This window comes from Brassica rapa, chromosome A04 (assembly GCF_000309985.2).
Source record: "Brassica rapa cultivar Chiifu-401-42 chromosome A04, CAAS_Brap_v3.01, whole genome shotgun sequence".
NCBI classification, from domain to species: domain Eukaryota; kingdom Viridiplantae; phylum Streptophyta; class Magnoliopsida; order Brassicales; family Brassicaceae; genus Brassica; species Brassica rapa.
The window spans coordinates 1834202-1888936 of NC_024798.2; the positions used below are offsets into that span (position 1 = coordinate 1834202).

A 54735-nucleotide genomic window follows, 5' to 3' on the forward strand; every position below is an offset into this window, starting at 1 on the left:
CTATTTTGTGTTTCATCATTACCAACTTGTAATCAGTTCTAGAAACAAATCCAAGGATCAATTTGGTAGAGTCGTTGTGCCCATCTGAATGTCACTTTTATGCACATCACTAACTAGATGTATGGAAGAAAAATAATTGAGAGATTAAATAGAACAAGATCAAATGTAAAATATATAGCTTTACTCTAAAATATATAGCTTTACTCTGATGAGAAGAAGTAACTAATTTACGTACGCATTGTTGACATCTTGAAGGTCTAAAGGACATGAGGAACTCAGACCAAGTGCCTGTCTATGAGACTATTGTTCGTCATAGGGCTGGACAAAAAAAACCGAATCCGAAGAACTGAACCGAATTCGATCCGAAAAAGTAGTAACGAGCCCGAATCGAAATTGATTAGATATCCGAACGGATTCAAAATTTTAGTATCTAGAGAACCGAACCCGATCCGAACCGATACCCGAATGTATCCGAAATAGATTTATATAATATATTAATTATTTTTAAATTTAATGTATATCAAAAACCATCCAAATATATATAAGATATTTTTAAGTTGTCTAAAATACTTGAAAATATATACAAATAGTCAAAAATAAATGTCTAAAATAGGTAAAAAAATATATTCAAAACACCAAAAATACTTAAAATACCTATTGATTCTCTATCAAAATATTTAAACCAAACCAATTTATATGTTAAGTTTAGATATTTCGACATATGTTATTCAAATTTATCTGCAATATATTATTTTCTTTATAGATTTTGAGAAATTTAAAGTATATAATAAATTCTAAAATTTTAAAAATTATTTAAATGAGTTATCTGAACCCAAATCGAACCCGTAAAGATCCGAACGAACCAAACCCTTAGAAATACACGAATGAGACTGAAATCTTTGATCCCAAAAATCCGATGGTTTCGAACCGAATACGAATGAATACTGAATGCCCACCCCTAGTTCGTCAGGATCAAGCCCCAAGATTAGAGCTAAGTAGAGTTTAGGGATTATTATTAATAATTATTATTTTATTTATTAAAAAAAATCTAAATAAACATGTGAAAACTAGTCTTAATGTTTTTTAATCATCTTTGACTGAACGTGATTAGCCTCGTTTGATAACGAGAAGAGAAGAGAAGACAAATCTTTATAAATAAAGTAGAGTTGTGCTCTACACACAGCCCTCCACATCATCTGGAAAGAGTGGGCATTTCTGGACACGTGTAACTTAATCAAACCAGTCGGCATCTGAATTGATTTCTGTGCATTTATTCCGGTTTATTACAGCTTGGGAAATGGACTTTTAAGAACATTATGACAAGCCCACTATAACATTAGGCTCTTCCTCTTCACACTTGCATTCTTCGTAGACTAGCCAAAGAAATTTTCAGAACCTAAAGCCCCGTTCCCAGATCTCTGTAACGTCTCAATCTTCCATTAATAAGTGCTTAACTCCAAGTTTTTGTGGAAGCATTCAATCGACCTCTTTACATCCTACAATAACCGGCTCAAGCTTTAACTATAAATGTGTTTGTTGCCTGCGATGAACCGTCACACCGCTACGAGATCTGAAAGGTCACTCTCTAGCAACTCCCTCATATGTATCTTCAGTCTGAGTAGTTTTAATGGTTTTGTGATATCATGTGTTAGCTTAATCCCATAAGTTCTTTATCAGACATACTTGGTGAGTTGAATGCAATCAGAATCACAATCACCGACCGTATACCAGGGGCACATCGTGTGATGCTAACTCTGCGTCTTTAAAGGTACTTTCCATTTTATAATCGACATTTGTTATAATAGATTCTCTTCGCATTCATTTGATTTTATATCATCATTTCTTTGCAGTGGTGAAAACGTTTGTGTTAGTATATGCTTGATTCAATGGCTCTTGCGTTTCATTTCATACCAAATTTGACAGCTATGGGAAAGAGCCAAAAGTTATAATTGCCACGAGCGTGAATCCTAAGATAGTTGGTGGTATGCTATTTTGTGTTTCCTACTTTTTGTTGCATTCATACATATATTCGTCAGGCTCTATTTGTTTATGAATTGGTCCTCTTTACTTAACCCGTTACTACAGAGGAGCTCGTGGAATCATTGTATTATGCTCATTATAACACTAGCGTTACCAACTCCATGTTATCTGGCAACCATCAACGAGACTCTAAACCTTAATGTATTTTTTTCTCAATTCAGGTGACTTATTAACAGACCAAGAAAGCTTCAACAATGCCAAGCAATGGCTAAACCAAATCGGCCGCTACACCAGTGACAATGTGAACAAGCTACTGGTTGGGAACAATTGTGATCTCACTTCACAGAAAGTTGTATCCGCTGAAACAACCAAGGTAAAATATGCTTCAGAAGTTCTTCACAGTTAAGGTCTTTTGGCAGTTTTGTATGATTTACTGTAATGTTTGTTCAACCAACACATGCTTTTGCAGATGAACATGAGATCCCATTCTTGGAGACACGTGCCAAGAATGCTACCAATGTCGAAGAATGCTACCGTGTTTTCCACATTCGACGGTGAAATGACGAAGCTGATTAGTGTCCATGCTGCAGAGGTCCCACAAATTATAGTTGTCACAAAGAAACAGATGTGATCCAATTTCTTATAAATAAAGGTTCTCTTAAAGCTTGCTCATCAACTCATGTTTGTTGAAGTAATCAAAACCTAGGTACAGCAGCGTGCTTAATCCATCGAAGATTGCTTCATAAAAAAGGCCCGATAAAGACAAGACGACCAAAAGACCACTGATTTTACGGACACCACATTTAAGATATTTTCTTAACTACTCTGTTTCATAAACACTCTGGCGGCCACCCAACTTCAGAGTTAACGAATAGTTAAATTTCTTAAACAGAGCCCAACGATGAAGTTCATCTTGCCGGAGATTGCTGTAAAACAAATGAATGATTAGAAACAGAAGCACACATGTAAAAAGCTACCAAATCATTTTTTTTTACATGCAATGAAATAAAAGATAATAATATGGCCTTAGTTGTTTGAGTATTTCTTTTTGCTTTGGGTTTTTGGTTTCAACTATATAATTATTTTCTCAAACTTGATTTACAAGGTTAGAACTTAGAATAAATCACTAAAATGTTAATAAATATTTACTACAAATAAGATACATGTTCGAACTTGGAGCTGGATGCAGAGACTATGAAAAAAAAATATTGATACCACAAGAGCAAAAAACATATTTTCGTTATTTAAGTGAAATATAATAAAAGTGTTCTACAATACCTTTTCTTTTCTGTTGACAAATGAAAAGAATACATTTTTCGATTAAAACTTAACCGAAAAACTCGAGAAGATAAAACATGCTAGATTAGCAAAAAAAATGTGATTTTAGTATTTGATATTTTAAACATAACAACAGTCTGTGGTGTTACACGAAAAGAAAAAAACAATGTGGTATTAACAATGGAGACAAAGGCAGAAACAATAAACTACGAAAGCATAAGAAAAAGATGTCAATAGACACCATAAAGCGATGGAGTAGCCAACGATAAAGAAGAAAGAAACATATGATAGTGTTGGGTGAATTTTAGTGTTTGATTAAGGAAACTTTTGAATAAAAACATTGTTAGAGACACACTCATAATCATGGATCATAAAATACATTAACATGTACCACAATCAAGTATAAAACTCTAACATACAATTAAAAAAAATTAATATATACTACACATATAATCTCATGCAAGATGAAGCAAAAAAAAATATAAACTCATGCAAATACAACACAAGAGAAAGTAATTTCATTAAAATAACTGAAACGAATACTGAAAATAAAATAGTTAAAACTCATAAAATATAGTTGATAACAAATAAAAATCCAAACACTTAAAATTTGTAAACAAAAGTCAATTTTTAACAAAATAAATATATATAATCTAATTAGAAAACAAATTATATTTGTTATATTCAATTTAAGTAAATTTCAAAATGTTTTATCAAATTAAAATATATTTTAATATAAAATAATTTTAATGCAAACTCAAACCCCTAGTAGTAAATAAAAGAGACTGCTTTTAGCTCTCTCTCTCTCTCTCCTTCTCTTCTTCCTCGTTCCTCAGATTTCTACTCAGACCAATCTCTGACATTTTTCTTCTCCAATGGCACTCCTACAACACTGTTCCGTCTCCGCCACCTCCGCGGTTCGATTGAGCTTCTCATCCTCCGCACCACCAAGGGCTTCTCTCAGTCTTCACCCGGAGAAGAAGAGTCATTCCCGGAGAATGATATGCAGAGCTATGGTGCAAGAGGCGGCAGCTCAAGGGATCCCTTCGGTTTACGCCAGAGAAATGGAGCGTCTCTCCGCCAAAGAATCTCTCATCCTCGCCGTAAAGTCTCTACCTTTACCCTCTTTAGATCTTCAATTTCAATATCTTGAATTGAAAGTTGCCTCCTTTAGTAGTAACAGCTTTATTTCAAGAATCAGCAGCGTTAACCTGTTTTTGATTTTGATTACTCTCTCTGTATGAGATTTAACAGTTCAATGATGCTGGAGGCTTTGAGGCTTTAGTTACAGGGAAGATCACTGATCTACAAAAGATTGATGTGAACGAGAGGATAACAACTCTTGAGCGGCTTAACCCAACTCCTAGACCAACCACGTAGGTGCTGCTATTACCAGCTTCAGGTTTTTAAAAGGACAAACTGATGAACTGGTTTTTCTGATGCTTTTTCAGGTCTCCTTACCTTGAAGGTAGATGGAGTTTTGAGTGGTTTGGATCCAACACTCCTGGTTCACTTGCTGCTCGTGTTTTATTCGAGTTAGTCTTCTTACTACTATGGATCTTCCTCATAGACAAGCAATACAAGTTTTTTTAAGCATTGATCTGTTTGTGACTGTGGCAGGAGGTTTCCTTCTTCATTTGTGAGTCTATCTAGTATGGACATTGTCATTAAAGATGCTAGCACAAGGGCCACCGCCAACGTTAAGCTGCTAAACATGGTATATATTCATTCTTGTATATGACTTATGGATATGTATTAGTAGATTTTGAGTAATAGAACAACCGTTTGATTGTACAAAAAATATGAATAAGAAGGAGTTATTTGTCTATGCAGATAGAAAACAAAGTCATCCTGACGTCGAAACTGACAGTAGAAGGGCCTTTAAGGATGAAGGAAGAGTATCTAGAGGGAATGCTAGAGTCGCCAACTGTTATTGAAGAAGCAGTACCGGAACAGCTAAGAGGTTTGTTGGGTCAAGCTACCACTACGTTGCAGCAGCTTCCTGAACCTGTCAAGGATACTCTAGCCAATGGTCTAAGGATTCCACTTGGTAAGCCATATAATAAGCCACATTTTTTACATTGCCCTCCTCACATGTAACATTCTAACCATGCCGTTGTTGGCTTTCAGGTGGATCTTACCAGAGATTCTTCATGATATCTTATCTAGACGACGAGATTCTTGTGAGTTAATGAATGGTTATGCCCTTAGAAGTTAAAAAAACCTTGCAAAGAAGCTCATGGAATATGAAAAGGTGTTTTTTGTTGTTCTGCAGATTGTAAGAGATACCTTGGGAGTGCCTGAAGTTCTAACGAGGGTTGAAACATCGTCTTCATCCAGCGTTGTAGAGAATGTTGAATACAACAGTTAAATAAAGAACAGGTCCTTATGTTCCTTTGTTTATGTCTGTAAATGTCAAACAAACTGAATACAACTTACTCTATCTCTCCGGACACAGAGATGTCGTGTCATTATCCATTATTTAACATTTTGAGAAACGAAATTAAAGGTTAAATGCCCTCCTTCATTTCTAGATGTATATTTTACACTTTCTATACTATTTATACTAGTTGATTATGGTAAACTTCAAAAAGTGATTATAATTATTCAAATACTACTAATTCTTATGGAAAATAATTAAATCACAAAAGAATACATTATTTTTAACCAATTTTTAATGTGTAAATATAAATATTTTGCTTAATTTATAAACAGAGGGGTAGTGAAGTGTCTTTAACACTATGAACAAATCATAAGACATCAAGGGCGAAACTAAAGGAGTTTAAGCTTTACATAAAATCAATTAATTGTAATAAACAAATACAAATAAAATTTATTTCCACAAAAATCTAATAAAGAAAATAATAGACACCATTTATAAAGAAAAAAAAACTCTTTTGTTCAAGAGACAAGAGTTAGAATTGGTGATGAGAATCTGAGAAAATTGATCCACCATGTAAATGCGAGGAAGAAGACGAGTTAGAAGAAGCAGAAGCATCCATGGAAGACAAGGGCAAATAGGGGAATTCACCAAGTTCTTGAATAAACCCTCCAAAATCTCCAAAACCATTCAAGAACCCTCCTGAGCTCTCACCACAGTTATTACCACCGTGCCAAGTCATCGACATCTCTTCCATCTCTGAGTTTGAGCAGAACCCTTGATCATCACAACGCTCGGCTTCCCTTAGCTTCTCCTTGTTGATCATGTCTTGGACTTGACCACGAGTACCTCTTCTTGGTTTTGTTTTGGAAACGCCATGGTCTTCTGGTTTGCCTGTGAGGCTTTGGACGAGCTCTCTGAAGTTGGCAACGTCGGTCTTGATGATCTCAGGTGCATATATATGAATTATACGGATCTTTGGCTTTGTTTTGGTTATTGAGTATGACTGTTTATGCATCGCTAGGGTTGATGATGAGCTCCTTGTTTTCTTGAAGATGGTGGCTTCCATTTTTGGAGTTATTAGGGTTTATTGTTAGAAGAGAGAAAGATGGAGTTGGTGAATATGATAGTAAGTGGAGATATGTCAAGGTTATATAGGAGGAAATTGGAAATGATTAGTAAGAACAAAAAAAAAAATTTAAAATCATTATTCTTCAATTTAAATGATTTTATATGTGGAAAGTGTATACATGAACTAGACGTATGTGAATAATAAAATGGGAACTTCGTTAATATTTTTATAACTTTATAGCCATCATGTAAATTCAAAAGAAACTAGTTGGATTAACAAAACTCAAAAGAAGCTAGTTGGATTAACTAATTACATGTAGTTACTATAAGAAAGATATATAAGTATGCCTCAACACAAGACATAAAATATCTTTAAGCGCATTGGTCTTCTCCCACTAATCAAATTATCATGTTGTAACTTCTTTAATAAGGCATATTTTATACTTTACATAATACTAAATATTTATGTTATGTCTCATGTTTGTGCTTGTGTATTATAGATAAATGCAGGTGGTACTAGTTAATGGATTAAATTAATATACAAGTAGGATTTCACAAACTTGGACCCATGTCTGGCACACAAACTCAACAAACTTATGATTGTTTTTATTCCCAAGAATACAATATTGGCGAATACTAAATTACTAATTACTTGTCTAGTTGATGGTAGAGATTCTTTTTTGCCTAGACTGATCTGGACTTTTATTTTACATTTTCATATTTGGCCTAAGTTAAGTATCATATATTCATATATAATTGCAAAAGATGACTGCATTTTCTGTTGCAGTCAAGCAATTGAAGGTTCTTAGAAGAAAAGAACGTAGTTGATCAAAAATGTGGAGACAATAATGTAGAAACGATGGAGATAAATGATAAAGTGGAATGTGAACACATGGAGATGGCATGACTCTTCGGTGACTCTCACTTACCTTTTACCTTTAGTTGTCTCACGTCCTTTTTCTCATATGCACGAGGCAGTTTCACTTCCTTACGTCTATTTTTTTCACCTTTTCACCTTTATCAAAATACAAATACAAATAAAATAAGAATTAATACCTTTGATTTAGCACACACGCACAACTCAAAGGAGTATGGTATATATGTTTTTGGATGATCCAATCCAACATGTACATATTATTTATACATTATCTAATTCGAATCCAAAATCTATATACAACAAGCTCATTACTTAAGTATATTATAAAAGAAGATATCGTCGATATGCATATAGCTATACATATATTATCTGATAAAATATCCCTTGCTTGCTATGTGACAACTTTGCAAGAAAAATAAATTAATGAAGAAAACAACTAGCATCCCCTATATCTATTATATGTTAAACTAAATATACGTTAACTACAAAAGTATATTTTTGTTGATGTTAAAAAAAAGATGTTAATTAGATAGGTCATATATATACGTGGGTCGATCGATCATCTTTACAGAAACATATTAAACCCTTTTAAAAACCTTAAATAGTCCCCTAGGTTTTTGTTGCACGATCTTACTTTGCGTCAGAATATATTTTGGAACTAAATAAACATTATGGTTTTCTAAAGGCTTAAGCTATGACCCATATATAGTTTAGAGAGAAATAGAGTCAATGGTGAATGATTAGACGATAACAACAGGATCTAACGAATAATAGCCGTTGGATGTAGCGTGAAATGTATATAAAAGCTACAATAAAGAGAACTGAAACTTAACAGAAAGGCTTTGCTGATTTGGTTCGAACTTTGTTGTGTACAAACGTGTACGTGAGAGACTCAGAGTCGAACACACGAGTCTTGTGCTCTCTTTTTAGATTCGGACCACATGCATGCTACTAAGCCGATGTATGTTAGACACGTGTCCATAGTTAAGCCGTATAGATGGTGGTCCTCCTCGTATTTGTTTGACGTGGTTCGCAGTTCTTATTGTACTTACTCTCCTTAGCTGGAATGTGGATGGACCCCGACAGATTTTTAGTTTTAAAAATTTGTCAACAAACAAAATTAATCCAATAGTATTTAATCCATGTTCGTACGATTTAGTTTGAGGAAATAATAATTGGTTGCTTAATTACCTTAATGATAATCTTCCAAAGTGTATATTAGTAAATAGGTAGTTTTTGTTACAAAACCAAAGATATAATATACTCCCTCTGTTTTTAAAAAATGCATATTCTAAACTTTTCACATATATTAAGAAAATTCATTAAATATGCATTGTTTTTTGTGAATAACAATTTTCCATAACTTTAATCCAATAAAAATTCAATAAATACCATTAATTTTTTTGAAACTTACAATTTTTCATAAAATCATACATTGAAAAAGTAAAAAATATATCTTTTTAAAACAAATTTTTTTTCTAGAACATGCATCTTTTAGGAATAGAGGGAGTACTTTACATCATACATCATATCTATTTAATTGGATATCCACAATATCAGATTTTGTTATATATGTTGGTGTATGGATGGACCCCGACAGGTTTTTTAATTCAAATTGTTGGTGTATAACTTTAATAAATTCTCTCTTAATCAAACTACTAGACCAAGAGAATTATTTCCAATTTTTAAAAAAGTCTTGACTAACAAATTCCTCATTAGTATCCGTGAAATTATCAGCCCAATTAGGCCCATGTAATCTTCACGGGCTTAAAGAAATCAACAGAAGCGGAAACAAAACAACAAAAGCCTAAAAGATAAACAAAACACCAGAGCTTTGTCCACCTTCCATTTCAAGCCTTCACCATCTTATCTCTCCCCCTTGTAACTTCCACATAATTACAACACATACCAGTTACACACTAACCGTTATTCGTTACATAACACAAGGGCAAAACCGTAAACTCCCCACCTTCTGTCTCCTCCATCTCCAACCATAACTTTTACAGAGAGAAAAAAAAAATCCACTGCACTGTCCGTAGCGAGAATGAAGGCGTCGATGAAGTTCCGCGAGGAGAAGAAGCCTCTCCTCCGCGCCAAGGTCCCTCTCTCCATCTTAGGCCTCCCGTTCCAGTCCGGAATCGTCGCCGGAGAATCCAAAGAGCTCAGCCTCAACCTCTCCACGTTCTTCGAATCCGGCCCGTCCCTCAAGCTCGCGTACCGCCCCAACGACTCCCACAGCCCTTTCTCCCTCGTCGTCAAAACCGGAACCGGACCCTTCGGCTCTCCGGTCTCCGCCTCCATGCTCATGAGCGCCGAGTTCAACCTCCTCGGTAAAGGTAACCCAACCTTCATGCTCCACTTCAAGCCGCGGTTCGGCGACTTCTCGATCAAAAAGTCTCATTCCTCCTCCGGATTCGATATGATCGGACCGGTGAACGGAGAGGAGGATTCGTCCATCGAGGTCGTGGATTCTCCAGGTCCCGGCGGAGGGTTGAGGAAAGTCACCGTCTTGCCGTCGACGTCCGCCGGAGATATCGCCGGTTTGCTTTCCGGCGTGGAGGTCGCGGCGAGGACGTCGCTGCCGGTGAGGGGACGCGCGGTGGTGAATTTTCGGTGGGGGGTTAGGGTACCGACGGAGATCAGGCGGGATTTTGATCCGACGGCTGAGATTTCGTTGCGGAGGTTTCCTTTCTTGGTGATGGATAAGATAGGGATCGAACACGTGGACGGGTCGGGTTGTAAAGAGGTTAAACCCGTTAGCGATCCGGGTTTGAGAAATAGTGATGATGTGTGTTTGGTCTTGGAGGAGCTTCGGTCGGAGAATAGGCAGTTGAAGAGAGCTGTTGAAGATCTGAGGGGAGTGATGGTATCGAACGTCAGGCCGTTTTATCCGGCGACGGTAGATTACGGTTCGCATTCAAAGTACCGTGAGGCCGAGAGGAGTAGCAATAACAACAATAATGGTAGAGCGAGAGGTGAACGGTGGAGTAGTGAGAGAACGACGTCGGATTACGGAGGGAAGAAGAGCAAGGAAGAGGGTGACGTGGCGGAGGAGCTGAAGAAAGCTTTGAAAGGAGCTGCTTAATGATGGTACTATTTGGTGGTAACTGCCATGATCTTGAGAGTTGATGTAAAGCTTTATTCGTCTTCTTGATTTAGCTATGGCTTTTGTATATATGCGTTTAAGTTACTGCTGCATTTTGGAACATCTTCAGAACATTTCAATGGAATTGCAAGACGTTTAATATGTTGGCAGTTAGCTATGAGCTTGACTGTATGATAAGTCTCAACCATGGATGAGCCAAAGGATATTTGCTAAGTCTCTAGGATCTAGAAAGCTATCTGGAAGCAGTTGATCTATAACTAAGATGTTTACAAGTAGTTATTAGTCATGTTTAGTTAACTCGCCATGAGAAGACTTTTCTGTCAATCCCTCACACAATATGTAATCTTAATTATGATGAATCTATGAATTTTTTTGGTCATGATTGCTTGCAAGTTTGGTTCAACAAAAAATGGGAACAAGCATCAATCCTCACATACGAATCAAGTGTTTGGCAATAAAGCAACCACTTACAAAAAGAAAAACTACTGGAAACATCATCATGTTTACACTGACCCAAGTACTAAAGATCTCAAACAATCAAAAAGCATAAGAGAGTTTTACTGATACTCATCAATGTCCTGCACCAGATCCTGGAGGAGTTTCAAAGTCTGGCTTCTCTCCATTTTTCCATCTAATATCTTCATCCGGAACCTGCAATTAATCATTTTGAGATCAGATCATACACATGAAATGAGATGACAAACACTTCTATGTATTACCTTCCTAACATCAATCCAGCTTAACGTTTCATTCAACCACATCACGTTCGGGTCAACAGTCGCCAGACGATGCGTTCCCTAGCAAAAGTAAACTTACTTAGAACATGAACAAAGACACAAAGAGAGAACACACAAAGGAAAAGAGTTTTGTTTCATTACATCTTTAGCGTTGAACTCTTTGATCACCAAGACTTCGAACTCATCTTCACCAGGCATTCTTACGCAGACCCTTCTTCCAACTAGAGCCTCCGGGTTAACTCTGCCCCAGCTCGAACACAGTGTTGGCTTCTTTGCCTGCAACTTTGTTACAAAAAGGCCCAAATCAATGTTCTGCTTTACAGGCTGGCTTATGGTTAGCGGCTTCTTCGGTTCCTTCACCTCAGAATCAACCCTGAGGAAAACAAAAAAAAATAGTTAAAAATAATCGAAAGTTAAAACCCTTTATGATCAAAAGTGTATACCTTTCTTGATGAGCAACAAGATTCTTCTGAATGTTATCCTCAAAAGAGACGAGAGTTTCTTGCGCTATACTCCACTCGCTCATCAGCTTCTCTATGATCTGAGTCCTCTTCTGAAGCAACACCAAGACACACCCTTAAGAGAAGCAAACACAAAGATATAATGACGAGAAGAGAGAAGTGTTTTACGTTTCCTGATGACAAGGTTTCAGCTCTGAAGGCAAGGAGAACAGCGTAAAACGCTCTTCTTTGTTGTTCGTTGAGTTTCTGTTTCTTGGAGTCTTCTTCTACGGATTGATCTGTCATGTCTGCATCACAGTAGTAACAGAATCAAGATTACATCAATGAAGAGGAATCATTCGTAAACCCTAAAGAGATATGCGATCGAAATGTTACGTAAGAAGTTGATTCGTGAGGAGTTTTTGAACAGACGTACGTGTACCTTCGAGAGGATCTATCATGCGTTGATCTTTGTGATCTGCCATTGAAGAGAGGGAGCAGTCTCGATAGAGCAGAGGAAAGAATGTGTTGTAGAGGTGGAGGAGAGAAGAAGGAGACGCGAGATGTTATATGACTTGTGGAGGAAGGTAAGGGTTTGTTTAGTGTAACAAACTCTTACGCTTTATTTGAACGAGTCACTTACTTTCAGGCGTTAATTTTGTTTGAGTCAAGAAACAAGATTGATTAATTAAAATTAAGAAAATAGATAGTTTTACATAAATGTAGTTGAGTCAGTTGATAGAATTGACTGCTTCATCTCTTTGTTTTTAACAAAAAAATTTAGTCCAATATTTTTTTTCTTTTGATGAAATTTATTTGATTCCATTAAATATTTTCTTAGTCCCTCAAATTTTAATCTGGATGTCACCAGATGGTCTTGTCTTTGGCAGAAGGAAAGATCGATAATTAGAAAAGGAGAGTGATGCAACCGTAGAAATGAATAATAAGCTTCTCTTCTCGTTGATAGAAAAATAAGTTACGTGTGAACAAAGTTTACATGATTTCACTTGCATATTACAATGAAAAGAATTGTTTTGACCAGTGTTTTGAAACCCAACCCGGACCCGCGGTTGAACCAGTAAACCCGGTGACCCAGAAAAAATCCGGTTTGGATTTTATGAAAAACCCAATATTTAGAAACCCAAAAAAACCCGTACAAACCCGCAAAACCCCACTAAACCCCGGAACCCGATACCGGTTGAACCATCCGGTTGAACCAATAAATAACTTTTACTCCTATTTTAGTTTTTAGATTATGTTTTATATTTTAAGTTTTCAATTAAAAAGTTAGGTGCTGATAAAAAAAAATTAGGTTTTTCCTTTTCAGTTTTATATTTGTAGTTTTTAGATTTTGATGAATATTTTTTACTTTGCCACCTAAAAAAATGAAGTGAACGATGATAGAGAAAACTAAAATTAGTTAATGTGATTTGGTGTTAGTTTATTTCTGTTATTGACAATTTATTACAATGATCATTTAATTTTAGTTTATTTTGAATTTGAAGTTAATTTATTATTCACATTAGATATTTAAATATTTGTGAGTTTTATATCTTGATTTTTTTAGATGTCATAACTCTTACTTTGTTACAGAAAATTTTAAATAGTCTAAACTATATTTTTGATATTTTGCATGTCAAATGAATATAAAAATATAAACACTAAAGTTAAGTATTTGTTAAATATTTTTTAAACATAAAGTATATACATATCCAAACTATTATTTTATGTTTTAAAAAATATTTAGAAAATATTAAATTTTAGTTTTTATATATTTATTTTCATAGTTAATATATTATTATATAATAAAATTAATTTATTTATTAACCCGCGGTCGACCCAGTGACCCAGTAACCCGGTAAATCGTCCGGTTCAGTGTCCGGGTCGGGTTTAAAAACATTGGTTTTGACCCAACACACCTTATGTAATCGCATCGTATTCATATGAAATTGTCTTCAAATGTTACGTAAAACATTCTCCAAAATATTAATTTTGGGTCTCGAGTATGCTACATAAAGTCATCATAAACTGCAAATGTCAACGAAACAATATCTAGGGATGTGGAAAAGTGAATCTAGATCATGTACATTTAGCAGATTATATACTAATCACTTTTTCCATTAAAAGTCAAAAGGTTTAAAATCAAACGCATAATGTCTGGTTCTTAATTTGTTGTTCGAAGTTTGGACTATGCATAGAATATTGTAAGAAAAGAAAGTAGTGGAAGAAAAGTATCCATTATAAGTTTATAACTCATATCATGTTTAGTTGGAATATAAAACTGCCACTACAAGAAAACTCAAGCTTAACGAGAAATATTAACGAGGAAAAAAAAATCTCGTAAGTTTACGTTAACTTTACGAGGATTTTACGTGAATAACGGTATCATCGTTATTTCCTCGTAAACTAACGATAAAAACCGTTCGTCGTAAAGTCGATGTAATGTAACGTGTCATTTACGAGGAAATAACGATGATATCATGTTTCACGTACGTTCCTCGTAAAGTGGACGTAAACTTCGCGTCTTATTTACGAGGAAACTATTTACTAGGATTTAGCGAGGAAATTTTGAATCCACCAACTTTGTAAGTGACACACGTTTTTTTTTTGCACCTAATTAATTTTGAATCCACCAACTTTGTAAGCGACACACGGAGATTATTGAAGTCGAATTTCCAGGGATACTGAAGCTGAAATGCGTCCTCTTCAAATGTGAATGGTTCGACCCCGTCGTCAACAGAAGTGTTCGGTCTAACAAATTCGGTGTAGTTGATGTCAACGGTGGACGACGGTACAACAAATTCGAGCCTTTCATCTTAGCTTCACAAGCAGACCAAGTTAGCTTCCTTCCATACCCTCGGATGAGAGATTCGGGTATAAATTGGTTAGCAGTGATCAAAGTAACACCTCGAGGACGAATCATCAGTGGAGAAGAACCACCATTGCAAGAAGAACAGATAAATGAAGTCGAGGAACCTGAACAAGAAATTGATGACATCCTTCTCATTGATCCGCATAATCACGAGTACGAAGATCTTACCGATGATGCCACAGACGAAGCTGTTGAAGACGAGTTTAATGAATCCGATTGATGTATTTTCGATTTTGTGTAGTTTGTTTTATGAATAAGGTAATGTGAGAGTTTGTTTTATGAATAAGGTAATGTGGGAGTTTGTTTTGTGAATAAGAAAATGTGGGAGTTTGTTTTATGAATAAGTAAAAGTGGGAATTGTGGTTTGGAATATATGAATTAGAAGATAAGGAATTGTGGTTTGGAATGAAAATAAAGATAGGGTTTGGAATATATGAAAAAGAAGATAAGGAATATGGGGTTTGGGGTTTGGGGTTTCGGATTTTAGGGATTTAAACAGAATACTCGTTAATTCCTCGTATGTTGACGTCGAACTTACGACGAATTTCTCGTTTATTCCACGTAGGAGAGATTCGTCGTAAATACCACGTAGGACAAATTCGTCGTAAATACCACGTAGGAGAGATTCGTCGTAAATACCACGTAAAATAAATGATGAACGCGGTCCACTTTAATTCCACGTAGGACGGAATCGTCGTAAAAACCACGTAACCAAAATCGTCGTAAACACCTCGTACTGTAAAAACTAGAAAAAAAAAGAAAAAGAAGAAATATACTCGATTTTGTGTAGTTTGTTTTATGAATAATGTAATGTGAGAGTTTGTTTTATGAATAAGGTAATGTGGGAGTTTGTTTTGTGAATAAGAAAATGTGGGAGTTTGTTTTATGAATAAGTAAAAATGAGAATTGTGGTTTGGAATATATGAATTCGAAGATAGAGAATTGTGGTTTGGAATGAAAATAAAGATAGGGTTTGGAATATATGAAGTAGAAGATAAGGAATATGGGGTTTGGGGTTTGGGGTTTCGGATTTTAGGGATTTAAACGGAATACTCGTTAATTCCTCGTATGTTGACGTCGAACTTACAACGAATTCCTCGTTTATTCCACGTAGGAGAGATTCGTCGTAAATACCACGTAGGACAAATTCGTCGTAAATACCACGTAGGACAAATTCCTCGTTTATTCCACGTAGGAGAGATTCGTCGTAAATACCACGTAGGACAAATTCGTCGTAAATACCACGTAACCAAAATCGTCGTAAACACCTCGTACTGTAAAAACTAGAAAAAAAAAAAGAAAAAGAAGAAATATACTGGATTTACATGTGGCAAGACTTCCAGCAATTATATTACTTAAGTCTCACCAACATAAATTCCAATATCATCTTCTCTTCCTTTTTTCTCAAATTTTTATAATTTGAATAGGATTGGATTTGAGAGTATGATGTGAGATAGGGTGTGATTTGGGAGTTTGGGTGTGGGTTGAGAAGGAGAGTTACGGGTATATTTATAGGGAAGCTTTCCTCGGTAATTCCACGTAAGCAAAATCGTCGTAACGTCTTCGTACCTAAAAAACACGGGCCTTTGTAATTCCTCGTAACTTCCTCGTATAATAAAACGCGGGCCTTTGTAATCTCTCGCTGTTTCGTCGTAAAAAAAAAACACGGGCCTCTGTAATTCGTCGTAAAATTACGAGGAATTTGCGACGGAATGTAATCTTATATATACACCCCGAGCGTTCACTCTTCCTTTCCTCTCTACTTCCTCTCCACTTCCTCCCTGTTTCGTTGCAATGGTAAGCCTCTCTAATTCCTCTCTAATTTGGTTAGTTTAGGTAGATTAGGTGGTTAGTATAGGGAATTTAGATAAGTTTACGGATCATATGTTATTTAGTGTTGATTAGGTGGATAATGTTGGAAAATATACTGTTGACGAAAATTTAAAAAATTAAATTTTTTTCTCAGGTTCGAAAAGGTAGACTTACTGCCCATTACAGAAAGATGTTCGGTGAGCCGGGTAATCGTTTAGACCCGTCGTCTTCATCAGCTCCCGGTTCTTCGGGACAAGAGACTGTCCCCGAGACTCAGTACACTCAGAGAGTCTTTGGGTCTCCTTCTTCTAGAGGACCATCGGTTCCTCCTCCCCCGATGACCATGCGACAACGAAATCCTATTCCAGGCGAGTCAACATCCGACACACATGCCGAGGCGGATGTAACGGCGAGGAGTGATGAATTTTATCGGGCGATTCACGACCCTTAATTCTTTTTAATTTCGGTTCTTGTATTATGAATTCAAAACTTATTTATATATAAAATATTTTGGTTTTGATTTTTTTAGAATTTTAATTTTATTAATAATTTAAATTATTTAAATTATTTTTTTAATTATAATTTTTTATATTTCTGTAAAATAACGAAACGAAGTAAATTCGTAGCTAATTTTGCGACTTCTTTACGTGGAAGCTTAACGAGGTTTTTACGAGTAATTGTTTACAAGGAAATGACGTGGAAAGTTCACGTGGTCTTTACGAGAAAAGCTATCAAGGTATTTACGTTTACTTTACGAGTATTTACTTTCGAGTTATTTACGTGGGTTTTACGAGGAACGTCTTTCGTGGTATTTACGAGGAAATTTAGCGACGTCCTTACGTGGAAGCTTTACGTGGTCTTTACGACGAAATATTCCTCTTCGCTTTTACGACGAAATTATTTTCTCGCTATGTTACGACGAATTAGCGAGGATATATGCGTTACGACAAACGTATAACGACGAAACGGGTTTCCTCGCTAATTCCTCGTAACACTGCTTTTACGACGAAGTCACGAGGAAAACTGCCCTCGTAAAACTTGTGTTTTCTTGTAGTATGCACAATCAACTGAGGCTACATGCTACTCAATTAGATGTATGTATTATTCTACTTTTCCAAGCAATTTTCTCTTGCTTGTGGTGGCAGAGCCAGGATCAATTTACACTAGGGTCAAAATAATTTTATGGGGTCAAAATTTATTATTAAATGGGGTCAAAATAATTTTTCTTTAACAAAAACAAAAAAAAATTAAAAAATAGTGGGGTAAGCTGACCCCACTCCCCATACACTCCCTCCGCCCCAGTGGATATCTTTAAGACTTGCGGTTTAATGAAAGGATGTAAGCAGTATTTAAACAGAAACGTAATTCCTAAGCATTTTTTTTGTTTAAATATTAACTAATGACCTATAGAATAATTGTAAAATGCAAGTACTCTATATTACGTTTGTATAGCCAATCAATCTCGTTTTTTTTTTGTCAATCTAAGTTTTGATTAAAGATGTTTTAGTGACCGTTATGTATTATTTATGTCCATTTTTAACTCTGTTTTGTATCTAACAAAGGTATTTCTTCTCTTTATCTTTTGTAATTCTTTTTTGTTCGTCTGAAAAAACATTTGTTGCTCTAATTTTCTTATATCCTCGCGTAATTAATCACTTCAAGCTTTCTCAAGATATTGCATAATTAAGTACTAGGTAAGTTCGATGCAGTTTACCAAACAATAATAACTCACAACTTAACTACATGTGCCCAATTAGATGGACAGCAAAAATTATTGTTTTGTACCATATATCATGTTTCACTGCCTACCCCAAAAGTTTAACTTCTCGCACATTACCCCCAAAACTTTCAAGATACACTTTCACCACCTTTTGGCAATATTATCAAATCAAACTAGCTACGATTTTACAACACGATTATTAATTAATAAGACAAAAGTCAAAATCTATGTTTGACATCTGATAATTCACGAACTCCTGTCTAACATTTCTTGAAATCTCCTATAAGATTCCACTTTCTCGAGCAAGAACTTCTCGTGGCAATTAGCGATGAACATATCTGCCAAATGATCAATATCATTATCATCATCCACTTCTCCTACATCTCTGATTTCTTCCAAATCCTCTACCTTCTTGTGCTCAAGCCACTCGAGGTAGCCAGAGAGCTGAGACTCATCATCTTCTACACCATTGATGTCAGAGACAGAAGAAGGGAGAGGCTGAGGGACAGGAACAACATCAGAGGAACACCAGTTGTAATGCAACCTGAACGATCCGAAAAAGATCTTTCGTTGATTCTTTGAAGCCTTTCTTGGATAAAACATGGTAAGCTTTCGTTTCTTGTTGTTGTGTTTAGAGATCTCTAGAAAGATTGATTTAGCTCTAGAGACAGCTCTAAGGAAACGGTAGAGAGGGTGTGCGAGGAGATTTTGGATTAGGGTTTTGAGTTTCATGGACGGTGTTGAAGTGGAAGTAGAAGATGATGAACATGATGATGATTTGAGCTGCATGACTTAAAGACTGATCAAGAGAGAGGCTCTTTCTTTCTTTCTCACACTATTTTGTGTTTATTTTCTCTCTATGCATTAAAGTGAACAACACTCGTGGGACTTTATACAAGATTTTCCTGACTTTTCTGCCACTCATTTCTTTGTTATTTTCTGAATAAAGTTTTTGTAATTTGATTTTCTCCAAAAATTATTGTCCTGTGAATAGTCTCTTATTTTTTTGTTTTTTGTAACACGATTGTAAATTTTAGTAGAATTATCCTCTAGATAAAGTGGATTTGTTATTTCCTAATTCTTAGCGAGAAAATGTTGTTATAGACACTAAAATATTTAAATAAGAAAGGATCTTGATAATTAAGTTGATATATATAGGTGTGATTTGTGTTACGTTATCGATTAGGATTAGACACGCAAAATGAATTGTGAACCACATACTCGTAATCTTTACAAATACAATCATACAACGTAGATTGGTCTGCCTTCTTTGTATTTTACTGCATAAAAAAATAAAAACCAATATAATTTTGTGGTTTTACTTATATTAAATTGATTTTCTGTAAGCTTACTTTGTTTTAGAGAAGACAATTATCGTGCAACACAAGAAGTAGAGTGAACCACAACGTAGATTGGTCTGCCTTCTTTGTATTTTATTGCATAAAACAAATATATTTTGTGGTTTTACTTCTATTCAATTGTTTATTCATAAGTTTACTTTCTTAGAAACATAATTGATGTATATGTGTGGCGTAACACAAGAAGTAGAGTGAGCCACAAGGGTTTGGCTGAGGACTGAATTTTTCAACTCCAAATTAGGTATCGGGAAGAGAGCAAACTAATTAAAACGTTGCGTAAGGTTAAAGAAACCAAATTAAACACTTCCTAGTATTTATTTGTCGTTATATTAATATTATGTAATCTCAGATTCCCACCACTTTATGTCTCACTTCTGTTAATTTGATATAATTAACTACAAACGCAGACAGCCTTCTGAAGAATCTACAATATTTTAAAGACGTAAAAATAACTTCATAAATGTTAGATAATTAAATCAATAAATAATGGATACTAGTTGGACCGTCGGCACGCATGTGCGGACATTAACATTAATATTAAATTGATATTATATTTACAACTATATAATACTTATGTTACATGTATATGGTTAATATAAAAGATTCGATGTTACATATTGATATTTATACTATGTTCATATGAACAAAGAAATTATAACGTTTAGAAAATGATCACATTTAACGCTAATCTTAAAACATTAGAAAAATATAATTGAGAAAAAATAAATATTTCACGCATAACCCCAATAAAAAAATCAACTATGAAATATAAAAGAGAGATTTGAATTAACTGAGATTTATTATTATTGGTTTCATTGTAACAGCAGAGATGATTTACAGTTTCCTTCTCTAAGCCTTGAGTCAGAAAAGAGGTAATTCTACCAAAAATATTTAAAGATGTAGACAATTCCCAAAAGATAACAAATTATATAATTGATAGGACAACATCAATGAGTTTCAAGGTTTTTAAAAAGATTTGAGATTACCTTTGGCTCTCAGACGTACCGAAGAGGATCACACACAATAAATAAATTGCACTTGATTAGCCTACGTATCTTATATTATATTCTTGATAAGTGATTTAATTTTATTAAAAAAAAGAATTACCTTTTTTCGAAAGGGATGATCAGTTCCTGGATAAATAGAGTCGTCTATTTTTATTAGTTGAATCACTACTGATGCAAAAATATAGATAGAGATACAACATGGAGAGGAAGAACAAAAATAAACGGAGAAAAAGAATCTCCCATAAAATTACCAGTAATGGTGTTCCCGTCTATGAGTTACTTATTGATTATCATACACCTGCGCAACATCACAAAAATATAATTTAAATTATAACAATCAAAAACATATGAAAACTTAAAAGATAGATGCGTGAAGCTAATGGAGCTGACGTGATATTTATATAGCAAATTAGTTTAAGTTTATAAATGACCTAGTTTTCAAGAGAAGCTATGAGACATAATAACCTCTAATAAATTTTAATTCAGCTATGAGATAGAATATCTTCTAATAAAATTTTAAAGATATTATGTTTATAATATATACATAATTTTGGTAACTTAAATCTTGCTATATATATTTAAATATTAAATGCATGATATTATGAAAGAAGATATTTCGCCAGTTGATTGCAACTGGTTTTTGATAAAATAAATCCCACTATAATGACTTAAATAATAGATAATAAAGAGAGAATAAGGAATTTTAACGTTAAATCCTCCTAACTAAGTTTATTTTGGGTAAAAACCCATCAAACTAAGTATTTAACGAAAAACTCCCTAAACTAACTTTATTTAATGAATTAAACTCTGATAGGTCATAATTACTATTACCTACCAGTAAATCTTTAGTTTAAGAGTTTCTACAGTAAGTAAAGATAGTTGAGGAATTTTACCATTAAAATGAAAAAATTCAAAATATTGTAATAGGAGGATAAATTTTCAAAATACATTTTATAAATTAATGTATAAGCTTCTATAAATGACTTAGAACTTCTTATAATAATTTAAGACGTCTGATTTTTATAAATGTATTTCTAATTTTATAAATGATTTATAAAGCATGCATTGAATTATTAGACATTAATAGCATATAATAATTTATAACGTCTGATTTCTATACGAATATAAAATTATTATATCAATTCAAATAAACTCTTTTGTTTATTATTTTATGTAATTTATAAATATATAAAAAATTGATCGCATTATTTTTCTTTCATAGTTTCAACAATTAGTTACCATAAATAATTATTTCCAATATTATGTAGATTATTTGGAAAGTGGTAATTGAATTATCCTTTCCATTTAGATATAATTATAATAAATAAAATTAAAAAATCATCGGTCAATCAAATTATAACAATTTGAAGACTTCATTTATGATCAACACATAATAAAAAATTACTTATGTGACTTCTCAATCAATATATAGTAGGATTTATATTTTTATAAATAATTTATAACATTATATAAATAATTTTAAAATTCTGATAAAGTTATTCTGTATACAACGATAAATAATTTAAAAATCATATTAATAAACATGTTTGGATTTTGTAATATTTAAAATAGTTATTATATAATTCGAATAAAATTCATCAAGTAGAGTATAAAACTATTAGAATTATCTTATATGAAAATTCAGTTCATTATATTTTATAGTTTATAAATATTAAAAGTAATAAAGATAACATTGTTAATCTTTCTATAATTTCGAGATTTAGTTGCCATAAATTGTTATTTTTAATATTCTTTAGATTATATGGCAAGTGATGTTAAATGTTTTTAGACTTACCTTAAATTTTTAGATCAAATTTAAATAAATAAAAATTAAAAAAAATCGACCAATCAAATTATAACAATTTTTTTGAAATTTCACATATGAGCGACACATCACCAGAAATCACTAAAGTGACTTATCTTTTAATATATTGGGGGATAGTAGCTTGTGGAGTGTGTTTTAGTGATTTAAATAAGACTAAGACCCCAGCCTACAACTTCTACTAAATTCTACTAGTTTATACACTCTTCTTAACTTCCCAATTCCCACATTTCCCAAACTTAGATCGGATCAATAACAATGATTATTATATTACAATATCTAACACTATCATTTTGTTACTATTCTGGACTTAATTAATTTTATTGGCTGGTGTTCATTTGGATCTACGAAGTTGGATCCATGCAAATTAGGCCAAAAGGTCCTTGTCGTCATGGAATCTTGGACCAGTTGCATTGCAGGAATTTTTAGTGGTTCATAAGCTAAACAAATCTCAACAAGGACATATCTTCTACGTACACAATCATAAATCTTCAATTACATATGCATGTATTAGCTAGTTTTTTTTTTTTTGGATCAAATGCATGTATTAGCTAGTTAGTAATCACATTTATTCATACACACACATATACTATAGTAGTTTTGGTAATACGCAAATTTTTTATCCTTGTTTGTAAATATGAAATGTTTTACTGATAAGCTTATACGAAGAAACTGTAAGACTATTTCTCTGATTTGAATTAACTTTTAAATATATAGCATCATTTGTTTGTGGATGATATGAATAAGTTATATGACTGATATTCATTTTCCAAATAGCCGCGAACGGCGCTTAAGGCTTAAGCCTCGCTGAAAACCTCAAAGACCGAGGATATATAAAACTAATCACACTATTTCTTAATAAGTAATTACTAGATCTCGACCCGCGCAACCGCGCGGGTGTTTATTTTCATTTATTTTTATATAAATATTTTATTTTTAATTTTACATTGGTATATATATTAGTATAATATATATGAGGTGTGTCTATCATTTTTTAAAACATAATAATTTTATTGTATATAATTTTTTATTGAATTGGTTGTTTTCAGATCACGTTTTTGGCTTGGAAAAGATTGATAATTATTTAATTCCTACAATGTAGTAAACATATTATTAGTTCCTATAATCTAGAAAGTAAGTTATTTAGATCTATAATAATGTAAGATTATAAATTAAATGTAACATGACTTTCTAGTAATAGGTCCATTAGGTCCATTTTTTAAAAAATCACACATGAGTCAAAGTTGTGACTTCTCTTTTAATATATAAGATAATAAATCCAATGTGGTGATCTGGTCTAAAATTGGTCATTTAAGATATATAGACGGTTCAACACTGTTAGGGGTTCTAGGACAAAAAAATTTTTTTACTCTCTAAAAATTATATGCAAATAATATTTAAAATATTTTTAAAATTTAATCAGTAATATTTTGTAATAAAAATAAAACTATATACATATCAAATAATTTTAGACCTTTTTCAGTTTTCTTTATTATATTTATAATTTTTTATAAAAAAATGAGTCTATTAATTATTATTATACGGAAGACACGTGCTTGAGCCCGAGACTGTCACACCGCTTGCCGGCCCTGTATATGGTCCAACGTGCTGATTTTTAGTTGATCGCCACCCCTGAATCCCTGGAGCTCTTGTCTTTCTTACAAGAAGAGACAGGCCCACATACACATGCAGAACACATCTACTTTGTAATTTTAAGTTTTCGTAATCAATCTAATTTAAAACTTCCTGACCAGAGAAATGAAAACTGCAACTTTCGTTGTTGTATCTGTTTATCAATTTGGGTATATAAGTTGGAGATTAGTCATATGATTGTTGGGTTTTTTTATAGCAATAATGCTTATTAATTGTAAGACTGTTTCAGTATTTTGTGAGTCTCTTATTATGACTCGGCCAGGAAAAGTAACCTTCATGCAAATTTACACGTAAATTTTTGCGATATTCTTTTTATTGACGAACTTAGCTTCTCTGATGTCAAAGTTTTAAAAGGTCCCTCAATGTTACACATGAAGATAATTTTAACTTGGGATACTATAAGTCTATAACCACAATATATTATCACTTGGTACATACATGTATATATCTATTATCATTGAATCTTGTAGGAAAAAAATAAATTAAATCTGTTTTACAAAAAAAACAAATTAAATAAAAATAACCAACCATAGCGTCCCTCGATATAAATACCTCAATTTTAGTTGTCAGAATATGAGTTTTAAGTAATTAAATGTTACATTTTTTGTTCTTTTTGGTGATTAATAATAGTAGGGAAAATGCAGAAAGAATCCATGGATGACACATAACTACAGAAGGAAAGGTAAGAAAGAGGTGTACATGTCCAAAGTGCATCAGCAAGGCGTGTGGAGAATCCATGGATGACACAGAAGATGAAAGAATTATAACCACTCTGCAACTACTCCTTCCTTCATTTTATTTCTCTCTTTCTTTTACCTTTTGATAATTAGCTAGCCAGCTAGGTTCCATGGACTCTAAGTTGTATACGTGAAGCTTTCGTCTATTAAAGGTGTAACGTAAGAAGTTGAAATGTTTGAGCAAAAAGGGGTTAAAGAGAATCAAACTGATAGAGAAAGTTGGTTATCAGAAAAGCACTTGATAGAGAGTTTAGTAAGTCACATAAGAAATCGAAATAAAGGTGATCATCATCATTGAACATATATAATTCATTACGTCATCTCTCTTCCAAAATTTCAATAATTTTCACATGTTCTGCATCAGCTATTGTATCCACCTTCTCTGACTTGATCTAGGCCATCATAAATACATACACACACTTTAAATGGAGATTTGGAGTGGTTTAGCATGACATCTCTCTCTCTACTGATCTCTCTTTTATGAAAACACTCAAATATAGGGGTGTTTCGGTTCACCTTTTTTTCCGGTAATTCGGTTTATAAAAAATTGCTACTATATTAAAATCATATATACTTTGGTTTAATTCGGTTTATATACAGTTGTTTTGGTTTATATGGTTTTATACAAAAAACCATAAAAGATATTAATCTGTTATAGTATTTTCAGAATTTTACTTTTTATAACTAGTTATCAGTTTTACTAAAACATAAGGATATTTCAGTACTCTTAACTTTTAAATAGAATATTTTCTATGTTTTACTATATTATTAAAAGAATTAGAAAACATATAAAGTTAATAATAATAATAATTTTCATCAAACAGAAATACCAAAAATTTGTAATACCATAATATTATTAAATAACTAAATACTAGCACAAATATTTTTCAATAAAAAGGTAAAATTTATGTTTTATTTAATTTGATAAAAAATAAATTTACTTAAAATTATATATTAAATTAATAAAATCAACATTTTAAATATGAAGATCATATCAATAAATGAATATGTATATATTATTAATTATATTATATACTTTTCATATAATTATACTATTATATTTTAATTAGTCGGTTTATTCGGCTTGATCGGTTTATATACCAAATTATATTCATATATCGCAGGTTTTTTTTTAAAATAACATCCATTTGGTTTATTTGATTTACGAAATCGAAACCACTTTTTCTACTTCGGTTTGATTTAGTTTTACCGGATTGAATATCCTTACTCAAATATATCAATCCATTTGCTATTTTAACTTGTATTCATTTAATAAAAATAGCTTTTACTTTTACTCAATTAACAAAAGATAAATAAACATCCCAAAATGATGATTTTTAAACAAAAATTACTTGATTTTTGATTATAAACAAAAATTTACAACAAATATAACTCAGGGTCAAAAGATACAATTGGGCTGAGAATCTAAATGGGTCTAAGCCCAAACTCAAGAAGAATGATGTCCTGTTAGCGGTCTTTGTGACTTTTTTCTAATTGGAAACGTAAACGAGTGGTAGGGTGGCATTCGGATATCCATCCGGTTCAGATCAGATATTTTGAGTTTCGGATATTTCAGGTGTGTTTACACTTCAAGTCGGATTCGGATAATTTGGTCAGTCGGTTATTTAGAGTTATTTGAAAAAGATATATTGGAATGAACATCACTCATGAATCAAAAATAATTAAATATGAATTTAATAGAAATGTGTAAAATAGAGCAATATAGTATTAATCAAACAACAACAAAATAGGTTGATCAAAGAATGGGCATCAAGTAGTCAAAGATGAAGAGCAATACTTCACAAAGCAACCTTAGAAAACAGTGTTCCTCTAGTAAAACTGAAAGGTGTAAAGAGATTAAAAACAAAACCATTAGTGTGAACTATGAAGAGAACATGAATGAGTCTAAACTATTAAGAATTTATGGTTAATATACATATTTCAGATATTTATTCGGATATCGGATATTACCCGATCGGATTCGGGTATCCAATCTCCTCTGACTTAATATGGTTCGGATATTTTTATAGATCGGACGAATTTTTGAGTTTGGATTTAGTTACGATTTCGGATGTCAGAAAAAATGTCCATACCTAAATAAGTGCTGCGCACAAAAGAAGATGTAAAAAAGTGTAAACGAGTAGAGTATAAACCAGCTGACAGCTGTACCTTCAAGATATAATTGGGGGTGATAAATGGGCCTTCAAGTTGTACACATAACATGTATGTCTTCTTCTTTGGATACGAGAGTTTAAATGGGTCTAAGCCCATTAGAGAAATATCTGATTTCAAATCTATGAACGACGCGGTCACGCGGCTTATTAGCTGTCTTTATGACTCTTGTGAGTCTCTTGTCCAACCAGCAACGAGTAAGAATGTGAGTAACACGCGTCTATCCAAACGCGTGGGAGAAAGCCGTATCCATCATCAACGGGCTTAAGATCCCATTTGAGTCAGTGAAAGTGGTGGAAGTGAGAGGAAAGCGTCATTCTTACGTTTTATAGCTTCACAGAGCAAAAAACAAAAAACAAAAGAAAAAAAAAACTCTTTTGAAAGCAAATCATCTTTTTTTCTATTTCAACGAACACTCTCAAGTCTCAACCAACACTTGTTGTTGTTTCTTTGTTCCCTTTAGATCTCTTTCCTAAAAGTCTTATCCTTTGTTTCTGATCTGGGTTTTACTCTCTCTGGTAGGTTTAGTTGCAGAAGCTTGTGAACAGATCAGTTGAAACCCCAATAAAGATAAGAAAAGAGAAACCCTTTTATTGGTTTATTTGGTGTTTTGTCTCATTCTGAGAAATGGGTTCACAGGTGAGTCTTTGTTTCTCTCTCTCTCTGTTTTGTTCTTTACGGTAGTGAGTCCTGTGTTTGACTGTTCTGGAGAGGTTTGGAAGGAGATTAGATCTTGTTGTTTCTCTTTAGAATTAGACTATTCATGCAACTAGTTTCTGTGGAGCTTGCTTATAGCTTAGTTTTGAGGTTACTACTGATGAAGTGTTGCTTTGAGTTTTAGTATGTGTTTTGAGTTTTAATTCTCCCCCATTGTGTTGTTGTGCTGTCTTTTTCAGAGCTGAGATACTGAAATGGATTGAAAAGAAGCAACCTTTTCACTTGGCAGGGTTCTTGTCTAGTTGCTTGAGTCTTTTGGTTTGGTTTGGTAGAGAATTGAAATAGTAGAAATGAGAAGAGGTAGAGGGAAAAGAAAGAGGCAGAAGGCTACCGCTAGAGAAGATGGTGATGAAGAAGAAAAGATTCCAGCTTACAGGAGAAGAGGGAGGCCACAGAAGCTGGCTAAAGATGGAACCGAAGGAGAAGGAGAAGAGATTGTGGAGAAGGATGAAGATACAAACGGTTCAGTAACAAGCAAAGAAGATGTGGCAGAGAATGGGAGGAAGAGGAAGAAGCCAGTAGAAGAGTCTAAAGAGAGCAATGTAACAGAAGAAGAGAATGTGTTAGGATCGAAATCAAGCACTGATGATTCAGTGAAGTCATCGTTGTCTATGGGGTTTAGACAGATTGGGAGTAGGAGGAAGAACAAACCAAGACGAGCTGCTGAAGCTGTTGTTGAATGTAATGGTGTTTGAAAATGAGATTCTTAGAGACTGCCTTTTTGTTTTATTTTTGTTGACTTGAATCAGTTTTTGTTGTTAGGACCTGCGTTTGGTGCGTTTTGGTTTCATACATGGAATCAGATTTACCAATTTTCTGAACAGTACACTTTCATAGCGTTTCATAGCTCTTTAAGTGGCTACGAAGAAGTGTACTTTCCAAAGTATTTTTTTTTAAAACAGTTTGCAAATCAAAAGAGAGAAATTAGATTGTGTACGTAGATAAAGCAAAACACAAACGGAATAGAATCCAAGTTGTACACACAACTCAATGAAAATGAAAGTACACAGATTATGATGGTTACATGACCATGAATCAAACTTCCCATACTCTTCAAATAATTTTTGTTTAATTTATCAAGAAAGATATTGTTTGAAAAGAACCAAATCTAAATTGCAAAAAGAAAAAAAAAAGTAACAAAAAATAATAATTCTGAAAGCTTTCAAGAACCTACTAGTTCCCTTGAAGAGTCACATCCTTGGTTGAGTCCCAACACTCTCTGTCTCTCTCTGCCCATAATTATCTTTTCTTAATTTCTACTTTAGTATTTGTACAAAGAGTATAATACTACTACTTATAAACTATTACTATTGTTTGACCACGGCAAAAAAAATACTATTGTTTGACCAAAAAAAAAACTATTACTATTGTTTTTGTTGCTCTTTATATAGTAATAGTACTATCCACTATTGTTATAGTATCATTATACTTAGACAATCCCTAATGGTATATTATTTTGAAGAAAAAAATGAGTTTGTGAAATAGTATCTCTTCAAATTTGAAGAGATACTATTCACAAACTCATTTTTTTCCCTCAAAATGATGCACTATCGAAAAAGATATTCCCTTAATTTTTTATGTTTTCATTCAAAATAAATAAGCTTTATATTTATAAATTAGTTCTTAACATTTTATATAATTCTGTTTTATATTTAAAAAGTTTCAATATTTATGTTTTATTCTTTAGAAAAATTATTAATACTTTAGAAAATAATATAAAAATTTGTTTTATAAGCATTTTGAAATTAATAATAAGTAGTATTTTTTAGGAAAAAATGAGGTAAACAATTGGAGTAAAATTCAAACTCATTTTGATTTTATTTCATTTTTAGGGAGAAAATGATGTAAACCATTGGAGATGTCTTTAGGGATGCAACAAAATACAATCTAACCATCCATTTATAGGTATGTGGCCAGTTCATAATTTACAAACTACTACAATAAAGGTCGATATTTTAACATCATTAGGCTAATATTCCTAGTTTTAAGAAAACTACAGTATATATCTTATTTTATATAACAAAGTGAAAATATACTATTAATTTATTTAGTTATAGAATAAATAGCTAGAGTTTTTTTTTTGAGCAACATGAGAATTTACATGTTGAGTTTATGTTCCCTGGTCTCATTTAAGGATATCATTGTGTACGTTAAAGAAAAGAAATATTCTCTAATCTCTTTTGTGTTTTATATAAATGTTCATTACAACATAACCTCAACGCTATAATCAGTAGCTGTCGTGGCCTAGTAACAATCACTCTTGATTGTCTCTTCTTTTGTCAGCTTCTCTCCTCTCTCTCCTCATTTAAAAGAGCAACAAACAACTAAAATTAGCAAAACCACATTTTCTTTCACTTCTTCCCCTTCGCCCTTTCTATTTCTAGGCTCAGCACTTACAGAAAGAGAGATGAGCAGAAGCATTTCTTTCTCTGCCTGAGTAAAAGAAAACAAGAACCATTACTCATGGAGTTACTAATGGGTTCGGGTCAGAACCGGACTGAGACAGTTGGTTCCTCCTCCAGAGAGTCTTCTTCACTTAGTGGTGGACTCAGGATTGGTCAGAAGATCTACTTCGAGGATGGATCCGGATCCGGCAAGGACCGGGCTAACAAGTACCGTAAGACTACTACAGGAGCTAGGTGCCAAGTGGAAGGTTGTAAAATGGATCTAAGCAATGCAAAAACATATTACTCAAGACACAAAGTTTGTGGCATTCACTCTAAATCATCTAAAGTCACTGTCTCTGGGCTTCATCAAAGGTTTTGCCAACAATGTAGCAGGTTTTTTGCATCTTTCTTTTTTTTTACTATTTTCATCTTTCTTCTCTCTTTTTATTTTACTATTTTTGAGCTTTTTTTTTTTGTTTTGTTTGCTTTGGCTCTTAACGTCTTTGAAGAGTCTTATTACAAAACTTTACAGCTAGTTATTATCTGATCTTGTCTCTTGTCTTTAGAGAGAATAAATAAAAATGAATTATTATATATGTTGTTTTTCACTGAAGCTTTCTTTTCTCTTTAGGTTTCACCAGCTTTGTGAGTTTGACTTAGAGAAAAGAAGTTGTAGAAGACGACTTGCTTGCCACAACGAAAGAAGAAGAAAGCCTCAAGCAACAAGAGCCACTCTGTTCACTTCTGGTCTCTCTAGAATCTCTCCATCTCTTTACGGTTAGATCCCATACAAATAGCTTACTCTCTTTTCAGCCTCATGTGTCTTAGATGCAAGTTATTGATTGGTTACAGGAAGCGTTTTGGGAGACCCATCATGGGATAGGAGTGTTTTCTCACAGGGAAGTTCAAGATTTAGTATAACATACCCAGAGATGGTGAAAAATAGTAGCACAGACTCAAGCTGTGTTCTCTCTCTTCTGTCAAACTCAAACACAACTCAGCAGCAGCAACAACAACTTCAGACATCAACCAATGCTTACTTGATGGACGCAGAAAGGGTTACAATAATGGCTAAGTCACCGCCTGTCTCAGTACATAATCAGTACTCGAACCAAACCTGGGAGTTCATGTCAGGCGAAAAGAGCAACTCGCCTTGTGTGTCCTCCCCTGCTTTGAGACTGAGCCAAATCTCTGAGCCAGATGATGACCTCCAGTTCCTGATGAGCAATGGCGCCACAATGGGTGGATTCGAGTTGAACCTACAGCAGCAGGTTCTGAGGCAGTACTCTTCTACTCAACATTTTACTTGGCCTCTTTGAGACTTTCTACCAAGAGCCCTTACCAGTAGAAGGTTGCTAGTTGCTACTAAGAGTTTATAGTCTCAAGATCTTATTAAATTAAATATTTTTCTATGCTACTGCTACTTAAAACCAGACAATGATGCCAGATAATGGCCTTTGAATCTGGATATTATTTAAATGGTTTTGGCTCTTGATTTTAAGCCATTTGTTTTTAGTACTGATGCTATATTAGTATAAACGCAGATTAAAACATCATCATCATTAATATATATTGTTAATAAAATCAGAATTCCACATCCTTTTCTAAATCTACTATCTATGAAACCATGACTAATATGGCAATTAGCAACTCCTTACAAATTCTTTAGTAAGCATCTCTTAACTTACCTGCTTATGCAACTGCAAACAGTATCTTACTTCTGTTTCTTGCTTCCTGTTCAGCCACCGACACGAAGCTTCTGAAATGATCCATAGCACTGTGACTTTATCTAGTGATCATCCTCATATACGCCAGGGCATTTGGAAAGAAGAGCTTCACTCGTTTCATACTGATTCACAAATTTAGAAAAAAATTGTCAGTGTAGAGTATACTTAAACGAACTCAATACATAGCACACTGATCGAAGAAAGCTTGAACGCTACAGATGTTCATCTCTCAGTTTCATTAATATCTCTTGCAAATCCTGCAAAACCAGTAAAGCTAAACTTGTCACCCCTCAAGAAAATAAAGGACAATGATGACTCTCAAAACCTCAACTGCTAGCCAAGAACTAGAGAACATACCTCTTCAGTGATATCCTCCTCTTCTTCCTCGATCTAAGAATCTCCACACTCACTGGCTCAACCTTACCAGACCCTTCTTTACCAAGAGCTGACCCTGGCTTCTTCATCCGTTTCCTCTCTATCTCCAGTCATCTCAAGCCAACTGAGATTCTTTAGCTTCTTATGCTATGGTTCAAAGGTTACAGTTTTCTTTTGCAAAAGCAATCATCTTTCAACCAGAGGCAAGTGAATTGAGATTACGTATACAATACCCACCACGATCTCACTCAGCTATCAATCTAGTTCCGTTAAAGGGCAAGTTTTTAATCTATAAAGTTTAAAACTTTGTCATGAAAGCACCACCTTTCTTTTGGAAGCTTTGAGTTCTGGTCGTATAAAGTATAAACTGAGATAGGTCTCCCATGTAGCTATCGTTGTCTGCGTCTTGTTCGTGTTTGGCTGCTTCTCCTCCGAGCCCAGTCACCTTACTCGTTGATTCTGCCTTTGTTGCGACGACTGCGAACTAAAATAAGAAAAAGAGAGCAACTGTTAACGGGCTTTATAATTAGGCCCAATAAGATTATCTGGATCTACCTTGGACTTTCTGTGACGCTGCTAAAGAATATCTGAAACCCTTTGTAAGTTATCATAATTTAATATAACACGATATTTGCTTCTAGGCACCGTCAAATTATTATTATTTTTTCTATTCAGGATAGTCTAATGTGACAATCAATATTATTTATAGATAAGAATCTGATTAAATTAGAAGAGTGAATCATTCTCAGACCCAATTCTAATAGTAATAGAAATAATTTGGGCCAAAGAAGCAGAAGTTAACTGGGTTCGGAGGAGTAGTTTAATATTGGACTTAAATTTTGGCGGGTTGAGCCAGCCCGTGCAGTAGTGCAACGCATGGGCGACTCGCAAAAACCCAGATAGCAAGCTATCTTAGTGGACTTTCTTCCCTAAAAAATAGAGTTAATATCGTGTGGTCTGATGGACCACATATCAGATATTAAACTGATAAGAACAGATACTACACTTGATCTTAGCCAAAAGGCCGAAAAAGGTATGATTTGGAAGTTGGGTTCGGCTTCTTATTTATACTACTTCTCATGCCTTCCACACTTGCTTCGTAACCGATGTTGGACTTTGAAAGTACACGACAAAACAAAAGACTCTATTTGTTTCAGCGGGTGTTCGTGACGATTAACCGACAATAGCCTCAAACCTAAAGCCAAACAACCCACCAATAAGTCTTCTTCTTCTTCTTCTTCTTCTTCTTCTTCGTCCTCCTTACGTTCTGTAGAGTTGAGTGAGAGAGCCACTTTACATTGACAAATCGAAATAAAAAGAAGCCAACTTACTCAGAATTTTCATTCTAGTTGTCAGTTTATCATCCTTAATTGATCTTATATCGCTTTGATTTCTCTTAATAAACTCACAATCGATCATTCTGTGTTTACTTAAACTTTGAGAGATTGTGCTTCATCTCATGCTCAACAGTTTCGCAAATTTCACTGTTGGCCTGGAGATTGCTTTTACTGAGTAAGAGAATTTAAAAACTATTGCATTCGAGTTAAGGCCAAGACATGAATATCAACAAAAAGTTTTGCTTTATATGTTATTACAATTCAAGGAAAGCCATCATGCTCTGTCTCAAAGATGAGATTTTGAGAAAGAGAGGACAAAAACGAGGGATTGGAATGTCAAAAAGGAACAAAGATTAAACATGACCAAAGCAGAAAGCGAGAAATAAAATAATAATCTAAATGAGTGTTCTGTGCAGATAACTACAAATCAGACTGGTTTCTCTTCTTTCTTCTTTCTGGTGGTTTCTTCACTAGCAATTTCCCAAAATGATTGATAGAGCTCTACAGGAACGAGACATCTTCTTCCACTTGGTTTTATTGTCCATTGTTAGTCACCTTGTAGGCAGTAGAGTTGTCTAATATTTCCACTTGCTGTCATTTCACACAAGCAACATAGAGGCAGTCAAAACCTTGTAATACATGATGCACATGAACTTTGAGTGGGGATTGATTTTGAAAGTTCCTACCATAGAGCCAGTCTTTGAAATACACATGGAGTGCGCTTGATAGCTCCTTTTTCCGGTTTTCTTCCAGAGGCGTTTCTCTTAGCGATCGTCTTGTTTCATCCAAGTTCTTAAGCTGGTGAAATAAAAAAACAGAGGAGTTAAGGAGATGCAAACAAGTGCTTCTTTTCTTACTAAGGGAAAAAAGAAAAAAAGCATACGTTTCTCTGCTGAGCTGCCATATAAGGATCTGGCAATGGAAATGGATTGTCTTTGGTCAAACCAGTGTCCTCGCCGCTAAACCAGTTTGGGATCTTCACCATAAACATTGATACCACGTAAAGATGTGAGTCAAAAGCATTCACCAATTATCAGAGTCAAATAAGACTAACAAAAAGAGAGTGTACCAAAAAGTTAACAAACTGGTCAGGGTCTACACAGGCAGCTGATTCGGCCTGTGCATCAGCAACACCGGCAGGATGCGACAACGAGTCATGTGGATCGACTGCTCCCAGTGCCAATGGTTTGTCCCATTTGTTGATAGTTGACTCAAGCCCTACCTCACTCATATGCTCTCCCAAATGAGAGTAATATGTATTATATGGAGCGACCTGGAAAAAGAAAGCAAACAGAGTTTTTAGAATCCTCTAATTACTATAACCACTAGATAGATATCAGACAGTGTATGTGTTATCAGTACTAAAAGGAAGTCCTCACAAGTAAACATTATAGACTAAAAAGGTACTTGTTAACCAAGATAATCATCACCACTGTAAATTAGTGCGATGAAAACCACCTCGACGATGTTTCCATTAAACTCGGTTCACATGTCCAGAAGAGCATATTAACCAAACTAAGCTACTAAGAAGTAGAATACACGTTAGAGAGAGAGGCTTCACCTGCAGTTTGTGGTTATCACCAACAATTAGTGGTCGCTGATTGACTCCTAAGAAGAATACACATTCACGGCAATTGGCGATGCACACTCGTTTAGAAGCTGCAATCACATGAACTCTCTCACAGTGCTCAACTCTCAATGCCTGCAAAGGCAAATCAGAAAATGACTTCTACATCTTTTAGTAAAACTCGCCATTATATTATAACCTGTTACATGTTGCCTTGGATATCTATTGTGTCCGTACCTTGCCAACAGCTCCAAGGATTATAGTGGTATCAGAACATCCATGCACAGTTGCATATCTCAATGGCGCTAAAAGATAAATAACAGAATCATGGCAGTTGACAACCTGCAGGATACACAGAACATATAGTTGACATGAGTGCACACAGAGACTAATGACGCAAGTCCTTTGGGGCAGGGAATAATCCAGCTACATTAAAACCCAAGTCATTTGTTCGTAGCGAACCTTAACAGATCTACCCCTAAGATCGGAGGCCTGCTTAACAAGTGAGGTCTTGGAGACTCCTTCGATTAAACACGGGCCTCTACCACTAGGTGCAACCTTGTTCGGAGCAGTACAAGCATCTGACATCGCATCATCTTGGTCAGAGGTATTAGACGGCCCGTTCTCTTTTCCAGAAATTCCCTCAGTGATGCTTTCTAAAGCGGAAGCTATGTTTTGCAGAAGCCAGTCAAGCGCTTGGGAAGCAGGGACTGGAACAGCGGGCATATCTGGATCAGAATTTGCAAAAAACGGAGTAGCTTGGCTCAGTGGAGATACATCAGATCCCTTATCACCAAACTGAACAAGAAAACCCAGGTGCTCAAAAGCCTCCATAGAGATAACCTGAAGGATGTTTAAACAAGCAAGAAAATTAATATTTTGAACAATCATGAAATTAACAACTAGCTTGAGACTTGTGTTCTCTCTCATTCCTTCAAATATTCTTATCCCAACGTAAATTTAAATGTCATGCTCTGTAGAAACAGTGACTCTTCTTGACAAAAATAAAGAAAGACTAGCACATACCAAAGATTCTTCTCCTTCTCCTTCCACAGGCTCTCCAAGAAGAGAAATGATGTTTGCTAAATGTTTTTGCAGATATGACAACTGATGAGCTTCATCATCAGCCTGTGATGGCATAAACCGACGGCTGTTGCTGCGTACAAGCTGCAAAATGATCAAAAGGAAAAATATAACTAACACTTCAGACCATGTGTGGGAAAAATAGCATATCGAAGTACAATGATTGTTGAAGCACTAACGAGACTAAGACTAAGATGAATGTATTCTATAAGACGCTATTGACCAGCCCTACCACAAACAGGAGTTACAACGTCACATCACAGGACTGGAGACTGAACGTCATAATACAAAAAATCAATAACACATTTCGAATTTTCACCAAATAAACCACGTGGAAGGACCAACCAAATTAGTGTACAATTAGAAAGAAACCACATAACACAGCAAGCTGACTGATGCTTGACATCATCAGCCTGCAGACTAACCATTGCCCCATAGTCATCAAAGAAAGGGGACTACCAACTATGAGATGCTATAAATAACCTGATTGTTACCCAAATGCGTAGGTACATACAACTTAAAGCATGTCTTTCAAACCACCAAGCAAATGATAATCTTATACTGCAGCAACATTATCATTGGCATACTTAGTTAATCCAACTTAAAGTGCATTGGTTTACATCAATTCCTCCACCACAAGATGACTAACAGTTTCACCCTATTCGAAGTAATAAGTCAACAGACGACATGCATTAAGAATACGAGCACCTTCACTACATACACCATCAATTCAAACAACAGCTCAAGCTTCCAAATTTGCTTAACTCTAAGTTTCAGGTACATCAAAAGCCACAAACTTTAACTTCCATTTCAAAACTACAGTTGCATTAAATGCAAAAACGGAAAGAAAATGATCATCTAATCCACATTCTATTTCAATATTCCATCTCCATACCAAATAGATCACTGAATCGATGCACATAAAAAGAAAGAAACTTTGCCTGAATTGGCGACAACGCAGACAAGTAGCCATCGAAAGCAGACGTCGACGGCCACACATCAGCCACCGCCGCAGAGTCCTTATGCGTCCTCGGCATCAGCTTCTTATACGACTGCACATACAGAAACAAAACCAGATCCCTCAAATCAGCTCCCACGGAATCAACCTCCTCCGGTTTAGCCCTAACCAGAGGATCCCCCTCGGAGTGAAGCACCGAGCCGAGAGTCTCGAGGACGAGACGCGCGTGGTCGCCGGAGATCTGGAGAGCCTCCGCGATCGCATCCGATCCGACGCGGTTGTTCGAGGCGGCGTCGGCTAGCTTCTGCTTGATTGGAGCTAGGGTTTGGATCGGGTCGGTGAATGCGAGTTTCTGGATCGGGAGGAGCCCGTGCTCGAAGGACACGCGTCTCGGGTGGATTAGTGGGTTTGGATTCGGGTCGGGTGCTGAAGGCGGTGGTGATTGGTCGACGAGGACTTGTTCGTCGGTCATGATTCGTCGTGGAGTTGCAGATCTTTCTTTCGTGTGATGAATGATGATGATGATGGCATTGAATGGGGAAGAAGAGCGAGAATGTTATGGTGTGCGCACGTGTATGGTATTAATCTACGTCTTGTTTTTCCTGGTCGTTGGATTTACGAGTAGATTAGCGCTTGATCTCCGAGCTATGACACGTCAGACGAGAGATGGTAACAAGTATAAAGAGGTGATTGCATTTCGCATTAATAGTTTTTAGTTTCTTTGTTAGGCCATTCGTTAATGCAATAAGATAAGTTAGGTCATTAAAGTTGCCAAAAAGTAAAGGTGATAATCATTATTCATAAACGTATAGGTTAGTAGAATTATGTTGATAACCGGTTATATTGTACTCCATTTCCGAAAATAAAATTTTCTAAAATTTATTCTTTTTTTTTGAAAATTTTCTAAAATTTATTTTTGTTCCACAAAAAATAAGTCTTTTATATTTTAAAGTATTTTTGTATACTTTTAAAAAACATTAATTATGAATATTTGAATTGGAAAACGTGAAAATTTTATAAAATCTTATTTTCAGAAACGGAGAAAATATTTTCTAATTGTTAAAATTAAAAACCACTGGATATCTATGGTAAATAAGATAAAAAAGCAGAGGTTTCCAGAGACCGATTACAAAAGAAACATAACTGCCATTGTTGTAATCTACGATTTTTTTTCTTCTTGTTTAGTTAAGAAAAATGTTTTGAAGACATTTTGGGAAAGTGAACACAATCAACTTGGGAGTATTGAGTTGTTACCATATTTAACAGTTGGACTGAGTTATCATGGAGTACTCGAGATCGTTAACTGTTACGTAAATATAAAGTTATAGTCGTCCAGTCCACGAACGATAGCCATCTCAATTACAGTTAGCGTTTGACATGGACCATGGTTGAACTGCCGTTTTTTAGTACATGCAAGTGGAATGATCGAATAGGATCCAAAATTTTAGAAGGTTCATAACTTTTTTATTTTAGCAATAATTATAAATTAAAAATCATATATTTATTAAAAATCAGATAACTATATTCAATTTAATTTTTTCGTATTTATTAACCAATAAATATAAATTACAAATTTGATTTTATTTAACCAACAAAAATACAATAAGTCAGAAAAAAATTAACATTTATATCAATTATATATTTTGGAAAGTAAAAATATCTGTTGGTGTTTGATTTAATATTCAATGTAAATTTAGAAAGTTAATATTCTAATTTGATTATATTTATGACTCGTGACGATAGCGCAATGTTTTTGACAATTGATTACAAAGTCGTAACACACTGATGTTATTACCTACTAATATTTTATCAAAATCTTAAATTCGTCTTCCTGTTACGAATCAAACTATAACTAGTGTTGATTGTGATCGTAGTCGGTGGCAAACGCTAAATCTCCTAGTCGACGAAGCTCAACAAATCCGAGGGTGGCATGTTCGACACGTGGTGTCTGCATGCATCAAATACAATGTTCTTTCTTTTTGACCTTTAAATAGTATTTTATCCCGTATCAAAATTATTTTGGTTAAATTATATGTCCGAAAACTTGGAGAAGAAGCATTCACTTATCGGTCGCACACTTCGTAAAGATAGAGGACAAGTCGCAACGGAAAAAACGAAAAAGTAAAAAGACGGCCTCTTCGCAAATAAAGGCACCACGTATTAGGCACTCAAGAAACGTATACGTTAAGATGAATGACATAGCAAATAAAGACAGTCCAGTAACAGACCGAATATTAAGAACGGGACAATAGTTACAAAAACAAACTATGTAAATTATAACAACTAGCTACTATCTATGCACAACCCTTGTTTCATAAGGTAATAACATAGAGCGGACAAATGGGAACAGACATGATATAGAGATGTATTATTGTCCATATACCAATTTTGGATTCATATGTACAGTAGCTTGGTTTTGTAAACTACTTAGAAAAAGAGAGTCGTATATTTATAACAACAACAACTCCGAAAGTGTTTGATGAATTTCCATTTTCCAGCTATACCCAATCACGTAAAATACCTAACCAGAAGGATTCGCTTACGTGTTTAAAACCTATAGTCACATCTTTAGGTTTGGTTTCAGTTGACTAGAGAGATATATCATTTACACCATTTATTATTTATCATAAACAACTGATCAAGATCCATAGCTATCATAGTGGAGTACTAGAAATTAGTCCGAATGTTTTTATATATAGTTTAGACTAAACTAATGCAACTTGAATTACACCGGTTTTTTCTTCTTTTTCGTGTTTTCACCTAAAGGCATGATGATGACTAATGCGGTAATGCCGACCATAAAGAATAATCATTTATAAAAATCAAGCACATGTAACGCATATATGTGGGAATTATGATTTCAGACATTTAAGGTAAAATTCGAGGAAAAACATTTGATTGTGACTGTTTTTCTTTACGACTGTAATGTTGTAACGATGCAACTTATAATACATTACCCCCTTTCTAAGCATAATATAAAGGGCAATTGTCAATAATAGCACCTTTGAAGTTTATGTCTCAAAAATAGCACTAGAAGGAGAAAGTCACAAAAATGACATTCATTAAAGGGTAAAATATCCATAATACCCTTGGTTTAAAATTAAATAAACAAACAAAAATAAATAAAAATAAATAAAATAAAAATAAAAATAAAAAATGAAAAAAATAATTTTTTTTATAGTTTCAGATTATATGTTTTCAGATTCGAAATTTTTTTAATTTTTTTTTCAAATTTTTTTTTTTTAATTTTTTTTTCAAAATTTTTTTATAATTTAAAAATACTTTTTGAAACTGTTTTTAAAATTTTTATTTTTTATTTTAGTATTTTTTTATTATAAAATTTTAAACCCTAATTCCAAAACCCTACTCCTTAACTCTAAACCCTAAGGTTTGGATTAATTAACCCAAGGGGTATAAGTGTATATTTACCTCTTTAATGAAACCTATTTTTGTGACTTTGAATCTTAAGTACTACTTTAGGAACATAAACTTAGTTTAATGCTATTATAGTCTTTTTCTCTAATATAAATCTATATATACTTTCTAAAGGCTTACTCTGTAGCCAGAATACGTTTTCAGCAAAACAGAATTACTTTTTTATAACTGGGAAGAGTTCAAACCGGGCTTTAGCATTTCTTTAGATCTAAGACTAGCCGTTGCTAGCATCTTATGACATTGGCATAAAACATATTTTCATCGAAATCAAACTAAACGCACAACAGAGCTTACTTCTAATGCTGCAACCAACAACCCAACGTACAAGTGAATTAGATCATTACTTCATACATTCATCTAAATGAATATGGAGATGAATGTATGACATAATGATCTAATTCACTTAAACGCCATAGGCTCTGTTCACGTAAGTTAACATGTTTTTAACCAACTAACAAATATGAGAACCGTAAATGAAACTTTTATCTAGAAAACGACAAAAAAATAGTCAGGGCCAGCCAAAGCAAAAGTACGAATTTGTATTGCTTATTGTATTTTTTTTGGTCGAAATATTGCTTATTGTATAGAATGCAGAAACATGGAGGAATCCAATGACTTGTGATTCTTCTTCTACTATTTTTTCTACATTTTCTTAGTCTTTTTTATCACAATTTAATCAAATAAATTTGCATCATACAACCAACCACACACTAAAAACTAGTATTTCCGTTAAGAAAAATAATACAACGAGGATTATTTAAGTTTAATTTTTTTCAATAAGAGTATTTTTATTACGCAGAACCGTTGTCTTCACACGTGTGGGATTCAAAACGAAGAGGGTATGTTTTGCGTGATTTTCCATGGACCCCACCCGTATATTTTTGTAGCAGCACAGTGCCCATGTGTGCCTCTCTCTACTGTATTTTTTTTTCTTTTTTGTATAGTCATCGGATCATAACCGAGTATTAAAAAAAAAGAAATTGCACCCAGTAACCATAAAAAAAACAAAATTCACTAACTAACTAAAAGCACCTCCTATCTCTTACTTTCTCTTCCTATCTCTCTAAAAATTTAATTTCCCTTTTTTTTTAGTTATTTAGCAAATAAACCCTTAAAAAAAAAAGTAGAAACTGTAGAACCGTTGTCTTCACACGTGTGGGATTCAAAACGAAGAGGGTATGTCTTGCGTGATTTTCCATGGACCCCACCCGTATATTTTTGTAGCAGCACAGTGCCCATGTGTGCCTCTCTCTACTGTATTTTTTTTTCCTTTTTTGTATAGTCATCGGATCATAAACGAGTATTAAAAAAGGGAAATTGCACCCAGTAACCATAAAAAAAACAAAATTCACTAACTAACTAAAAGCACCTCCTATCTCTTACTTTCTCTTCCTATCTCTCTAAAAATTTAATTTCCCTTTTTTTTTAGTTATTTAGCAAATAAACCCTTAAAAAAAAATAGAAACTGTAGAACCGTTGTCTTCACACGTGTGGGATTCAAAACGAAGAGGGTATGTCTTGCGTGATTTTCCATGGACCCCACCCGTATATTTTTGTAGCAGCACAGTGCCCATGTGTGCCTCTCTCTACTGTATTTTTTTTTCTTTTTTGTATAATCATCAGATCATAAACGAGTATTAAAAAAGGGAAATTGCACCCAGTAACCATAAAAAAAACAAAATTTACTAACTAACTAAAAGCACCTCCTATCTATTACTTTCTCTTCCTATCTCTCTCTCTAAAAATTTAATTTCCCTTTTTTTTAGTTATTTATCAAATAAACCCTTAAAAAATAAGTAGCAAAGGAAAGAAGGAGACAACAGAATACAACAAGAAGAGACCAATAAAACTCTCTCTCTCTCTCTGTCGGACTCTCCTTCCTCTTCAATGTTATTTCTTTCTCTCTCTAGAAATTTCCCTTTCCCAGTAGTGCATACCCTCTCTGCTTTTACTAGTCTTATCTTCGTTTGTTCCTTTTATTTATTTAGACTTTGATTAAAACGAGGACGAACCAACAAGAGGGAAGACATAACTCTCCTTACTCATCAAGGACGTAGATTTTCTCGCTCTTCTTCTCATCCATGAACTGCTTCTGAGTGTTACTTTTTTGAAGATCTAAGGTGTTTATTCTCAGATCTAAACTTTTATTACTATTATCTTCCCATAACTGCTTTTACTGATCTTTTTTCTATGGATTTTGAGCATTTTTTATTTGTCGTTTTCTGTTTTTGGTAAATAAAAATTTTGAAAAAAAGTTTAAACTCTCAATGAAGTGAACTGGAAGATGTTTTTTTTTAAATAAATGTTGGGTTGATTCATGATTTTGTGCCGTTAGATTCTGCTTCGGAGATGCTAACGAGGTTGTGTTATGATCTAGAAAATGCGAGATGCTATATTCGAGTATCTTTTTGTAATATTCATTTATTTATCTTTTTCTTACTTTTTTTAATTCTTTAATTCTCTTACAATGGTGTTTCAGATCTAGTGTTTTGAAGTGGAGCAATAGTCTCTGTAAGTATCAATCTTTATTGCTAATCTTTAGCTAATGAATCTTACTAATTTTCGAAACTTTTGTTCAGTGTCTTTCTCGAAGCAAACATGATGCAGAGACCACCTCCCGAAGACTTCTCCTTGAAGGAGACAAGACCCCACCTCGGCGGCGGCAAACTCACCGGCGACAAACTCACCAGCACCTACGATCTCGTCGAGCAAATGCAGTACCTCTACGTCCGCGTCGTCAAGGCCAAGGAGCTCCCCGGGAAAGACCTAACCGGAAGCTGCGACCCTTACGTCGAGGTCAAGCTCGGAAACTACAAAGGCACCACGCGTCACTTCGAGAAGAAGTCAAACCCGGAGTGGAACCAAGTCTTCGCCTTCTCCAAAGACAGGATCCAAGCCTCGTTCCTCGAAGCCACGGTTAAAGACAAGGACGTTGTGAAAGACGATTTGATCGGTCGCGTTGTCTTTGATTTGAACGAGGTGCCTAAGAGAGTCCCTCCCGACAGCCCCTTGGCTCCTCAGTGGTATAGACTCGAAGGCACTAAAGGAGAGAAAGTGAGAGGAGAGCTTATGCTTGCTGTTTGGTTCGGTACTCAAGCTGATGAAGCTTTCCCCGAGGCTTGGCACTCGGATGCAGCGACAGTGAGCGGAACAGACGCTCTCGCTAACATCCGCTCGAAAGTCTATCTCTCCCCCAAGCTTTGGTACTTGAGAGTTAACGTCATCGAGGCTCAAGATCTGATACCTAGCGATAAAGGGAGGTACCCTGAGGTCTACGTGAAGGCCATAGTGGGAAACCAAGCGTTACGGACTAGAGTCTCTCAAAGCAGGACTATTAACCCCATGTGGAACGAGGATCTGATGTTTGTAGCAGCTGAGCCTTTCGAGGAGCCGTTGATTTTAAGCGTTGAAGACAGAGTTGCTCCGAACAAGGACGAGGTTTTAGGGAGATGCGCGATCCCGTTGCAGCATTTGGACAGGAGGTTTGACCACAGGCCGGTGAACAGCAGGTGGTTTAACTTGGAGAAGCATATCATGGTGGACGGTGAGAAGAAGGAGATCAAGTTCGCGAGCAGGATACACATGAGGATATGTTTGGAAGGAGGGTACCATGTTCTTGATGAGTCTACGCATTACAGTAGCGACCTTAGACCGACGGCTAAGCAGCTCTGGAAGCCGAACATCGGCGTGTTGGAGGTCGGGATACTTAACGCCACCGGCTTGATGCCTATGAAGAATAAAGATGGACGTGGGACGACGGATGCGTACTGTGTGGCGAAGTATGGTCAGAAGTGGATTCGAACGAGGACTATTATAGACAGCTTTACCCCGAGGTGGAACGAGCAGTACACGTGGGAGGTTTTTGATCCGTGTACTGTCGTCACCGTTGGGGTTTTTGATAACTGTCATCTCCATGGAGGTGGTGAGAAGAACGGTGGAGGAGGAGGAGGGAAAGATTCAAGAATCGGGAAGGTGAGGATCAGGCTCTCTACTTTAGAGACGGATCGTGTCTACACGCATTCGTATCCTCTCCTTGTGCTGCATCCCAACGGAGTCAAGAAGATGGGAGAGATTCATTTGGCTGTGAGGTTCACTTGCTCCTCGTTACTCAACATGATGTATATGTACTCGGTGCCTCTCTTGCCTAAGATGCATTACATTCATCCTCTGACGGTTAGCCAGCTTGATAACTTGAGGCACCAAGCGACTCAGATTGTGTCGATGAGGCTGACAAGAGCGGAGCCGCCGCTGAGGAAGGAGGTGGTTGAGTACATGCTTGATGTTGGCTCCCACATGTGGAGTATGAGGAGAAGCAAAGCGAATTTTTTCAGGATCATGGGTGTTTTGAGCGGGTTGATAGCGGTTGGGAAGTGGTTTGAGCAGATATGTAACTGGAAGAATCCGATCACAACGGTGTTGATCCATCTCTTGTTCATCATCCTTGTTGTCTACCCTGAGCTGATCTTGCCGACTATCTTCCTTTACCTTTTTCTTATTGGTGTATGGTACTACCGTTGGAGGCCGAGGCATCCTCCGCACATGGACACGCGTCTCTCACACGCTGACTCAGCTCACCCGGACGAGCTTGACGAGGAGTTTGATACTTTCCCTACTTCACGACCCTCTGATATTGTCAGGATGAGGTATGATAGGTTGAGGAGTATCGCTGGGAGGATTCAGACGGTGGTTGGTGATCTTGCGACGCAAGGAGAGAGGCTTCAGTCTTTGCTGAGCTGGCGTGATCCTCGTGCGACGGCGCTGTTTGTGTTGTTCTGTTTGATTGCTGCGGTTGTTCTCTATGTGACGCCGTTTCAGGTTGTGGCGCTTTTGGTTGGAATCTATGTTCTGAGACATCCGAGGTTTAGGTACAGGCTGCCGTCGGTTCCTCTCAATTTCTTCAGGAGGCTTCCTGCAAGAACTGATTGCATGCTCTGAGGTTAAAGAATCGTCCCTTTCGGACTTGTTAGTTTGTTTCTTATTTTGAAAAAGTCATGATGACTCCTTTGCTTGTTGATGATTATGATGTCCTTTGTTTTTTTTTAACGTTATCAAGACTTTTGTTTGAAATTAGTAAATTAGTATCTGTGTGGATTTGATGTTCTCCTCTTATGTTATTTCTTTGTTCTTATTTGATAGTCACAAGTTTGGTTGCAGACAAAGTAGTTAACAAGTTTCTACACATGGTCTTAAGCAGAATAAGAAAGAACACGCACCAGTTACGTTAACATAATGTCAGCTATGTATACAAACTATGGGATAGCAAAATACTATATGCAACTTGTACATGGAAATCACTTGAGCAAAAAAATCATTTATTTTCAGAAATCATTTGATGGTTAAGAAAATTAGATTAAATTGTTTTTTCTATCTATCAATTCATTTGATAAAAATCACTTTTGCTCATATACCATTCCTTGGTTTCTAGTTTTTACCAAACAAATTGTCTTGAGATGATGCTTTATTCTGCACCCACACCACCAGTGATGGGAGAGAAAATAATTAAAGGGAGCTTAATGGGCCCATAGTTGTTTTATGGGCCACGTGATAAATACTAAATAGGAAGAGAGAGAATCTTTTGGTAGCTTTATTGAGTTTTCATATACTCGCGTAGGTTTCACGCTATCCATTGACTTTTTCTTTACGCCTTTTCTTCTTTTTATTATTATTTTTAAAATAATTATCGACGGTCAATTCACTAAAAGGACGAGAAGGACATTCATTCGCCGCGAAATCTGGACCGTACGATGCTCTGATTACGCTTTAACAAAGGGGGCAAATCCGTAACTTCACTTCTTCATCTTCCCCCAATCCCTCTCTTCTTCGAGCTATATAGAGCAATAGAGAGAAGAGAAGCGTTAGATTTGAGAGTTACAGAGATTGTTTTCAAAGAGATGGCTAGTGGAATCGCTCGAGGTCGTTTAGCCGAGGAGAGGAAATCGTGGAGGAAGAATCATCCTCATGTATGTGTTTTTCTTCTATACGCTTTCTCCAATTTCAAAATTTGATGCTTGGGCAAGTGTTAATTGGTCTCTGATTGCGTTTATCGATGGTGGAATTAGGGTTTTGTGGCGAAGCCGGAGACTGGGCCTGATGGGTCTGTGAATCTAATGGTGTGGCATTGCACTATTCCTGGTAAAGCCGGTGTAAGTATACACAATCGTTTTATCAATTTTATCTTATGTGCGTCAGTTAATTGTGAAATTAGGGTTCTTATGTCTTCAAAGTTCGAACCTTTCACCAGATAGTGTGATTCATGTTTGAAGTTTTTTTATATGCAATTTTGCTTATTTGATTACGTATATAACTGTGGAAGAGTTTATTCTGTGAATGCTTAGTGGGAAAGAGTAGCTGTGATGTTATGAATTGGTGCATAAAATAAAAATGTGTTCTTGGAGATGTTTTTGAATTTGAACTCTGATGTGTACCTTGTTTAGCTTTTCTTCCTGGTTCATTGCTAATAAGAGTTTCTTATACATGATAATTGCTAAGTGGTTACTGATTGCAAAGTTGGATTCTTCCCATTATTCTTTGTGATTGCTAGTTGAAAAAGTAGCTGTCATCTCACTGTTTATCTTCACATGTGGTGTTCCGAATTGTTGCTTTAAAAATCTTGGTCTACAAAATGATATTGAATCTGAACTCAGTTGTCTATATTACATTCGTAATTTATGGCTTTTTTGATATTTTGAACATGGTTTGTTAATAAGAGTAGTTGCTGTTAAGATTCTGGAACCATTATTCATGAGGCCATTTACTTCACTCTACAGATTCTTCCCATTATTCTTTGTGATTGCTTGTAGAATTCGTGCTTTATCAATCTTAGTTTATAAAATGTCTTTGATTATGAACTCTGCATTCTAATGTTACATTTATAATCTGTGGATTTTTGATATATGGAACATGGCTGGTTAATAAGAGTAGTTGCTGTTATGATTCTTGAAACCTTTTATTCATAATGAATTTACTTTGAAACTACAGACTGATTGGGAAGGTGGATTCTTTCCATTAACGATGCACTTCAGCGAGGACTATCCGAGCAAGCCTCCAAAATGCAAATTCCCACAAGGCTTTTTCCACCCTAATGTCTATCCATCAGGGACAGTCTGTCTCTCTATCCTTAATGAGGATTCCGTAAGTCCTTTTCTTCTGGTTCTTTCTGTGCATTTCTCATCGATCTTCACTATCCTCAAGCTCTCTGTTGTTGGATTGGTTATGTTTGATAGGGATGGAGACCGGCCATCACAGTGAAGCAGATTCTTGTCGGTATTCAGGATTTACTTGACACTCCTAATCCCGCTGACCCTGCACAGACGGATGGTTATCATCTCTTCATCCAGGTACAGTCTCAGCAAACAACGCTCATGATGGCATAGTTTCTGGATCACAGGAATTTGATTTTGATGTGTTTGAATTTGATGAAAAATATGCAGGATGCAGTTGAGTACAAGAAAAGGGTTAAGCTTCAGTCTAAGCAGTATCCTCCCATTGTCTAAAAGCGTCAGAAGTGAACACCAGAACTGATGACAAACCTATGAATCTTTTGTGTTCTTTGTGATTGTGTTTAAATGTAATCGGGTGATTAAAAAAAACTCCTCATTTTGGCACCTTTGAGACACTACTAGAATCTCTTTTATTTCCGGAAAACAAAAGTTATTTTTTTCTCTATGTTAACTGTTAATATTCTTGGTACTACTGATTCAGTTGGGGTCTGCTTGTGTTTATACACATTACCTATGTTCTCTAGTTCAGTTTGTGTTATTTTCCATGTTCTAAAGAAGTCAAATGTGATTGGTCTTTATTCTCAAAATCCTTTTAGTTGGAAATGTAGAATATATCTCTGATAACTTGTTACATATCTTAGAAAGAAAAAAAAACTTGTTACATATCTCTCCATTGCAGGTCGGATCTCTTGTGTTTGGCCATCAAAAGTTCATTTCCACTCTCTGTACATTTGCTTATATGTGTTCTTAAATGTTATACCAGGGATAGATGCCTAAAAGTGACGACTCCTAACATAATGTGTGAACTAGGGCTAGAGATTTTTAACCAAACCAAACCAAAAATTTTGGTTTTCGGTTAGTTCGGTGGGAAATTCGGTTCGGTAACATAAAAATTTTTGATTTTCGGTTCCATAATCGGTTAGTTCAGTTTTAAAAAATAATTCAAATAGTACTAATCTTAACCGTAATTCCGAACATAACTAACTGAAATCCGAAATGAAATAACCGAACTAACTAAAATTAACCAATTTTTTCGGATTTTATTCAATATAAACCGAAAATTTAATCGAATTGACCATAAACTTTGGTAATTCTTTTTGAAACTGAACTAGCCGAGAAGAGAATTTTACGGTTTAATTTGGCGAAATTTTAGTTGGACCGAACTACCCGAACCCGAATGTTTAGTGTGAAGTGTGAACTATCAGAAGTTAAGAACTATATGATTACTCAAATATCATTACCAACCACTGCCGTTAATAGCGCCTCTTAAATTAGCTTATTTGGGCCGAATTATGGTCCCTTGTATTGCGCTGGAGTCTTGTTTAAAATACCAAACCCGTTCTATACAGTCATGAGTTACGTTGTTGTATTTCTCAAGAAGTTCATTTTTTAGCATTTTCAGAAAAGTCCATTGTATCCAGCGTGAAGTTATAGTTTTTAACTTTTTATTGTAGAATAGTACAAATACATTGTTACTTTTAAATATAGAAGTATTACGATACGACTGTATTTATGACCCAACAAAAAATGTGTCGTGTTACTTTTTTCTAAAACTGTCAAAGCACTGCAGTCAGTGTACCAAAAAGGACTCTGGCAAGCAATGAAAAAGCTGGGCCCATCAAGATGTCTTGTTTTCACGGCCCATTTATATACAATACATCATTTGCCGTGCAGTGAGACCCACACCATTCGGGAAAGGGGGATTATCCCGAACCTCATGTGGGCCCAAACTCTATCACAAGTCGATTTTGAGTCCTTATCTTATGGGCCTACATTGTTTGGTCCCTGTCGATATCAGCGTACGTCAATATCTAAAATTTTCTTCTAGTTATCAGTTTAAAAACTTGCTCTTGCATTATACGTTCCAATTTTCTAATCGGCTACTGCGCATTTTATCATCAATTTGTTTTAGTTAACTTTTTTTTTTAGCTGAAAGGAGTTTAGGCTCGGGTTGAAAAAGAATATAAGGATCTGACTCGGATTCTAGTCTCTTTTGTGGTCCAAAACCATCATCTACAAATACTTGAAAGTTGAAACATAGCTTTCTACTGAATGCATCAAAACCAGTTATATTTTTCTAATTGACTAGGTGAAAATATGTTTTACGTCCGCTGTCCGCAGTAAACTCACATATATAAATGTTTACATTGGAAAAAACTCTAATACAAACACTAAACTACTAAGAATAAAGAAAACCAGCATTAATGTCACTAGTTGTTACACCTACATGATAATTATAATTATGTAAATTGGCTTCTAATAAATATATATGTTATGTTGCAAAAGCTGGTCGTATGAGTTATCAACTAACATAACTGGAACTAGATATGTTGAGTACGTTATGAGATGGGAACAATATCGATATGGCTCAATAGGCACCACCAGTTACCACATTATACTTATTAGTATCTCAAATTTCATGTGAAGCAACTTTATGACTTTTGAGATGTAGGTTGAGGTTCTTAAGTGACAATCCATTGATTTCATCTTTTTGATTAGACATAACCTAGAAAGTATCTTTGCTAATTAAATGACCAAGTTAATGCTGAAAAAGTTAATCTTAGGTACACATTAATGCATATGAAAGTGCACATTAATGCATATGAAAGTGGTGGTAGTCCAGTGACACTTGACGGAAATAAACCTAATACGGTGAATCATGGTTCGAACCCTGCAGGTTATATAGCTTTCGGCTCATTTGAATGTCCATGAGAAGATCTATTCGTGGGCTGTACCTCCACAGAAATTAGGTTTGTGTCTTTAACAGATCCGGGTTTAATCCTTTATTTTTTACAAAAAAAAAAAGTAGTGTTTCAATCTTGAAAAATAAAGTAAAGAAAAATTCGTAAAGGTGCAGACTACACAGTCTACTACGTACACTCTACAGTGAAGAGAAAATCAGCTGTCCAACGAAATTATCATGTGAAAAATGATTGGTGGAAGTGTTTGGTTCTGCATCACTCATTAGTCGTCACCATATAACATATCACTGGATCACTATCGTTCGTTTGATCAAAAAAACAAAGGATCACTATCGTTCGTTGTGCCATACATATGTACGACCAATCCTACGTGTGTAAACGTATACCGTAAAACATATCAACAATTATAGATATTTTTTTCATACCGCTTGATCTAGGTTATATGGGTAGATAACAAAAAAAAAGATATCTTCTTCGTAAACAGTTTTTTTTTTGTTAAATGATTTTCGTAACAAAAATAAACCTTCAAAATTTACAAAGAAATCGAGTGGAGATCAGACAAAAGTTAACATAAAACTTCTTCGAACTTTTGGTTTGGGAGCTGAAGTGCCTCCATGATGTTTATTTGATGCACTTAATCATATTCAAAACACAGTTGTGGACATTTTTACAATCTTACAAATTTAAAGACTATGAAATGAACTTGACAAAATTGACGAGAAATATTTAAATTAATTGTTCATCTTCATGAATTATGTTCGTATTAGTTAACATTGTTACCACATACAAACGTGAAGTTTTTGCCCTTCCTCGTAAGAAAACATCTGGTTCAATGGTTATTTCTTGATGATCCCAAAGAGAGTTGAAGCAGATAAGCTGGCAAACATCAGACCTATTTCTTTGTGAGATATCTACAAATTGTCTCTAAAATTTTAGCTCACAGGCCGCAGAAAATTACATCAAAGATAGTTTCAAATATTCAACTGGAATTTATTAAAGACACTTTTTACAAAAAGATGTCTTGCAATGTAAATGGTCCAAAATGTAGACAAATCAAGTATTTCGAAGCGAGGTCTTCTAAGTGGACTTAAGCAAAACTTTTGATTTGGTAGCATAGGACGAACGAACGACAATACCAGCAAATAAACAATCCAAATCACAACGTGCTAAGATTTGTTTGCCAGAAAACATGCTAAGATTTCCAACAAAGTTTATACTAATATATGCAAACTGTAAACGTTAATTATATATATAACAAATGGATGTTAAAAATAATAAAATAAATGAAATGTTTTTGGTTAACATTAAATGTTTACACAACCATGGCTGAACTAATTAAATGTGATAATGTTTTCACAACCATATTTATTTTGTATTTTTTGAACTCTATAGTTTACTTACAAGTTTTGATCATCACAAAACACAATTTAATCATAAAAATATATTAAAACTTAAAATTGAAAATTATCATGAAAAGCTCCTTTTCAAAAAGAAAAAAAAAATCATTACACATAAACAATTAAAGCAGCTCATAAGAGATATTATCCACCTAATATGGCGAGGAGCCAAAATTAGTCAAATTATGAACTCACCGGAACATCTATATTATTAAAACATAAACATTGTGTTGAACCTAGCCTTTATTTGTAAGTTTTTAAATTAAATACACGTTTCTATTTTATAGTAAAATCTACATTAAATCACTAATATTTTTTTATAATACTATTCATGTTTTCAAACAATATATTTTTATGCTACTATTCATATTTCCAAATAACACTAAATTAATCTTTTGTCCAAACAATATAAAATATCAAAACACATCTTTTAAATATTTTCTAACAATTTTATTTCAAATTATTTAGATAAATTAAATAATTGAAAAAATCAAATAATTTATAAACCAACAAAAATAAATAGAGCTTATTTTTTACAGGTTTAAATACTACAAAAAATTTCAATCAATAAATATTATTTTATTTATATATACTAACTAATGATTATATCAATTATTTAAGTAACATAATTTAATAATAGATATTACTTAATATATAGAAACATTATACATTGTACAATAAATATAATAACAAAAATAATTATGAAAATGTTCAAAATATATTTTAATAAATAAAATAATGCTTAACACTAATTGTTAACAACAAGTTGGTACTGATTATAATATAAATTATTAACAAGATAAATTAGACAAAACAATTAATAAAATTAATTAAGTTATATAAAAGGAGTAATGATCAAGACATATTTATAGTTTTTAATTATTTTATATCTATCATTTTTTCTATAATGTTTTTATAAGAACATCATAATTTCATACAATTGCAAAACAATGAACTTTAAAATTTGGATTAAAATGTGACAAATTATGAAAATATAGCGGTTTAAATCAAATTGCATTACATATCGATAATCCATCGGTTCAATCAGTTAGTCTCGGAATTTAGTAATTTATAAGATATGGATATTTTTAAAAACCTAAATCGAATCAAATCACCAGGTTAACAGTTTGACGCGGATCCGAGTCGAATTTAAAAAATATTGTTTAAATACAAAAATATTTTAAATAGTTCACACAAATTTTTACAAATTAACAAAATATTTGTTAAGTTGTTAATGGAATTTTTATATGTCATACACCATACATCAAAACTAGTTTGTTAAGTTATTAGTGGAATTTAAAAATATTGTTTAAATACAAAAATATTTTAAATAATTTAGTTTTGTTTAAACAAAGAAAATGTACGTGGATCCCATGCATGTCAGGTTTATAACAGCTGTCGAATAATATTTCTATGTCATACACCATACATCAAAACTAAAATGTATCTGTACTCAATAAAATACATTTTCATTAAAACACAAAAAGAAAAACCATTTAAATATGTGAAGAGTGGAATCCCCACACCACTCCACTCTGAAGAGTCTTCATGGGCCAGCGTCACGTGGTTAGCACGCGGATCCAGGCCCACTTATTAACTAATGATCCAAAGTTCTTAAACATACTTTTTATTCATCGCTCAAAATTTCTTGTCATGAATACTCCACAAAACATTTGCAGTCCCTCGCCCCATGTCCATCATTTTAATTTCATCACGATCTCAACATGCTATGTTGAAGGTTTTTAATTATGATATGGTACTAGTCTTCTAGAAATATAAAATTAGCTTAAGAGGACATGAGGTTTTATCGATATATATATAATTCTTCGCATATATATGGGTTATCATGTTTGACCAAAAAAAAGGCTTATCAAGTTTCGTGAAACATGCAGTTTTCTAACTACTTCAAACTTCCTGATCAATCCCAGCCTAATTTTGCTTACTGATAATGACTTAAGCGTATTTCATATTCGGGTTGACATCATATATACAATCATATATATATAAATATCTTTTATATATACAGATTAAATTTGAATGTGTATAAATGTGTATTTCACACGTACGTAATGTGGTTGGTTACTGAATTGGCTATGAACTCTACACATAAATTTCTCAACTCCAAAGAAGTAATGGACGTTGGGAGAGTAAGTAACGTTGCCAAACTGGACATGCCAAAAACGATTGTATGTACCTCCCCTCTTTGATTGAGACTTTACTACACCAAACCTTACACACCAAGAGGTGATGAATCGCTTTAAAAAATCTTATGGTATGATATTAGAACAAATATATAATATTCTAAGAGATTATTTGAACTTGTTTGCTTTTTATATTCGTTTTCATTACAAAGCCCACAATATCAACGCAGTTAAGTAAACTACTAGTCGATAATAAAAGATCGTTTCTAATCCATTACAAGTTTTACTGTAGCTATATATGCTAAAAAGGCAAATAGACTTATTATTGTGAAATTGCTTTTTTATCAAAAAAAGTCAAGAAAACTATTTTACGTTTTCGAAAGTTTTATACAGTAGTAGTAACATTTTTGTTCACACCGAAGTCCGTGAAAAGTCAAAAGCTGATATACCCCCATTTATGGCATTAACTGGTGATAATAATAATATACGACGCATTTATTGATTTTATAATTTCAACTTATAATATACTAGTATAGGTCAGAGACAGCAGGCTGGTCCTGCGGAGGGAAGAATAAATCAAATCCACCAATGGGATTAAATTTGTGCCGTTATCTGGTACGACCTATAAATGATTTATATTCAATAAATATATTTGAAAAAAATAAAT

At 34.4% G+C, this 54735-nt stretch overlaps 10 protein-coding genes, 1 long non-coding RNA gene and 1 other non-coding gene across 17 annotated transcripts; 7 read left to right on the top strand and 5 right to left on the bottom strand.

The window, feature by feature from the left end:
* Positions 1–1529: 1529 nt before the first annotated feature.
* On the top strand, positions 1530–3761 carry LOC103863010. The gene is made up of 4 exons (XR_631857.3): positions 1530–1768; positions 1851–1982; positions 2202–2353; positions 2450–3761. It is a non-coding gene; the product is annotated as an uncharacterized LOC103863010 (long non-coding RNA).
* Positions 3762–4027: 266 nt separating this feature from the next.
* Positions 4028–5771, top strand: LOC103863011 (probable plastid-lipid-associated protein 9, chloroplastic). The gene is made up of 7 exons (XM_009140744.3): positions 4028–4361; positions 4513–4634; positions 4710–4793; positions 4879–4975; positions 5092–5308; positions 5389–5441; positions 5534–5771. The coding sequence occupies exons 1-7, from the start codon at positions 4134–4136 to the stop codon at positions 5627–5629; spliced, it is 897 nt and encodes a 298-aa protein (XP_009138992.1). The 5' UTR covers positions 4028–4133; the 3' UTR covers positions 5630–5771.
* LOC103863012 (VQ motif-containing protein 25) lies at positions 5534–9312 on the bottom strand. Its single transcript, XM_033289700.1, has one exon. The coding sequence runs from the start codon at positions 6705–6707 to the stop codon at positions 6174–6176; it is 534 nt and encodes a 177-aa protein (XP_033145591.1). The 5' UTR covers positions 6708–9312; the 3' UTR covers positions 5534–6173.
* A 229-nt stretch (positions 9313–9541) lies between these two features.
* Positions 9542–10831, top strand: LOC103863013. The gene has a single exon (XM_009140746.3). It carries the CDS (start codon positions 9631–9633, stop codon positions 10669–10671), a length of 1041 nt encoding a protein of 346 aa, XP_009138994.1. The 5' UTR covers positions 9542–9630; the 3' UTR covers positions 10672–10831.
* Positions 10832–11085: 254 nt separating this feature from the next.
* Positions 11086–13221, bottom strand: LOC103863015 (protein EMSY-LIKE 1). Of its 3 annotated transcripts, XM_033289699.1 has the most exons (7): positions 12306–13221; positions 12059–12177; positions 11873–11982; positions 11790–11802; positions 11571–11705; positions 11412–11489; positions 11086–11343 (listed from the first exon to the last, which is right to left on the bottom strand). In XM_033289699.1, exons 1-7 carry the CDS (start codon positions 12352–12354, stop codon positions 11263–11265), a joined length of 585 nt encoding a protein of 194 aa, XP_033145590.1. In that variant the 5' UTR covers positions 12355–13221; the 3' UTR covers positions 11086–11262. The 3 variants fall into 3 exon arrangements, with proteins under 3 accessions (XP_033145590.1, XP_009138995.1, XP_009138996.1); XM_009140747.3 differs by having other exon boundaries at positions 11571–11802; positions 12306–13187; XM_009140748.3 differs by having other exon boundaries at positions 11571–11802; positions 12312–13185.
* A 5031-nt stretch (positions 13222–18252) lies between these two features.
* On the bottom strand, positions 18253–21667 carry LOC103863016. The gene has a single exon (XM_033290513.1). It carries the CDS (start codon positions 19060–19062, stop codon positions 18520–18522), a length of 543 nt encoding a protein of 180 aa, XP_033146404.1. The 5' UTR covers positions 19063–21667; the 3' UTR covers positions 18253–18519.
* A 5548-nt stretch (positions 21668–27215) lies between these two features.
* Positions 27216–28655, top strand: LOC103863017 (cilia- and flagella-associated protein 251). The gene is made up of 3 exons (XM_009140753.2): positions 27216–27463; positions 27545–27661; positions 27919–28655. The coding sequence occupies exon 3, from the start codon at positions 28030–28032 to the stop codon at positions 28432–28434; it is 405 nt and encodes a 134-aa protein (XP_009139001.1). The 5' UTR covers positions 27216–27463; positions 27545–27661; positions 27919–28029; the 3' UTR covers positions 28435–28655.
* A 246-nt stretch (positions 28656–28901) lies between these two features.
* On the top strand, positions 28902–31723 carry LOC103863019 (squamosa promoter-binding protein-like 15). 2 transcript variants are annotated; one of them, XM_009140754.3, is made up of 3 exons: positions 28902–30519; positions 30758–30903; positions 30979–31723. In XM_009140754.3, the coding sequence occupies exons 1-3, from the start codon at positions 30203–30205 to the stop codon at positions 31443–31445; spliced, it is 930 nt and encodes a 309-aa protein (XP_009139002.1). In that variant the 5' UTR covers positions 28902–30202; the 3' UTR covers positions 31446–31723. The 2 variants fall into 2 exon arrangements, with proteins under 2 accessions (XP_009139002.1, XP_009139003.1); XM_009140755.3 differs by having other exon boundaries at positions 30758–30873.
* A 1347-nt stretch (positions 31724–33070) lies between these two features.
* Positions 33071–33265, bottom strand: LOC117133830. Its single transcript, XR_004457873.1, has one exon. It is a non-coding gene; the product is annotated as a U2 spliceosomal RNA (small nuclear RNA).
* Positions 33266–33771: 506 nt separating this feature from the next.
* On the bottom strand, positions 33772–37707 carry LOC103863020 (TBCC domain-containing protein 1). Its single transcript, XM_009140756.3, has 9 exons — positions 37157–37707; positions 36159–36299; positions 35595–35975; positions 35370–35474; positions 35127–35267; positions 34635–34838; positions 34449–34541; positions 34252–34363; positions 33772–34156 (listed from the first exon to the last, which is right to left on the bottom strand). The coding sequence occupies exons 1-9, from the start codon at positions 37643–37645 to the stop codon at positions 34113–34115; spliced, it is 1710 nt and encodes a 569-aa protein (XP_009139004.2). The 5' UTR covers positions 37646–37707; the 3' UTR covers positions 33772–34112.
* Positions 37708–42393: 4686 nt separating this feature from the next.
* On the top strand, positions 42394–45736 carry LOC103863021 (FT-interacting protein 3). Of its 3 annotated transcripts, XM_033290516.1 has the most exons (4): positions 42396–42497; positions 42597–42728; positions 43088–43119; positions 43188–45736. In XM_033290516.1, exon 4 carries the CDS (start codon positions 43207–43209, stop codon positions 45541–45543), a length of 2337 nt encoding a protein of 778 aa, XP_033146407.1. In that variant the 5' UTR covers positions 42396–42497; positions 42597–42728; positions 43088–43119; positions 43188–43206; the 3' UTR covers positions 45544–45736. The 3 variants fall into 3 exon arrangements, with proteins under 3 accessions (XP_033146408.1, XP_033146407.1, XP_009139005.1); XM_033290517.1 differs by lacking the exon at positions 43088–43119 and having other exon boundaries at positions 42394–42497; XM_009140757.3 differs by having other exon boundaries at positions 42417–42728.
* Positions 45737–46315: 579 nt separating this feature from the next.
* On the top strand, positions 46316–48366 carry LOC103863023 (SUMO-conjugating enzyme SCE1). The gene is made up of 5 exons (XM_009140759.3): positions 46316–46568; positions 46668–46751; positions 47587–47739; positions 47832–47945; positions 48039–48366. The coding sequence occupies exons 1-5, from the start codon at positions 46500–46502 to the stop codon at positions 48099–48101; spliced, it is 483 nt and encodes a 160-aa protein (XP_009139007.1). The 5' UTR covers positions 46316–46499; the 3' UTR covers positions 48102–48366.
* Positions 48367–54735: the final 6369 nt, after the last annotated feature.

Bases quoted from the DNA above. Each gene is read 5' to 3' on its own strand.
- LOC103863011 (XM_009140744.3), top strand. From the start codon at position 4,134: ATGGCACTCCTACAACACTGTTCCGTCTCCGCCACCTCCGCGGTTCGA. The intron at 4,362-4,512 runs GTAAAGTCTCTA...GAGATTTAACAG, and splicing joins AAGAATCTCTCATCCTCGCC to TTCAATGATGCTGGAGGCTT. The intron at 5,309-5,388 runs GTAAGCCATATA...GTTGGCTTTCAG, and splicing joins TGGTCTAAGGATTCCACTTG to GTGGATCTTACCAGAGATTC.
- LOC103863012 (XM_033289700.1), bottom strand. From the start codon at position 6,707: ATGGAAGCCACCATCTTCAAGAAAACAAGGAGCTCATCATCAACCCTA.
- LOC103863013 (XM_009140746.3), top strand. From the start codon at position 9,631: ATGAAGGCGTCGATGAAGTTCCGCGAGGAGAAGAAGCCTCTCCTCCGC.
- LOC103863015 (XM_009140747.3), bottom strand. From the start codon at position 12,354: ATGGCAGATCACAAAGATCAACGCATGATAGATCCTCTCGAAGGTACA. The intron at 11,803-11,872 runs GTATACACTTTT...TGTTTTCCTCAG, and splicing joins CTTGTTGCTCATCAAGAAAG to GGTTGATTCTGAGGTGAAGG. The intron at 11,344-11,411 runs GTAATACATAGA...GATTAATTGCAG, and splicing joins GCTGGATTGATGTTAGGAAG to GTTCCGGATGAAGATATTAG.
- LOC103863016 (XM_033290513.1), bottom strand. From the start codon at position 19,062: ATGCAGCTCAAATCATCATCATGTTCATCATCTTCTACTTCCACTTCA.
- LOC103863017 (XM_009140753.2), top strand. From the start codon at position 28,030: ATGAGAAGAGGTAGAGGGAAAAGAAAGAGGCAGAAGGCTACCGCTAGA.
- LOC103863019 (XM_009140754.3), top strand. From the start codon at position 30,203: ATGGAGTTACTAATGGGTTCGGGTCAGAACCGGACTGAGACAGTTGGT. The intron at 30,520-30,757 runs GTTTTTTGCATC...TTTTCTCTTTAG, and splicing joins TTTTGCCAACAATGTAGCAG to GTTTCACCAGCTTTGTGAGT. The intron at 30,904-30,978 runs GTTAGATCCCAT...GATTGGTTACAG, and splicing joins AATCTCTCCATCTCTTTACG to GAAGCGTTTTGGGAGACCCA.
- LOC103863020 (XM_009140756.3), bottom strand. From the start codon at position 37,645: ATGACCGACGAACAAGTCCTCGTCGACCAATCACCACCGCCTTCAGCA. The intron at 34,364-34,448 runs GTATGCTTTTTT...TTATTTCACCAG, and splicing joins TGGCAGCTCAGCAGAGAAAC to CTTAAGAACTTGGATGAAAC. The intron at 34,157-34,251 runs GTAGGAACTTTC...GTGAAATGACAG, and splicing joins TTTCAAAGACTGGCTCTATG to CAAGTGGAAATATTAGACAA.
- LOC103863021 (XM_033290517.1), top strand. From the start codon at position 43,207: ATGATGCAGAGACCACCTCCCGAAGACTTCTCCTTGAAGGAGACAAGA.
- LOC103863023 (XM_009140759.3), top strand. From the start codon at position 46,500: ATGGCTAGTGGAATCGCTCGAGGTCGTTTAGCCGAGGAGAGGAAATCG. The intron at 46,569-46,667 runs GTATGTGTTTTT...TGGTGGAATTAG, and splicing joins GGAGGAAGAATCATCCTCAT to GGTTTTGTGGCGAAGCCGGA. The intron at 47,946-48,038 runs GTACAGTCTCAG...AAAAATATGCAG, and splicing joins GTTATCATCTCTTCATCCAG to GATGCAGTTGAGTACAAGAA.